A 58,186-nucleotide genomic window follows, 5' to 3' on the forward strand; every position below is an offset into this window, starting at 1 on the left:
CGAAGTTCAATTGTGTGCCAAGTGCCTCTGCAACTTTCTCCAAAACCGAGAAGTGAATCGGGCCCTCTATCGGATATTATGGGCGGAACTCCATGCAATCGACTATTTCTCGAATGTAGAGCGGGCATCTTGTGCCACGTAGTATGTAGTCTTTACAGTAAGAAGTGAGTGATTTGGTCAAGCGGTCTACAATTACCCATATCGAATCATACCCTCGCGTGGTACGAGGCAACCTACCACAAAATCCATAGTGATCATTTCCCACTTCCATTCCGGGATAGGAGCTCTTGCAGCTTCCCCGACGGTCTCGTGTTCAAACTTCACCTTCGACAAGTCAAGCACTTGGACACAAAGTCTGTATGTCTCTCTTCATGCCATTCCACCAAGAGCTATCTTTCACATCATGGTACATCTTGGTGGAACACAGGTGGAATCTTGTCTGATTGTGTAGTGTGCCTCTCGCATGATTTCATTCCTGAGGTTGTCCACATCGGGCACACATATCCTAGAACCTTGCACTAGGGCGCCATCATTGGCAAATCCAAACTCACCACCTTCACCTTGCTGTACTTTTTCTATGATCTTCATCAATTGTTGGTCTCTGTGCTGGGAAACTCTAACTCTGTCCCTCAAGTCTGGTCTCACTGAAAAGTGAGCCAACAATACCCCCTCATCTGACAGATCTAGGATTAAACCTTGATCCATCAATTCATGTACCTCCCGAATCAACGGTCTCTTCTCTACCGAAATGTGCGCCAAACTGCCAGAAGATTTTCTGCTCAAGGCATCTGCCACAACATTGGCCTTTCCAGGGTGGTACTGGATGGTGCAATCATAGTCCTTCAGAAGCTCCATCCATCTCCTCTGTCTCAAGTTTAAATCCCTCTGTTGGAAGATGTACTTCAAACTCTTATGGTCGGTGTATATCTCGCACACTTCACCATACAGGTAGTGTCTCCAGATTTTTAGTGCAAAGATTACAGCCGCTATTTCCAAATCATGAGTGGGGTAGTTCTGCTCATGCCTCTTCAGCTGCCTTGAAGCATAAGCCACTACCTTTCCATTCTGCATCAACACACACCCTAGGCCAACTCTGGAGGCGTCACAATACACGGTGTATCCTTCACCACTCACAGGTAGTGTCAACACGAGGCGGTGGTTAGACACTCCTTTAGCTTCTGGAAACTCACCTCACGCTATCCATCCAAATGAATGGAACATTCTTCTGGTCAACTTAGTTAGGGAGCCGCTATTCGAGAAATCTTGTACAAAACGCTCAGTAGTAGCTAAACCCGTAAAACTTCGCACCTCGATCGTTGTAGGCCTAAGCCAATCGATTCTGACTTCAATTTTCTTGGGATCCACTGAATGCCGCTACTAGAAACCACGTGTCCCAAGAATGAGATGCTTTCTAGCCAAAATTCACATTTTGAAAATTTGGCATATAGTGGTGCTCCTCAACGTCTGTAACACCATCCTCAAGTGCCACACGTGTTCTTCCTCGGTCTGAGAGTATACCAGAATGTCATCTATGAATACGATGACAAAACGGTCCAAAAATGGCTTGAACACTCTGTTCATCAAGTCCATGAAGGCTGCTGGTGCATTAGTGAGTCCAAAAGACATCACCAAGAACTCATAATGACCATACCTTGTCCTGAAAGCCGTTTTGGACACGTCCTCATCCCTGATTCTCAACTGATGGTAGCCTGATCGCAGGTCTATTTTGGAAAAGAATCTAGCTCCTTGGAGCTGATCAAACAAATCATCGATCCGAGGAAGTGGATACTTGTTCTTCACAGTCACCTTGTTCAGCTGTCTGTAGTCGATACACAACCTCAATGACCCATCCTTCTTTCTCACAAATAGAACAGGAGCACCCCAGGGTGAAGTGCTCGGACGTATGAAACCCTTGTCCAAAAGCTCCTGTAATTGCTCCTTTAACTCTTTCAATTCTGCTGGGGCCATCCTGTAAGGTGGCATTGATATGGGGTTTGTACCCGACACAACATCAATGCAAAACTCTATTTCCCTTTCTGGTGGCAACCCTGGAAGCTCTTCAGGGAAGACATCCATAAATTCTCTGACAACAGGAACATTTTCCATGCTGACACCAAATTATATGGAGCCACGCTCCTGTCACCATCAAAACTAAACTCTTCCACACCAGGTATGTGGAAATACACCTTTTTGTTCCTGCAGTCTAAGGTGGCATAATGAGCTGCCAACCAGTCCATCCCCAGGATTACATCGAAATCCATTACTGGTAGAGGAACCAAGTCTGCTGGGAGGATCTTTCCATCCACTACCACTGGGCTACCCGGAAATACCATGTCTACTTCTATGTTGTCACTAAGTGGGGTAGCTACTGACAAAGGGCACTCTAAAGTTGTAGGGTTTCTACCCAACCTCATGGCAAACACAGGGGAGACAAATGAGTGCGTAGCACCCGGATCTATCAAAACACGAGCCTCATAAGAACAGACCAGAAGAATACCTGCCACAACTGCATTTGAAGCTTGAGCATCCTGGTGGGTCAGGGTGAAAACCCGTGCTTGACCCCTACCCGAGTGGCGTAACCACGACATCGACTTCTACCTCCTGATCTGCCTCCAAATCCACGTCCCCCTTGTCCTCGGCCCTGTTGGCCACTGAACTGACTGCCTGCCATGTTGGAAGCACCCGGATACAATTGTCGAGGAACATTTGCAACAGAACCCTGTGACCCCATCTGTGGCTCACTGAAAACGGGGCAGTCTCTAGCAAAGTGGCCCGGTTGGCCACACCTGAAGCATACTCCTGACCCCATCAAACAAGGTCCTGAATGTCCTCTTCCACACTGTGCACACGGTGCCAAGAGGATCTGAACGAGCAGGCGCCTTGCCTGAATCGTTACCATCTGGATCCGTACCACAGTCGAACCCTCGGATTTGTGTCTAAAACCACTCCTCTTATTTCTGCGTCTTCATCTGTATGTAGTGTGGCCACCACTATCCATAGTACCCATGGGGAACACACAAGAACCCTGCCTGCTTATTCTTTGCTCTTCCGCTGTCATCCACAGCATAGCTAACCTCAATCTGTCTGGCTCGATCCACCACCACATCAAAAGACTGATCAGACATCATGGCCAGGTTCGCATACCTCCTGTCAAGCCCCTTTAGGAATCTTTTCACCTTCATCTTTTCTGTAGCTACTGCTGCAGGGGCATATCTGCTCAATTCGAATTGCAGCATATTCGTCTCTGGACACGCCATTCTGTCTTAGGGCCTCAAAGGCCCACTGTTTCTGATCTCTGAAGCTTTCTGGCACAAACCGATTGATGAACAGTTCCACAAACTGAGCCCATGTCAAACCCTCCATCCGGGGTAACACGTAGTCATTCATCCATTGTCTAGGCATGGGCCCCATGACGTGCTGCATACACTCTATCAATCTTCTATCATCGTAATTACATTTCTGCCATCTGCAGGAATCTAAAAACCGATATGCGTCGTCTGACACATCATAAGTACCGGGCACCAACTTCTTGAAGTTTATGATCTGTTTGTAAGATTCCTCTCTTGGTGCGGTGGATCGCTGCTTTGTGGAGGATGGACCATATACTGAGCCATCATGTCGATGGTTCTCTGCAGACCAGCTAGAGTAGCTGCCATGGGGTCCATGGGACCCTGTGCCATAAAGGACTGTTCCTGTACTGGGGTTGGCTGCTCCTCTACTTGAGCAGCTCTAGGCCTCCTACCCCGCCTCCTGGCAGCGGCGCCTCATCTGTCTTGACACCTCGTCGGGCACATCCAGTTCAGTGCGTGGCGGCTCTCCGCTTCTACGCATTTTCTGAAATTCAGACATTAGCCCACAAAATTCAAAACTGCACATTATACAGCTCTATAGACTCATATTTATACATAACATATGGAGCAGAAACTAGAAGCAAAGATGACAATGCAAGACGAATGTGGACCCTATATTTCCGCATGTGACTCCTATTAGACTCTTCTCAACACTTTAGACAACATTCCCTAAGAATCTGGAGCCTAAGCTCTGATACCACATTTGTCACGACCCAACCTATGGGCCGGACCGGCACTAGGACCTGGGCCAGCCTAAAGCCCCCGAGGCCCGTAGTAAGCCTTAACTATTCATTAACCCAACTCTAAGGCCCATTTGGGCCCAATTTCAAGAAAACAAACGGACAGAGTCCGGCCATAAAATGGACTTTCCAACGGGGAGTTTTTGACTCACCCGACCTGTAAACACAATAAATACTCAATTGGGGAGCTCAGCTCACCCTCCACATACTCATCAACATAAAATAAATGGGAGCTCAGCTCCCTCATCCAATCCATCAACATGCATAACATATTTAAGTTTACAGGTCCAACATGATAAAAATATTACAGACCAAATTCAAATAAATACTGCTAACACATGCGGAAATTCTAGGAGTAATTAAAATTACACAATATTGATAAACAACCTGCGAAGTATAAAAGCAGGTTAATCCAGAATAAAATATCCTCCTGCGGCCTGTAAAAATTTTTGAACAGGAGTGAGCGTTCGACTCAGAGAGTAAAATATCAATCTTAACTATAATCTCTATAACTATCTGAAACTAATGCAACCTGTAGAGTGAAATGCAACATCAACATCATATTCACATCATAGCATCAAAAAGGGTAATTTGGAGCACTCACATACCCTGTAACATCATTCATAGTATATGGGAGCTGATCCCCTATACAGCTCTCTTAAATCCAATCTGGTGCCAGCGAAGAACTCAGCTTGGACTTCCACTTAAATACCAAATCGGGGTCCCAGCGAAGAACTCAAGCCGTGTCTACCAAGGACCGGTCCCAACAAGAACTCAAGCCGTGTCTACCCGTCCTATCCATAGTCCACACCACATCACACGCATGCGCCAACGCACGCTTGCTCCAAATTACCACAACAACACTCATGGCACATTAATGATTATCAATGCAACATAATTCGTGCCTAGAGTTTAACTACATAAATATATGCATATAAGTGATGCATGGGCATCTTTGAACATATAATAATATCGAAATTACGATTAAAATTAATATTTTACTCACGGACTTGACGACAAATTATCGTATGTGGGCGGAGGAAGAAGGTCATCGGCTCACGACAATTACATTACATCTATTTAATAAATTTGACTCAATACAAACAAAGAAAAATATCAAGTACGTCCTAAGTCGTAGAAAATCCTGAGTCTCCCTATACCTAGGACCTACCCAACCTGCAAATGGGCTAAAAACGCACTTCTATATTCACAATCCATATATCAGCTCAATCATATCACACAGCCCTCCAGGCCCATCAAATCAATCACCCATCACAATACGCAAAATTTCAATTTAGTCCTTATTATTGATCATTTTTGCAAAAACTGCCCAAACAAGCTCTAAAAATTGTAAAACTTTGCCCCGCGGTCCTTAGCAATATTACTAAGCTATTGCAAAAAGAATCGTAATTTTCTAAGCTACCACGAATATTTTATGGATTTTTAATCCTATTTAAGCACTAGAAAATTACGTAAAAACAAGGTTCGGGTTTACCTTTGCCGATTCCGACTTCGGGAACGCGCTCGGGACGTCTGACAATGAGGGGCTAGCCAAAACCTCGCCCAATTCGAGACTTTTCCAGAACGGTCTGTTCGCGGAATTTTGCGGCAGATCAATCGTCAATTTCTGCGAATCGAGGATACCTACACGAAGCCCATAACACGGGGGTTAGTACATAAAATTTTCAGAATTTTCTAAGCTCATTTAATGCTCGAAAATACACTGCGAAGTTCCGTGGGACCCACCGAAAAACGGTGTCGGAAAAATTTGAAATTTATGTCGTTGCGAAGCTCTCGACGAATGGAGCGTGCTGGTGGCCTCGGTTTCCTCGTGGGATTCACGGTTTTCGAGAAATTTAGCCCAAAAGTCGAAATGGGCTAAAATCTTCCCGAGCTAAAATCGGACAATCCGCTCGATGGATTTCGGCGTTCTTGGTGTCTATGGAAAGCTCTCGCCGAGTAGCTGGTTTTGGACACAAGACCCGGTCCAATCGGTGACCGGATCGGCCGGATGGCCGAGGAAGTCGCGGCGCGGCGCAGGGGGAGAATCGCGCGCGTTCCGCTGCTCGGGCGGCCGACTGGGCCGGGAGCTGGCGGCGAGGAGGGCGTAGGAGGCGCCGTGGCGGGAGGGAGGAGAGAGAAAAGAGAGAGAGAAGGGGAGTGCGTCGCGCGCGGGAGGAAGAGGAAGAAAAAGAGAAGAGACCGGTCCGATTCGACCGGTCCGATCCGGTCCGGTTCGATTCGGCCGGTTCGATTCGAAATACAAAATTTTGAATTTTTACTCTGCCTCGGGACCGAAAACGAGGTCCAGAAATTCCGAAAATTTCCCGAAAACTCAGAAAAATACGTAGACTCCAAATATATTTTTAGTTTTGCCACGTGGTCTTTAAATAAATTTTTAAAAATCATCAAAGTTTATATTTTCGGAAAATCGAACCCGATTTTTAAAATCCGAAAAATCTCAAAAAAATTCCTAAAATTTAAATAAAATTTAAATATCAAAAATACTCATAATTAATAAAATTTTGGGGTGTTACATGTGTATTCCTTTTTCCACCTCTTTGGACTTTGTAGGGATAGATTTTTTGTTTTATATTTATAATTTTTTTAGTAAAAAATATGAGCTCATTAATTTTATTTTTTTTTTCAAATAGAGGCACGCTTATGCTTAATATGAGAAAAATCAAAGGAATTACACTAATATTACAAAGAAAATGCCATTCCAAATTGGAAAAACAATGGCATTGAATGTTTTCTCAGTCAAACATGCATCAAGCAAAAGGTCAAACAACCAATGGTGGTAGAAGTGTGTAATATTCTATTATACTTGAAAATGAAATGAATCAAATCAAAGAATTAAAATGAATTAATTTGATAAAATTCAGTTATTTTTCTTATTAAAAAATTATTTATATTAATAATTTATAAAAAGTTTGTTTTCCATTTAACTATATTTTTAAAGTAATCAAAATAATTAAAATTTTACATAAAAGTCTGAAAAATTATTTTATTAATTTTTAATTTTATTTACAGTGAAATTCACAACAATAATTAAAAAAAAACTTTTAATTGAGTATTTTAGCAATATTTAATAATGTTAGAGGAGTCGATTGTAAATCACTTAAGTCATGATATTTTTTTGTAAAACAATATATATATATATATATATATATATATATATATATATATATATATATATATATATATATATATATATTATATTTTTATTGATTTAGATACATGAAATTAATAGTGTATAAAAAATTATAAAATTTTAATTATTTCATCTATAATCGACTATATATTTCAATTCAATTATTTTTAATTTTTCATAAAATTTGATTTGACCAATTATTATTTTAAAAGTACTAAAAAATTTAGTTAATTGCAAACCTAGCATATTACCATGTGGCATAACTTTTTTTATTTTTATATTATTTTGTATAAAAAATTAATTTATCATATTAACATTAATTTTTTATCTAGATATTTTTATATTTTAACTATTAGGATCTTATCTCATATAAAAAATAATAATTATTTAAAATTCATTTTACTATATTTATAAAAAAAATAAAAATAAATTTGTTAAGTTTATAATTTTAAGTACTATAAGATTATATTCATCATATTATACATATCTAAAAATCAATATTTTTTAATTAAATTTTTGATTGGATTATAAAAATTGTGGATTACTCTAAGATCTCTAAGTTTTCACTATTATAATAAATTTAAATATATTTTATTTTTAAAAGTTATATTAATATATATTTAAAAAATATTATCACTGAAAAATTATTTATAAAATTTAAATATTTATTTTCTAATATTAAATTTCAAATTATATTAAAACTCAAGTTAAAAAATGGCTCTATAAGAATAAATCACCTAATATAAAAAAATGCATAAAAAATTACTGCATGGAACAACCTTTTTTTATGTTTATTTTTTATAAAAAAAAATTAGCTTATATTTTATATCAGTATTTTATTTAAACATTTTTTAAGTTTCAACCATAAAATTCTTATCTGATATAAAATAATATAATTTTTTTTATTCTATAAAAAATTTTAAAATTCTTAAATTTAATTTCAGGCATTATAAAACTTTTCTCAACAAATTATATATCTCTAAAATCAATATTTTTCTAATTATATTTTCGATTGAATTAAAAAAAAATCATAAATTACTCTAAAATATCTTGATTATGCCATTATTCATGATAAATTTAAGCATATTTTTATTTTTAAATTATATTAATATATATATATATATTTAATTAATTACTCATTAAAAACTTATTTATAAAATTTAAACATTTATTTTTAAAAACTTTCTTACATTTAATATCTAATAATTTTAGTAATAATATTTTAAAATCGCCATATGTCATATGAATTTTTTTTACCTTATTTATCATTTTATATATATATTAATAAATATCAATTAATTTAAATAATAGTTAAAAAAATATATTAATCAACTTTTTTTTTTCAAAATTTATATCATTTTCTTTATTATTAATTAAGAATTTTATCATTAATAGAACTTTATAATATGATAAAAAAATAAAAAAATTAAATATTAAATTATATTATCTAAATAATATAATATAGTATTTATTTTTTACAGCTTATTTACAATCAAAATCTATACTTAATGGTCAAGAATTAGGTAATTAAGCCGTTTAATATGTAATTTGAGTGATTCAAAGGGAACAAATCACAATTTGAGAGGGAAAAAAAATCCTTCTGATCTCTATATTTTGCATAATTAATATTGAATTTTATATTTTTGAAAATAAAAAAATATTTTTAAATTTTAATTTTATCATTCATTTTCATTTGTTCATTTATTTTTAATTATTGCTCTTAATCAATAATAAAAATGCTTTAATATTACTCAACATAAATTATTATTTTATTTCTGAATTTTATTATATAAATACGTTTATCACTAAATTTTTTTTTTATTATTTACACTTTACTGTCTTACTAATCACTTTTTTAATCATTGATTAATGACTAAATTTGCAAAACTTTATAAATAGACAAATAAAACTAAAATTTATGAAAATTTTTATTTATTTTTTCAAATACAAGAATATTTATTATTTATGACATGATATAGATAAAAAATAATTTATAAAAAATTAATCATTGAATTTATTATTAAATAAAAAAATCTAAATATATTATTAATAAATTAATTATCAATGGCTATTTGCATTCTTCAATTTATAAATTTCTTCATATTCTTCATTGTCATTGAAACTTACTTTTGTAGAAAATACAATATAAATCTTTTTGAAGAAATCAGTTTGAAAAAGTTAATTTTTTTATTTTAATTTTTTATAATTAAAATATATAAATTTATTTTTAAATAAAATTTTAATATTTTTTAATTAATATATTTAAAATATTATTTTTCTTACCACACAGGCTCTTCAACTCTCTATTCTCTTTATATTATTTAACTTTCAAATATTTATTTAATTCTACATTTACGTATATTTGTTCTACTACCTCTTTATAACATATAGGTCTCTGAATAAAATATTGTGGTTAAAGATATATCTATTTAAAAAAATTATTTTTTAAATTTAACTTATCATAAATTTAAAATATAAAATATATGATAAATTTTATATAAATTATTATAGAGAAAAATAAAAATTTTAATTTAATAATTAATTATTTATTTTATAAATAAAATTATTTTATTTTATTAATTTAAAAAAAAATATAAAACACATGCAATTATCAAGCTGTTAAATTTTATCATTTTTCTATTTTTTTTATTAATAATTATTAAATTAATAATTTTATTTATAAAATAATTAATAAATGATTTGAAAATTTTTAATATAATAATTTTAATAAAATTAAATTTTAATTCAATAAATTTTATAAAAAATTGAAGTTTAATAATTTTTATAAAAGTATTTTTAAAATTGATAATTATTCAATTAAATTCAATACAAGAGTGAGAAAAAAAAAAAAAAAGGGGAAAGGAAAAGAAAAGAAAAGCTGCGTCGTTCGTACCCCTCCATAGTTCAAAGAAAGAGATCACATTTCACCTTTCATGCATTGCTCATTCTCATTTCTCATGCTCATCTCGTTCTCATCAAACAATCAATTAGATAATTAATAAATAAATTTATGATGACACAGCTTCATTACCCTTTCCTCTGAAGGCTGACCCCCTACTTTTCCTTGCACAAGAAGCACAGTTTCTTGAAAATAGAGCTCTAGTGTCTCTGCCCCCTCATGTAAGTTTATCTCCTTGAACAACAATGTCTGAGTGCAACTCTTTTCATTCAATCAAAATGGTGCCTGCTCTTCTCTCTTCCTGTTTGTTTGCCAAGAAAACAGACAAAATGACTACTATTTCTATTGTGGTTGCTTCAGATTTTCTATTGCTTGTTTGCTTAAATCTTGAGGTCTGTTTGGTGCCTTTTGTCCTCCTCCAGTTGGTTCAGGAGAAAAAGGACAATAATAAATGAACATTTTTTAGCTGACTTCTCACTTCTCTGTTTCATGTTTGGTTGGTGACACAAAGAAAAATGAAAGTAAAAGATTGACCTTGTACCATAGCTAGCTAGCTAACCTGACTTTTGTTTTTCTTGACTTTGGGTTTTCTCTATGTGATAGAAGATTTGGGATATGCCATTGGAATTCATAACAAGCTTAGGAGAATCCTGTTTGATAGTGAATTCTGAAATTATCTTTATACTTTTCAAACGAAGATCGGTGAAAACAGATTCTTTTAAGTTCTGTACTATCACTTCCTTTCATACCCCTCCCCCTTTGTTTTAGGTGGAAGATTGTGGCTTTAAAACCTTCTCCTTGTTTTTCGTCAAAATGTGAGTAAGATATCTGGTAGACTTTGACGCAAGTGTCCGTGATTGAAATTTCTCCTAAAGTTTATGCCTTCTTTTTTTCTTCTATTTTATTATCTTTCCTTTCTTTTCATTTCTTCTGAGCCAAGCAATTAGGGATAGTCTCAGTGTCATAAAACTTTCGCCCCCATTTTATTAGGATTCAGATCTAATCAGCGAGACTTCATAGCGGGTTGTATATCATTTTGATGTTTTTAGTGTAGATTTCAAATCTTTATGGGAATCTTGGTGCTTACATTGTGGCATTTTATTCCACAGCAGAAGAAAGTGAAGGAATGATACGAGAAATGATGAAGTAAAAATACCATGCATTTAGTGCAATTTGTTTGTTCATTGGTATATGGATGATACACAATTGCTTGAGTGGACCATTTCTTTGCTATTAGTTTCTTAAACATTATTTTTAACATCAATTTTTTTTTCTCCAATTGCTGTGAAGCATATGTGAAAATGCATGCAATCTCCAGCACTGCTCAAAGTGATGTGAACAAGAAAGACTTGGAAGAGCTGCTTGAAGTTTTTGGTTCTGCGTTTTCTCTTGATGATATTGCATCTGCTTATTGCCAGGGAAGGCGAGACACAAATTTGGCTGCAGAAATTCTGTGTGGAATGCATGGAACTACCTCTACCACAGTTACTGCTGAGAAGTTAGCAGATGAAAATGCCACACCATTGATATTTCCTTTTGTATCGGAAAGAACAAGAACACTATCAAAGCTATCATCAGAATGGCCATCTGATAATCATCTTGAGAAGACTTCTGCTGGACAAAATAGGACCAAAGAACTAAGGTCAAAAAAATGTTCTATATCAATGGGTACTGTTTCAAGTGTAATTGGCAAAGAGTATGCTAAACCTAGGCCATTGACATATGAGTCTACTGAAGCAAGGAAACCACTGAAGTTAGACTCTAAGGACTTTCCAGTCTCTGAGATTTGGAGTGAGAAAAATCCATCTAGTGTGACAACAAGGAACAAAATTTCACAAGTTGATATTGAGGAATTTCTTTTTAAGATGCTTGGAGAAGGCTTTCAACTTGACATGCCTGTGATTAGAGAGGTTCTTGGTAAAGCTTTATCTTTTTTATCTATTTAAGCTGTCTACTATTTCTGTTATGCTAGTAAGATCGTTTGTGAAATATGGATTGTATTTCTGTCTCTTCTACAGCTTAGTTTAATCATTAATGTATATGTTGAAGTATGGTTCACTAATTCTGGATTTGTTTGCTTTCCTGAATTCCTTGTGTCTAACATATTTATTTTCTCTATAAATATTACTAAAGTAGGGTTCTGTACTGGTACTAGTCTGCCATTTCCTACCAAGGGTCAGCCAATTTAGTTTTGTCAGGTTTTCACTAATATCTTAGTCTTTTTTCATTGATAATTCCGGATAGCAGAATTAGTATTAATTTGAAAATCACCTTTAGGATATGGATATAATCATTTTTGGCATTAGTGTCATCAGAATTTTAAAACTAGATCTTATAAGTTATCATGCATTTGTTCCTAAAATTTATTGTCCTTCTAGTTGAGCAAGTGTCCTGTTGGAAAAGCTTTGTCTCTGCTGTTAGAAAAAGGGTATATTAACTGTTTTTCTCATGTGCTCAACATTTTACCTCTAATTATGCAAATCTGTTTTTTCCTCATAGTTTTCCTTTTTCATTACCAAATTAAAATGAAGGGGAAAAAAATCTTGCATGCTTCTTGATTCATTATTTCAAAAAATTCTTGCTTTTGGAGTTAAGGCATTAACATTGGAAGGATTTGCTAATAGATCAACTGAAAGAAGAAACACTACAGATGTAATCTATTCAAAAGAGATGGAGGAAAACACTCTAATTATAATAGTTGAAAAATTCTCATAATGTTAAGGTGGATGAGTGGCCATACTATACTAGATAAAGTTCGTAATGAGAGTATTAGAGAAAAAGTAGGAGTTGTGCCAATTGAGGATAAGTTGGAAGAAAGGAGATTGAGGTGGTTTGGTTACGTGAAGCGTAGACATACGGAGGCTCCAGTTAGACAAGTAGAGTACATTAGATTAGAGGATAGAAAGAAAAAAAGGGGTAGACCTAAACTGACTTGAAGGAGAATAGTACAATATGACCTAAAAGCATTACACATTTCCGATGATTTAACCCAAAATCGTTTAGAGTGGAAAAAGATAATTCATATAGCCGATCTCAAATTTTTAGGATAAATGCTTAGTTAAGTTGAGTTGAGTTGAGTTGAGAATTAAAGGAATGATACTTTTACTTCGGTAACAAGTAGTTTTTTTATGTTTTTTATTCTGGAAAATCTTGTATGTCCCTTTAGCCATTTTACAGGAAGAATGCCTGTGTAAAGAATCTTTCACTGTCATTGATGTTCATTTAGGATTTTCAAGGTTTGAGAAGGGGAATTTTTAAATTGAAGAGTATTTTGGAAATTAGTGTTTCGGTACTAGCTCAGAACCTAAAAAACATGCATCAAATTGAGGTAGCTAGGTCTAATTGAGGTAAGTAATGATATGAATAAGTCATGATATGAAGTATGCATGTCACTGATCTTTGAAGTGGATTGGAATGTTAGGTGGTGTATCCAGTTGCAATAATTTATTTGGAATCTGGATGCTTTAGATTTATTTTTTCAATCCTATGCTCTTCATCTTTTTCTTCTCATGACCTTTTCTTTCTATGAAACCTAATGCATTGTTCTCTGCCTGTAAATAATGGTACAATCAATATAAGATGAATCTTGCTGTTTATCATCTGCTTTGCATTACAATTGCAGCAATTTCCTTTTACATGTCAAGTTGATTTGTTCTCTTACTGATAAGCTTATTCTGGCATTTGTTTTGATCTGCAGACCATTGTGGGTATGACATGCAGAAGGTAAAGTGGAAAGTCTCTTTACATTGAGGTTCTTTAATTTTTTGCATCTTTTCTTAAGAGAACATTTAATCATCTCATAGATTCTATTGTATTTTCAATCTTGCAAGTTCAAAGAAACTGGACATGAATTCTTTGAAATGTTTGTGGTCATAATTTCATTCAAATATGCCTGATAACATGAAAGGTAAAAGACTTTATGGTTGGCATTATTTCTACCAGAGGGAGCTCATAAACTACCACAGGCTGTATTACAAGCTTTAACTTATTATGTTTTGGCATCATTACAAAAATATCTGGAAAATTTGATCAAAACATATGTACTGATGAACATTTTTATATCTATTTTTTATTCAATGAGAAAGTAGAATTGCCATTTTCAAACTGTATTTCTGATTTCGAAATGCCATCAGTTTTGTGATTTAAAAATGCTTGCTTGGTTTATTATCAGTCCTTAGTTTTCACAAAGTTCCTTTGAAATTTCATGACTTGGGTCTTGATTGCTCATACGTTAGTTTAAAGTTTTGTCTTTCACACGTAATGCACACAACTTATTAGTGAAAATTCCTCCCCATCCCCCTGCTCTTTTATTTCTGAGAATGAGATTTGATTCATGGCCGGTAATGAACCTATTTTTGTGGTTGGATGCAGAGCATTAACGAACTTCTTGATTTATCAGCTTCAACTCTAGAAAATTGTGAAAATGTTGGTGGCATGGATGATGAAAATGTAGGCCTTTTTTTGGTTCCCTTGGTGTTCAATTTGTGCAAGCTCCATTTTATACATAATAGATGCATTTTTCAGAAGTTATAATCTTGGAAAACCATGATAGAGATTTTTTTAACTTAAATTTTGAACAGTCTACAGAAAAATTTTTAGAGCAGGAATCTGTTCCACTTCATCAACAAGTGCAACAGCTAGATTCTGCTCAAAGGTTTGATATTCCCTTCATTTTTTAACTAATTTACTTAAATGAACTTTAATTTTAATTTTAAGAAGGATGAGATTTTTTCTAGAAAGAATGTCTTAAATTTAGTCATCTGTTTTACTAGCAATAACATTGATCAACATCTCCTTATGATTTGCCGCATGCAGTGACGTAGATGGATTGATGGTTGGAAATTTAACAGGTTCACCAAAAAAAGAAAAAGATAGAATTGGTCTTCAGAAGGAAGTTCTACAAGCATTGTTTGATTTTTCAGATAGATCTGAAGAAGCACCCAAAATAACATGCCAAGTGAGGGTAGTGAAGAGATCAAAAGCATTTGGTAAACTAGTGGTTGAATGTCCTAAGGATGCTACTAGAGAACACAAGCCTTCTACTGCAGAACCACAAGTAGTTACTGGAAAAGGTGCAAACTCTAATCTTTGTGCCACTTAAAATTTTGAAAGTGTATTTACACATCCAAGATTATTTGTCAAGAAGTAGAGAGGACATGTTTATGGCAAGGAAGTTTTAGGTTACTACTTCCTCTTGGCTTTTACACCGTATGGTAGTATAAATAAGTGCTTTTGTCATAAAATGTTAAGCTTCTGTATGTCATTTAAATCTAAACATACGTACTTGTTGCTTGACTGAATTATCCTGTTGATTTCTAACAAACTGTTTAAGATTTGTAATAATTTAGGAAACAGCATGTTGAATCATATACATAACGGTGGCTTGTTTAGATCGATCCCAGGCCCTTTTTACGTCTATATTCAACTCTGTCATATTGAGCCAATATGCACCTTTTGGTGTTTTGGTGAGTCATAGTCACAAACGTTGTTGAAGTTTCTTTGCTAAATGTATACTTATTTCCATTTTGGGTCGCTGTCTCTGTCAAAATAATACTGCTACCATAGTGGGTTTCTAAATTCTCTTAGTGCTAGTTAAGGGGCCAGTACATATTCACTCGATACATGATCTAATCTTGTAATATGATATATTTCATTTGATTCCATACAAGTCATGACAGCATAAATAGCAATACATTTTTTAATTTGTGGGTTGATCTTACATTTTCTTCATGTTATAGAAATTTTACAGTACAACTATTTTTACACTTCTATTTTGTGACTAAATTTCCTAACAATGCTCCTTTCTGGAACATGCATGTCTTCCATGGATAAAGATGAGGAGGATGATAACAGCTATGAGGTCCTACGTATAGCTGTCAAGGAACATCGGAATACAATGAAAGAGTACTATAAAGCTGTAAGCTTTTTATATTATAAATCTCAGAAAATGTTTTTGTGGGACGTTTTTTTATCACATTAGTAAAGATGATGTGGAGAGGAAAATTTGTATGATTGATGTTGTATTGCTTTCAAAGGAGGAGATATAGTGATGTCTTCACATTCTGTACTATATCCTGTTTCTGTTGAGATGCACAGAATATTTTCCTGGTGGCTTTTAGTTTTGATTGCCTTTTTGGGTGGTAGCATGTTGATTCTTTAATAAGTTGATAATTGATTTTTTGCTGGATGTAGATCATTTATGTTAAATTCTCTCTGTCTGGCTGTTCCTTTGTAGGCTATTGATGCATTTGTCAAGGGTGATCATGCAAGGGCACATAAACTCCTAGAGCAGGTGATCATGCATTTCCCAGTTCATTTATTATGAGACTAATGCGTAAAAGTAGTTTATGTTAACCAAGAAAGAAGATTTTCATTAGCTGTTTCCTATTGGCTTCATTCGTAATAAATCATTTGCAAGAAAAGAATTCAAATGAATTCTCACAAAATCATGCTTGATTTCTATTTCTTTAGAAATGAAATATTTTTTAAAATTTAAAATAATTGAATTCTTTCATTCCAAATATGACAATTTATCAAAAAGAAATCAATTGAATTGAATTCTTGTAAAATTTTAGATTCCAAATAGAGGGATTGTGAAGGAGTTCATATATTTTTGGAAGTTTAAAGTTCAAGTTTGAAAGAGTATCAGATGGGGACGATACTTGGAACAATAAAGCAGCCTGTGGTGTTAATTTAATTGACACCAATTTAATTCCGCAATTTCTAAGTGTTTTTGGAATGTTTAGGGACAATTTTTTAACAAAAAGGCTAGAGAAGCAGATGATAAATCTTGTCAAAAGCTCATTGAAACCAGGTTAGTGCAAAATGTACTTTACATTCAACTTGTGTTTTCTGTATATTGTTCCATACAATAACATTAACTGTGACTTTGGTAGCAGAGATGATGAGGTAGTCTCTGTTAAGTTGCACGATCTTGAACCCAAGGAATCTTTAGATCTTATGAGGCGCCATTTAACCTCTCTTTGTGGCATCCCATGTAGGTTTTTATTCTCCTCTCTTGAATTTGCACATTGCATTACGTACCATGACATGAATCTTTTTATCTCAACTTCTATCAGCTATCAAGTACCTAAGAGTCATAATGGAGAGCAATGGAGAAGATACCACAAAAGGGAAACGGAAGAAGCTGGTATGACTGCATTATCAATCTATTTTTTGTTAAAGGTTAAATAATAATAAAGGCTAATTTTCTGTTCAAATTCTTATCGTTGTTTCCTTTCAAGATTTGTTTGAATAATATTTTGATGGATTAAGAGCAGTTGCGTCCTGATAATATGACAGCATCTCCTTGAATGTGTGAAACTAACATTTTTATCACAGCTTTCCTTGAAATTATAATTCTTGAACTAGCCTACGTATTAGTTTTTTGCATTGCCTAAAAGCATATATGCTTTCTAGAGCGCTTAAAGATGGAAATGGAAGATACTGACATGCTTAGAAATTTTCCTGAGCAGATAATGAAGCAACTGGAGAAGGAATCCATCGAATGGAATGAAGAAGAGAATGGTAAGACAATACTAATCAAAGTTGATGTGATTGATCCAAAACGCTTGAGTTTTGCAAAGAAGTATGGGGTGGGGAATGACAATAAAAGAGGGCCGACACCTGCCAATGTGGGATATCATTTCTAGCTGCTAACTTGGCCAGAAGCCAGAAGGTGGTTCTCTTCCAAAAACTTCAAAGAGATTCATGTTTTCTGTCTTAAAATATCACTTTTAAAGATTTAAAGATCCTAAAATGGGCTGAACTAGAATTCATTGTTTAGGAATTCTGGTTATTGTGTTTAATATTAAAATGATAATGCATGGTATTTCTTTTTCTATCTAACAAGAAAAATGAAGAAAAGACAATAGAGAAATTGAAAAATCTTTTTTTTTTAAGAATTTTGGTGAACTGAATTCAATAAATTTATAGTTTTTTTTTTGTTAAGGAATAAATTTATAAGTTGTATTAATTAAGATTATATATATATATGTGATAAGTTCTTTTAAGAGATGAGGAGTTTTCATGTATGTTGCTTTGACAAAATTGGTTAATCCATCCATTTCAACTCCAACTCTAATTTAAATGTAAAATTATGGATAAAAAAATAACTCTAATTTAAATTTAAATTATGAATAAAAAAACTTTAAAAAATTATTAGCATATTACTATTAATTATTTAAGGACTTTATATTTTTTAAATAAGATCAAGTATTTAACTCTTGTGAATGGATAAAATTTTCATTAGAGCACTTTACCTCTATATAATTAGGCTCTGACGTTAGTAGAATTAGATTTAGCCAGTAAATTAGGATTTGAAAAAAATAATATTGTCATTATTTGCCTGATCTTTAATTTATAGTAACAATTAAATCTTAATTAAATATGGCATTTTAATGCATATACCAATTTAGATGAAATTTGTTAATTTAAAGTGATTTATAATTTATTGTAATTCATATAAAATTTAACATAATTTACATTCTAATGGACCATAATGTTAGGACGAAATTCACAATGCATATGATTTAATTTAAATTTCATCGGTTTTGAGTTAACATAAATTTTGATTTAAAGATTACTTAAGTGAATTTTTAAAAAAATTAATATTTTAATGAAAAAGGACTCCCAGTATATAAATTAATCAAAAATAATTTTTACATCAATTTGATGGATAATCTAAATCAACTGTTGATCTGATTTGCTCGATTTAAATTAATTAAATAATAAAAACTTCATTAAAAGTAAAACTTATAATTTATTAATGTACTCATATTTCATATTAAAATTTTCTTTTGATCATTTAGATCAAATTTTAATTGCAAAATCTAATAAATTTTAATTAAGTTAAATATAAAATTGAATTTAATAATTTATATTTTTTTATTAAATTTATAGAATTTGATAGTATTTGATTAAGTGTAACCAATTCCTGAAATTAATATAATAGAATCCGTATTAATTCTTTTAGGTTTTTTTTTAGAATATATTATTTATAATAAAAGAGTTTAATTAAATTCTCGTGTGATTATTTTTTATTTTTATTTCTTTTAAAATATTTTTTAATTTTAAATATTAAATTATAAAAATAAAATTAACTAAATTAAATTCTTATAAAATTCTAATCGATGTTTCAAAATATTTATTTATTTATTATTATTGTTATGAAACATAAGTGGTAAAAAATTATATAAAATAGAATAAAGGGATAACTAATGTAACATTTATTTTATTTTTGTAAATATTAAATTTTTAATTTTATTCTAAAATTTTAATTAATTTTTATTAAAATAGCTAATAACTATTCCTATTTGTGGTGAAAGTATTTCAATTTGTCATGCTTATATAGTCATACGATTTTATTCCTAAGAACATGATAGAAAGAGCTTCAATATATACAAGAAAAAGGAACAAAGCCAACTTAATTTATAATTGTCACGACCCAACCTATGGGTCGGACCGGCACTAGGACCTGAGCCAGCCTAAAGCCCCCGAGGCTCGTAGTAAGCCTAACTATTTCTTAACCCAACTCTAAGGCCCATTGGGCCCAATTTCAAGAATTTAACCGGACAGAGTCCAGCCATAAAGTGGACCTTTCAACGGAGAGTTTTTGACTCACCTGACCTGTAAACACAATAAATAATCAACTGGGAAGCTCAGCTCACCCTCTACATACTCAAATGTCATAAAAATAAATGGGAGTTCAGCTCTCTCATTCAGTCCATCAAACATGCATATAATAATAAGTTTACAAGTCCAACATGATAATTATATTACAGACCCAAATCAAATAAATATTTTCTAACACATGCGAAAATTCTAGGAGTTAATAGAATTACACAAACATCTATAAACAACCTGCGAAGGAGAAAAGCAGGTTAACCACAACAAAACTCCTCCTGTAGCCTGAAAAATAATGAACAGGAGTGAGCATTCGACTCAGAGAGTAAAATATTAATTTTAACCATAATCTCTATAACTATCTAAAGCTAATGCGCTATGTAGAGTGAAATGCAACATCAGCAATATTTTCACATCATAACAGCAAAAAGGTAATTTGGAGCAGTCACACACCCAATATTGTCAAACAATACATATATAGGAGCTGATCCCCTATACAGCTCTCTTATTCCAACTTGTGCCAGCGAAGAACTCAGCTCGGACTTTCACTTAATAAACCAAATCGGGGTCCCAGTGAAGAACTCAAGCCGTGTCTATCCTGAAGGACCGGGTCCCAGCGAAGATCTCAAGCCGTGTCTACCCGTCCTATCCGTAGCCAATACTACATCACACGTACGCCAACGCATGCACACTGCTCCAAATTACCACAACAACATCCATGACACTTTAACAGTTGTGAATGCAACATAAAATGTGCCTAGAGTTTAACTACATAGATATATACATATAAGTGATGCATGGGCATGTTTGAACATATAATAATATCGAAATTACAATTAAAATTAATATTTTACTCATAGACTTGACAGCAGTCACTATGGTGGCTGGGCGGAGGAAGAAGGCTGTCTCGGCTTATTTGACAATTTTATTACAATCATTTAATAAATTTGACTCAATACAAACTAAGAAAAAGACTAAAGACATCCTAAGTGGTGCCGAAAATCCAGCAGAGTCTCCCCTATACCTAGGACCTATTCAACCTGCAAATGGGTTTAAAACAGACTTCTATATCCATCAACCATACACTCACAACTCAATCATATCACACAGCCCCTCCTGGGCCCATCCAAACAGTCATCAATCATAATATGTAAAATTACAGTTTAGTCTTTATAATTGACCCTTTTTGCAAAAACTATCCGAATAAACTCTAAAAATTCTAAAACTTTGCCCCGCGGTCCTTAGCAATATTACTAGGCTATTGCAAAAGAATCATAATTTTCTGAACTACCACGAATATTTTATGGATTTTAATCCCATTTAAGCACTAGAAAATTATGAAAAAGCAAGGTTCGGGTTTACCTATGCTGATTCCGACTCCGGGGACGCGCTCGGGACATCTGACAATGGTGGGGTAGCCAAAATCTAGATCCAATTTGGAGACTTTTTCGGTAGCCGATCTGTCTGGCCGGAAATTCACAGACTCAGACAACGGTCGAATTTTCGCAAATTGAAGATAGCTACACAAAGCTCACAACACGAGGGTTAGTATATAATTTTTACGAAATTTTCTAAGCTCATTTAATGCTCGGAAAAACACTACAAAGTTTTGTGGGATCCACCGAAAAACGGTGTCGAAAAATTTTGAAATTTATATTGCCGCGAAGCTCTCGACGAGTGGAGCACTCTGGTACTCTCGGTTTTCTCGTGGGGTTCACGGTTTGCGAGAAATCTAGCCCAAAAGTCAAAATGAGTTAAAATTTTCCGGACAAAAATTAGACAAACCGCTCAATGGATTTTAGTGTTCTTGGTATCTATGAAAAGCTCTCGAGGTGTAGATGGTGTTTGACACAAGACCTGACCCAATCGGTGGCCGGATCGACCGGATTTCGGCCAGGAAGCCGAAATGGCGAGTGCACGCAGGTGGATCTTCGCGCGTTGTTTTCAGCGGCTTGGAAGGCCGACCGGTGGTGGGGAGGCGTCGGGGTGGTGCGTCGGCGAGGTGAGGAAGCTGGGGAGGCGGCGGCGCGGCCTGGGGGTGAGGGAGGAGAGAGAAAACGGGAAGGGAAGGAGGAGAGGTAGGGTGGGCGAGGGAGAAGAAGGAAGAAAAAGAAAAGGGTCGGACCGATTCGATCGGTCCGATCATGTCTAGTTTGATTTGGCCGGTTCGATTCAAGATACAAAATTTTGAATTTTTTACTTTGCCTTGGGACCAAAAACGAGGCCCAAAAATTCCGAAAAAATTCTAGAAAACTCAGAAAAATTCGTAGACTCCAAATATATTTTTATTTTTGCCATGTGATCTTTAAATTAATTTTTTAAAAAATCATCAAAATTTTATATTTTCGAAAAATCAAACCCGATTTCGAAATCATAAAAATTTCAAATAATTTCCTAAAATTTAAATAAAATAAAAATATTAATATTACTCACAAAATAATTCATTTAAAAATTGGGGTGTTACAATAATTTATGGATATTTTAAAAAATAATTACATTTTAATTTAATTTTTACTATATTTATATAGATATTTGTAAATTATAATTAAATATTTTATCTATTAATTATATTTTTATTTTTATTTATATTAATTGTTATTAATATTTAATATTTATTCATATATTTAAAAAAAAATTAAAAATTCACTTGGAAGGCCCTTGTGAGAAAAATTAATACCATAAAATTATGTAAATAACAGGCTTGAGCTTGAACTTAAGTTGAGAGTAAAGATTCAACTCAATTAAAACTAAAATTTAATATTATTATCGATTAAATTAAATTTTAGATCATTAGATAATTTAATTAGTAACTTAATGAAGTTGATCACCTACTTATAAGAATCTGATTAAGAAAATGACGGATTCAAATTCTTTAATTAACCTCCTTAGTTTCAATGATTATATGATTTTTTATTCATTAAACATTTTTACCAATTATTTAAATATTTATTTAATTTTAAATTCTAGTTTTTATATATATTCATTTTAAAATTTATAACTCTTAAAATAATAAAAAAAATTACTTTAATTAAGTTTTATTTAATAAAAACATATTTGTTTATTTATTTATAATAATATGATAATTTTTTTTGTTATATATTAAACGTTTAATTAATAAGTAGTTGGATTGGTGGCGTGGAACTAATCCAGATGAACTTTATTTGCAAAGTTGAGAAATCGCATACTTAAATAATAATAATAATAATAATAATAATAATAGAGGGAATAAAAAGAGTATTCGATTAAATTTACTTATAAGTAGAAAGTTATAAATAGGTTCAGTGTTGGATTGGACTTATAAATTAAAAAAATATTTAAAATAAGTAAGAGTTATAAATAAAATAGTCTTACTTATGAATTATTTTAAAATTATATTTTAACTAAGTAAAAGATTATATTTTCTAAATAATTTTTAAAAATATCGATATTATTATTATTTTAATAATCACAATACTCAATAATATATTTTTTATAAATTAAGGTCTTTCTAATCACTTTTTAACTGAACACTGAAACTATTTAAAAGTTAATTTTAAATAATTTTATTAAATAAATAATTATTTATTTTTTAATTAATTTATAAGTTAAAAATATATTTTAAGTTATAAGTTAAAAATATGTAACAAATCAAACACCTTAAATTTGAAAAATTATATAATAAAATTAATATATATATAATAATTTATTATAATAGTCGATTATGGTGAGTCTCATATAAGTTTTACTATGATCAATGATTATAATTAATTATTATATAATTATACCAAATAAAAATTCCTCAAAATCTGACTATGAATAAATTAAATGTAATAATATTGTTTTAGAGAAAGAATTAAATGGAATAACAATTAATAAAGTATAAGCTTAGTTGATAAGGCCAGCCAAGCAAAGGAGCCTAAATCAAAGGCAAAAGACATGGATTCCGCAAGTCTTATAAAACACAGTTTACTATCTTTGTCTTAAAATCCAAAGTAAGATTATTAAACTATCTTACTCTTAGAAAAAAATAAAACATTCAAAAAATTATTATTAAAATATTCCAAATCTAAAAGGCCCATCACTATCACTGTTTCCTGCTTTCACACCCCTCTAAGCTTCCATTCTACTACTGGCCCTTCTCTCACTAAAAAGCCTTTCTTTTTCTCTCTGAATTCCTTCTTTCTTTCTACATTCTCTCTCTCTCCCTCTGCTTGTTGAAGATTTTTGATAGATAGGTACATTTATAGAGAGAGTGAGAGAGAGAGATAGATATACCTGCATACAGTGACAATCATCACTCTTGGAGATGAGAGGACCTTTGGGGGCAGTGATAGGGAGTTACCCATCAAGTGATGGAAGTACCCAAATTGGTGGAATCATTAGGCACAATAGGAAATGCAGAGATGTTGTGTTCCTTGTCATTTTTATAGCATTTTGGGTTGCCATGATTGTAAACTCCAGCTTTGGATTTAACCAAGGAAACCCCTTAAGGTGAGTGTTTTAGCTCTAAACAATTCCAACCTCAACTGGGTATCTCCTAATTTTGGAAATTTCGATTTATTTATGATTTTCGTCATGCGATTCACTGTCTCTTAAATGGTTTGGTGTTCAAAAGTACAAGGGATCTCTCTTACGATATTTGCTCACATTTTATTTTCCTTTTTTTCGTTTGGAAATAATTTTGGAACAAGACCGCCTGTAGTATCATTTTACTTGTGCTGAAGTTGAGCACTGTGTTAATATTTCTTATTGTGGTAGTAATCCCTGGGCAAGAGTTTATTTCATCTCAATTTTTTTTCCTTAGCTCTTATTTATATTAAACGATTCTCTCCTTTCTTTTTAAGAGGGGTTGCAGATACAGCTAAAGCAGAAGAAAACATATGAAAATTTAAATTTTGAATGTTACCTTGAGTTTTTAAATGGACATTTTCTTGTTTTCTGTGCCCGTTTTAAGAGCTAGAAAGTGAACTAAGGATGCTCAATTAAGAGAAATTCAATTTAGAAAGTACCATTTCTTTCTACTTCCCATTTTTCAAGAACCCATTATACATCACTATAATTTGTATAGCAGAATTTGTATAATCTTTTAGCATTTTGTGGTAGAGAGAGTGTAAGTGGAAAGGGAAAATGAATGAGCATTTTCCTTTAAGAAAAAGTCCAACATCCTTGAATTGGTTTGTCAAAGAATTCATGCTTACATACAGTATCAAATGAATATTATCCTGGATTCCTAAAAAAGTTGATCTCCTAATCGAGCTCCATGAGTGAGCTACTTTTAAAATTATTATTATTATTATTATTATTATTATTATTATTATTATTATTATTATTATTATTATTATTTATTTGCTTTTGGATTTGTTCAGTTTGGTATCCTTTTCTGCTCAGTAGTACTATTTATGGTTTTAGCTTTAATTCATGGGGGAAAATTTTTTACATGTGGTCTTCTTTTCTCTTGCATTGTCTAGTGGCTTTTATTTTATTGTAACTGCGTTCATCTGTGCAAGGCATCATCATTGACTTAGTGTAACTGCCTTCAGCATCTCTGCAAGTCATCATAATTGGCTTATTCGTTGGTCTATTGTTGTCTTTCCGTTGCTTCTTCCTTGAAATCAGGCGCTGGACTGGATTTCCATTAAAGGCATAAATATATAACTGAAACTGTATGAGTAGGGCACTGGGCTGCAAATATAGAGTCACATGGTTTTATTGGTAGTAATAGTTTACCACCCACCTAGTCATTTGATGTGGGATTTGTGGTGTCACAAAAACTGATTGCTGGTTGCTTGGTTCAAATCTGTAGAATATTGTTTGTGTTTGGCTGCATTATGTATTTTGCTTGTATTTTGTGTCTGCTAGCTTTATGTTTCAGCATTATAATGATATGGTTAGCTGTAACAAACATTTTCTATTCCTTATTTTCATTACTATGATTGATTGCTGTGGTTTACCAGGCTTACCTATGGGCTGGATTATAAAGGAAATGTGTGTGGTGATAAGCATGCAAATCCGAATCTTCGCGAATTGGAGCTTACATATTGGTTAAATCCAAACCAGGTCTATCTTAGTGGTTTGAAGAACAGCCAATTCAAGTTGGCCAATGCTCGGAGTATATGTTTAATGGATTGCCCCCTTCCATCTGAAGATGCTCTAAACTGGGTATGTGACTATCCAGAGGGAGATATCCGTATCTCAGTGGAAGATTGGATTAATAGGAATTATGATTATTTTGAGTTCCTTACTCCTGAAATGAGGAACACATCCCTTCAACTCCAGGGTCCTTGTTACCCTGTTATATTTCCTAGTGTAAATGGTAAGTGAATTAGATTTTGTTTTCAGTCAATTATCCCTTCCATAATAATAAAGTCAAGGCCACCTAGAAATCATGCAATCCTTTGTATCAGTTTAGGACTGTATTGATCTCTAATATATGATGTTGGTATAACTGATTTGTTTATTTTAACCTCAGTTTTTTGGAGGTGCCAATTTATCGCTCATGCATCAAATGTGTCATTGCGGCATTGGCAGCAAATGGGTGGAGTAAACATCAATGAGGACATTATAATAGACAAATCCATTCACAAATCTATTAATGCTCGGTCATCTGTGTTGAAGGTTGAGGAAATTTTTGCTTATATTGCTTCTTTAGAATGATTATACTCATTATTTATGAAGAAAAATGCATAAGTACTCTTCTCAATATAAAGTTGCTGCATTCTACTTTGTTTGGCAATTGGGCTTTAATTTCCAAAAAGAATTCTGGCATGTCCAATCTAATATGATATCTAAATTATGAGTATCTTCATCCATGCATATTATAGTTAGGAGTTTCACTCATTTAATTGATATGTTCTTTTGATAGTTGTCAAACTATTGAAGGGTCTTATCCAAAATTATGGTACATCCTTCTCCATTTTTTGCCTTGTAGTTGGATTGAAATTGTAGTCAATAGTCAGCTAAAAAGTGTGGTACTTGAGTTAACCCCTCATTCATATGACTACCTGCTTGCTTAACTGAACCATTCAGACTGGTAAATCTGTTCTAGGAACCACATAGTCTACAAAGGCTTACTGAAATGATGGAATCTGGTTACTTCAGTGCTTAGTGTTGCATATGCTGTCTTGGATTATCTGAATATTTCTGTCTGTTTCATTTTTGTTTGTTATTCCATCGAGATAACTAAGCATATTGTGTTTTCTAGAGTTCAAAGTCCGTCATTTGCATTTTGCAGAGATACATGGCCGATATTGGAAAGGCATGGCCTGTGTTGATTGTCTGTGGGGGGCTCTTGCCGCTGTTTTTATCAGTGATTTGGCTGCTGATGATTCGGCATTTTGTTGGTGCAATGCCTTGGATAACAGTTGCTCTCTTTGATATTCTCATAATATCAGTAACAATGTTTTACTACTTGAAAGGTCAGATTTATATCTTTTTGTTTTCCTTTCCTGCAAATGGCAAACTAAAATCTTTGAGTCAGGTCCCTGCTAGAAAATCTTTTACTAATTTTAGTAAATTAATGTAATTGAGCCATGCCCTGCTTCGTAATTGCAAGTGGTTTGCACTTTGCACCTTTTGATATTCATCTGCTTGAAATTCTGATTTGACAAACAACCTCATTGTTTCGTAGATAACTGTTTCTGAATCACTGCTTCTGTACTATTGTCAATGATCTATTTTAGATTCCCTCTCTCTCTCTCTCTCTCTCTCTCTCTCTCTCTCTCTCTCTCATCCCATGGTATTATATTTAGGTGTTTGTTTGGAATTAATCTTTTCATATAAGATTTTTATAAAAATATTTCTGGGAATAGAAGTTTGCAAATATAATATAGGATGATAATAGAAACAATATAACTACGAAATTTTAGTGTTAAATTTTTGGAGTGAAGACGTACAAGTTTGCTGACACATATGGCCCACATATGCAATGAGTTGCTTGTCTGGCATCATTAACTTTTGATTCAATCCAAAGTTTTTGACTGTAATCTTGTTCTTTTTTTAGTCTCCAGAGTCCCATGTATTGCAATTTTAATACAGAGATAATCCTTTAGCTCTATCATTTTCATTTTTTTCTCCTCTTGTACTTTTTAATGTGACGATAGGAATCATGGAGCCAAGATTCTGAATTTATTTCTTTTCCTTTCTTTTTTAGCTGGATGGATTGGTAATGATGCTATCTCTCCCATCATCGGTGAGCATGATCCATACTACCATGTATCTGGACGGGTGGGTTCTATTGTTCACGTAGCATAGAAAATTATTAACTTTTTCCCTTTCATCATTTACTACTATGTTTGCCTGTGCATGAGTGTCTTTGACATGATGTTTTACATCTTTCAGGAACTAAATCATCTTCGTGCTGTTGCTGTTATCATGACTTTTATAATGGTTGTTGCTGTCCTTACGTCAATTGCCATTGTGCGTCGTATTCTTATGGCAACATCTGTCCTCAAGGTATATATAATGTTTTCAAGTTACAATGAAAAAAAATGTAACGACGAATGATTTGTTTTATAAACTTTTGTGAAACTCAAAGCTGTGGATTTTTGGTGGTTCAATGTGGAATGGCTTATCACTCCAAATTAAACAAGTTAAATGTTGGCATCTATTTAAGGAAGTATACACATATTTAATTTGAGATGAGGAACGAAAGTTTGCTCTTCCTCCCTAAATCTTGGGGATAACTTGTACATGCAATTACATTTTGTTTAATTCTTAGCTTCTTAGTAATTGTCCATAAGACCACAAGTAGGATCTCTTATATGCCTATTGTCTACAGGAAGATGCACTTATCAAACTAGTAAGCAATGAAAATGTGCTGGATGGTTGAAAAGCTTTCTGGAATGGTGGAATTCCCTCAAGTTTAGTTGCACCTGGAATTTCACTGAATTTTAAATCCAAAAAGCATATGGTACAGAAGCATTTTGCATTAAACGTCACGACCCTTAAATAGAAACTCTTATTCTAGAATAAAAATTGAGGACTGCTGCTCTTGCAGAAGTTGCTTCTGAACATATGATTTTTTTTTTCTAAGAATTAAAAAACAGGAATGTTATCCTACACGTGTACATGCAATCATTGATTAATATTAATAAATTAAGGTTTTGATCTTCATGCAGGTAGCTGCAAAGGTCGTGGGAGAAGTTCAAGCGCTCATAATTTTTCCATTTATACCATATGCTGTCCTTGCAATCTTTTATATGTTCTGGTTTTCGGCTGCTTTTCATCTTTTTAGTTCTGGCCAAATTGTCCAAAATGACTGCAATTCCAACTGCTGTGCCTATGATCTTGGGTCAAAACGGGTTAACTGTGATCGTTGCTGTGGCTATAGCATCCATTATACTCCTCATATAGCAGTTGCCATCTTTTTCCACCTGTTTGGATGTTACTGGGCTACACAATTTTTTATAGCATGCTCTGCTACTGTAATTGCTGGTTCTGTTGCCTCCTACTACTGGGCTCGTGGTGAGACATCGGTAAGCTAATAAGCCATGTGTACTTTAGCTTCATGTTTTTGAAACATTTGCTGTGTACTTCCACGGGCCCAGTTTGAGAAAGCCTCACTGCTAATACTAGACTTGGTTGCATCTTAGTTTTTGTTTGTGCAATCACAAAATTTGTCTTCAACAAAGTTGCAATCATTTACAAGTGAGAATGTAAGGTACTTTGTTGTAAACAGGCCACATTAGTTGCTTAGAAAGATAGGCTATTGTTCTGCATCTGAAAACTTAGGTAATATGTCCAGGCTTTAAATGTTCCTATGTTTGAACTTCTCTATATTTGACAATTCAAACCCATTTTGTGTTTCTGAATACCACATGCAGAGTAGTGGGATGCAAACTAACTGGTGCTTTCTACCTTCTTTTAATCTGTTTTATTGCAATTTATAAATTGTTGGCTTTCCACCTGTTGGCATCTTCACATGGTTATCAAGAAAATATGCAGTGCTTACGTGATGGAACCTTTGTTTATCTATCATCTAAGTGTAGAATCACTTAAAAAAAAAACTCTCATTTCTAATTTATATATATATATATATATATATATATATATATATATATATATATATATATATATATTGCAATTATCTTCTTACAATCAATTCTAATAAATAAAGCTATTTTTTTATTGTTAAATGTATTGATTTTTTTTCTTTAAATTTCTGGCAATGCAGCCTGAGATTCCCTTTCTTCCAGTTTTTTCCTCTATGAAGCGGCTTATGCGGTACAGCCTTGGGTCTGTTGCTCTTGGCTCCCTGATCGTGTCATTTGTGGAATCAGTTCGCTTTATGCTCGAGTCAATCCGTCGCAAACTGAAAGTTGCTGGCACTATACCTGATGGCTGTATGGGAAAGACAGTACATCATACTTCTCAGTTTTGTCTGAGATGTGTTGAGGGGACTATAAAATCTGTGAACCGCAATGCTTACATAATGGTAATGTGATAATATAAAATTCTAGTTTCAAGAAAAGTTTGACAATTTATATTGCTAATATTTGCCACTTTTGGATTTTAATTGTTTGTTTGTGATTTGCCTGTGGCTTCTGCAGATAGCTATAACAGGTAAAAGCTTCTGTAGGGCATCTGCAATTGCAGCTGACTTGATCATGAACAACATTCTTAGGATTGGAAAGGTGAATGTGATTGGAGATGTCATTCTATTTCTGGGAAAATTATGTGTCAGCCTCTCAAGTGCTGTTTTTGCTTTCCTCATGCTGGATACTCACAAATATAGATCTGCTCATAACAAGATATCCTCCCCACTGTTTCCTGTGCTGGTATGTATTTGTATGATTTAGTTCTATATACTACAGAGAATTTATGTACTTCCTTATGCTATGAAAACTATTATATGTCATTTGAATGTGTCATTTGTTCCATCTTTTTGCAGGTTTGCTGGGCTCTAGGTTATATCGTTGCGACCCTTTTCTTTGCTGTGGTGGAGATGTCAATTGATACAATCATTCTTTCATTCTGCCAGGATTCTGAGGAGCACCAAGGGACTGCCCAGTATGCTCCTCCTCTTCTCATTGAGACCCTCAATGATCAAAATGAGATGCAGAGACTTACCCAATGATCCTACCGAAAAATGCCAATGTATAAGTTGCTCGAGTAGCATTTGCTTAGTGGAATTTGAAAATTCAATTATATTACTTAGAGCACTCACTTAGGGGAAGAAAAAAAAAATTCTGGCCTGACTCATCCTATTTCCTTCTTCCCCCCCTCCCCCCTGATCATTTGATCTTTGACTTTTTTAAATTCGTTTTTCCAATTTTCCTGGTTGCCTTAGCTAGTTGGTCTGAAGCTGTATATTTGGGCTGTGCCTGTATATTTTGTAATGAAGTCTCAAGAGTTTCAGATCCGGAAGAGCTGTTGGTTTAAACATTGTTTTTTGGTAGGAAAGGTGGGCTTATCACTGGTCAAGGGTGAGCAGTGTTATTCTTTGTTGGGTTGTTTATAAGGTTGGCTATACCACCTAATCCATCCTTATCTCATAAGCTGTCTAATCAACAACCAGGGCACAGAAGTTGTAACACAATCTTGTCCCATCATGGATTCACCATGGACGTCTCACTGCAAACAATTTTAAGTATTATGTCGAGATTAGTACAAATTATTATGATCTCTATACTTCCAATTGTGAAAATGATGATTTGCATCTGTCATGAGAAACTTCACGATCAATTATTGACGAAGAAAAAGAATTTAGAATCCAGCATGAAGTGATGCATAGTTTGAGTATGAACCTAATGATCTAGTCTTACTGTAGTTGATTTCGGATACGTGTGTAGGTTTGTTTGCTTTGCTTTGTTGTTCCTTCCCTTTCAAAAAAATGAAAGTGAAAAATTGCTAACACAGCCCTGCATATCAAGTTTAATCAATTCTCTCCTTGCATTATAGCATATTGTAAGAGTAATCAACGCCCCTAACTTGTGTTAGTACCACATAAACATATGGAAGAGCATGCCATTCCTATAGATCTGCAAAACTTATATAAAAAAATGGCTTAAACCTATAACGCCTTGTGGATCCATTCCCTCCCGATATAGTGGAGCCACGGTCATCTCCGAAAACTCACTCCTTGTAGAGAGACAATGGGAAGCCATCTCCTCTCTGAGCTGGGCTTGCTCTTTCGTTGCTTATGCCTGGAAATTCACATATAATATTAACCCTAATTTCACAATCCAACAAACTAATGAATACATTAGATTTTTTTATATATATTACATGTCAATTATCAAAATAATAATTTAAATACTAATTATTATATAATGTACAATAATTGTCAAAACAATAAGTCTACATTTATTAAATATAATATTATTTTAAATAGATCCACCCTTGAACAGGTCCCTACGAAATCATTGTGCCCAATCACTTTTCAAATTCTTAATATGACATGATATAGGAATTGTGATTCTCTATAATATACCAACGATGTTCTTCATCATTGAAAACAGTACGTCATCATTGAAAACAGTACGCTCTTTTTCCAGGACCTTCTTGAAACATTTTTTTCATTTCTTTCTCCATTTTATGCTTGTGATGAGCATCAAGGTCATAATACCTGAAACCAAAACCATCGAAGTAATTACTTTTATTAGCAATATATGATAAATGGCAAGCATTAGTTCCATATTTATCTCTCCGCAATCTGCATTTTTTGTTCATTGTCTTGCCAACTGAATGGAAACAAGTCCATGTGCTTCTGCAAGGAAGTCCAAGAGGAAAAAAAGAAAAAAAAAAAAAAGAAGAGGGCAATCACAACAGTTTAATGGGGAAACACAGCAGATCATCAATCAGGGGATAGTTCATCCTACAATAAGTATATACCAACACAAGAACAATTTGTAGGGCTTTAATAAAAACTTTCACCACAGCAGCACACTAAGGACAACCAAGAAAAAAATGGATGTTACAAGAGTGAGCGGTTCAACTTCTTAAACGGAGTGAATTATAAAAATTAACATAATCAAATAACATAAGAACCTTACTTTTTAGATGGAAAGGTTGCTGTGTTATGGTCCTCCATAGATCTGTACGATTATAAGACCATAAGACATTATCAATTAATCAACCAAGATCACAAAGTTCATTTTTGGGAAGTTGAATTGAAGTTTACTAGTACACTGTATTCCATGAAATGCGTCTGATGGGAAAACTGCAAGTAGTTGAACAGTTTTATGTACTTGCACTTTGAACATTTGCTTCTCTTCCCAATTAGATACACTTTCCAGGTTCACCTGTAAACGTAATAAAATTAGAATATAACCAAATTCTCACAATAGTTAGTACAACCAAGAAAGCAAAAACAAATCTAACAGTATTTCCAAAAAAATTGATAAAAGAAAAATAGCTGTAAAAATAAGAGTCATTACAACAATGCAATGTGATGCAATGTGATTTTAATCTACTATAAAAACAAACATATTTAGTGCCAGGGTGAATAAGAAAGCATTAACGAAAATGTCAATAGTGATAAAATGAAAAGCCAGAAGATGGAATCTGGTGCCAATTTTTAAATCAATGCCACAAAATGACATGTAAAAAGTTTAGATTCTTTGAAGTACATCATAAGCATGTGAAAATTGTGAACGAATGTGTTCCGATGACAAAATTTGCATCACTGTTATCAGAATGCAGTAGTAAAACATCGAATGAAATACCTGTTTCACTTCTGCTAACCAGGCAGTAAATTCTGGACGTTTATTCCTGCAAAATAGAGATCACCAAGTAAGAGTGTAAAAGACAAGGATTATTCTACAACGGCGATAATAACTCGAGGCTTATAAAACAGACTTAAATATTAAACACTAACTATGAAAAAGCATTGACATGATATAATATCCAGTGGATTATTTCATTTAATCACAAACTGACAATTTGAAATTAGAAATCTAAAACATAAGTGAGATACATTTAAACATCACTTCGATTTTGAACATCAAATGAGACTTAAAAGAGACCAGGACATGTCATAGAACATGGATATGGGTAATGAAAGCATCCCTAACGTGTAGGATTACCACCAACAGAGATTCACAACTCCCTAAAAGTGACACCATATTTTGTCCAGGCCAATAAAATTTTTTAGATACTATATTTTGTCTGGCCCTATAAAAACTTCAAAAAAAAAAATAATAACTCAACTCAACTAAACTAAACCTTTATCCAAATTTTTGGGGTCGGCTTTAAAAAAAAAAGAATAAAAATTCAATTAATTAAAAAATATATAAAATGCATTTTATCAATCAACACACCATATTCATCACAAGGGATTATCAATTTGTGCCTTTAGCAGGGGTGACTGGATGTACAAGTTACTTATCGGCTTTAATAATGAGGCAATTTGATTGTACCCAGTTCATTATGTGAACCAAAGAATTTTTCAAAGTTCATTTCTACCATGAAACCGGAAAAGAGGATGAATTGAGGACCTTACGCAAATCTTAGGAAAGAGTAACCTCGAAGAACCGTTCACCTAAAGGGCCTAGCACGACGGAAGGCTATTCTACGTGGAGGGAAATGAGAGATAAAGGATATGATATTTCTAATCTAAGGGGTCCTGAGAATAAATTACCACAGAAGAATTCTATTGAGGACTATTATGAAGAAGCCAGAGCTAGACTAGAAATCCATTTCCAAAAGATAATAAGTGAAAATCAACAGTTGAAGGAATAAGTTAAGTGGCTAGAGGCAAAGAAAGATAAATCGGCCCAAGATATTCAGCAAGCTGTAAAAAATGAAAGGAAGAGGTTCAGAGAAGAAATATGAGTGACTAAAACAGAGTATGAGAAAAATAAAGGTTAATGGGAAAGAGAGAAATCAATACTTTGAGGGAAAATAAAAAAGGCTGGGATACAAAATAACAGGTTACAAGAAGAGCTTAATTGTCAAAAAGTGCTTGTGGGTAAATATGAACAGGAACTAGATATGAAATGGATTGAATATGACGGACATGCTTAGTTGATCAATGACATTCTGAAAAAGAACATCATGTCAATCTCTATCTAGAACTAAAAGAAAATATAGATAGATTAGAGATGATGGCTGCACAGGGTAAACAAGAATTGTTATCAGAATCGGAGTATGCCCTGCAAACATTCAATCCAACAAGAGGAGAAGAAAGGTTGTATGAATACTTGAAGAAATGCCACAGCGTCCTGCCGAGCCTCCCAAAACCCAGACGTTAGCAGAGTTTTTTCTCAGAAAAGTTTTGTAATAAATGATCATATAGATGAGCGATTCTAGACGCTAATACAATGAAAGGAATTTTGAGATATGTTTTGTGTCTTAAGATTATGATAATGAATGAATAACAAAACCCCCTTAGGATTTATCCTCGTCAGGGTTGAGTGAAAAGTCATGTGCGTTATATGAACAAGTATCATGGACACGTACACAACCCCGTCATTCATGGTTTGACTATTGGATGATGTCATTGCATAGATGATTCGAATTACCCTTTGCAAACAATGACACGATAGCCAAGCTGTGACTGTATCCTTTCAACAAAATAAGGAAAAACAAAATGACCAAAATAATCAGATAAAATAATGAATTGAACAAATGCATGCACATTCTTAACAGGAAAAATTATCAATATTGGTAGACTTAAAGCAAACCCAGTGAGACATTCAAGCACCCAATCAAGAGTTTACTTAACCCGAGCTCGAGCAAGGAGGATAATGATGGAAGAGTAAGAGCAGGCCCAAAATCTACAAGGATAAGTTTCTGAATTGAAGGAACAAGTTTCTGAACTGATGAAAATGATGAGGCAAATGACTCATAACAAGGAGATAGTAATCCCCTCTCGTGATCAAATATCTCAGCAAGTGCCTTACCAACAATGACTGGGGATTTAAGTACCCAGCGGTCCTCGGATCAAGCCTCAACATCCTTTACTTTCCAACCCCCTAATCCAAGTCAAGCTAACATTGATCCAGCTGCCACTGTTAATATCCAAGCCAACCCAAATATTACAATGTTCCAAGCAAATGAGTCATCTTTTCCTATCATGACTCTGAAGGAACGGAAGCGTGAAAAACACAAGTTTATACCATTGAATTCAAAAATTTTCACCTAGGGTCACATGCATCATGCAAGATTTATTTTTATCTATTTGATTTCAATGATAAACAACATATTAAAACTCTTTTAATATGTTTTTGGATCTGTATTTGCCATTTAAGATTTTAAAATTAATCAGATTAATTTTAGAACCCTAGATTAAATCAAGAACGATTACACTAACCTCTTGATGCAATCGCAGTGTCTCGCGCTTTGAGATTTGTCTTCAGGACACCAAATGTTGTCCCTCTAGCTTGTCCACACCAAGAACACCTATGGCAGCCCTTGAACAGCTTCTAAAGCTTTTTCTATTAATTAGAAATTCAAGTTCTGCCTTTTAAGAGATTAGAGATGTAAACAGGACACTAGAAACAATTTTTAGTGTTCTTAATTCAAGAGATTGATGGCTAATCTCTTTGAATTGATGATAGATGAAGAAGAATAGATGGAGAGCCTCAAAATGGCGTGACAAAGGAGAGGAGTGGCTGCTGGTTGTTTTTCTTTTTCATAACCACACTTATATAGCTAGGTTAACACATTAAACCCTTGCCACATGTCACCCTTTGATTAACTCTAGCTTCAAGTGACCTAATCGCATTGTGCCAAGTGTCAAACCTATATTTAATCTTGATTTTAATCATCTTACATGATTAAAAAACATTTGGCAAGCTTATGTGTAATCCCATGTGTCACCATCTCATGGTGCCACGTGTCACACTGTAAAATGACCAAAATGCCCCTGTGTCTTAATTTTGAGTTCTTAACCCAAAATAATTATTTTTCTTCTTCTAATTTATATCAAATATAAATTAATTAATTAATCTCTATTAATTAATTTCTCATTAATTAAATTCATATTTAAACACTTTAAATATAAATTTAACTTATACTATACATCCAATAATCTAGATTTGGTTTCAAGTCATGCTAGAGACTTTGCAATTTAATTGCAAACCAAACATATTTAATTAATCAATTAAACTCTTTAATTAATTAATTAAATCATATTTAAATAGGTGATAACTTGTGTATATGTGTGACTTACTAGGCTCATCACTAATTGACAATGAGACATGATATCAACTCTTAATATCATCAGGACTCTTTCTTACCATAAATGATTTCTCTAAATCATTTTATGAACCTCATAGACCATGGTTAACACCTAGCATAGCATGCCATGGCCACCCAATTAGTAATAAGATTTACCTTAAATGAACCTATAATCATATGTTACCATGCACTAGAATCTCTCTGTTACAAAATCCCAACTCAAGCTGGAGTCATGGTTTATGTCAAACTCCATTTGCTATGAATATTATGTTCTCTTTTAATTCCAGTTCTTGATTAAAAAGATTTTCTCATCAGAAACTCTTTTCTGAATAAATCTATCTGTCCTGGCCAGAAACTTGAAATATCAAAAACAAATAAATGAACATAGGATTTTATCTCTATTTACTTAGAGGAATAGATTCCATTTTGATCAACACCTAGATTCCATTTTGATCAACACCTACCTCCATATATAACTAGTAGGAGCCAACAGATGCCCATATATCCATACACAGTACAAGTATGAAAGCAGTATCAAACTCAAACTACCTATATACAAGATAACTGTGCTATCTCAGGTCTAAAGATTATATGCACTGATATGATTTATAACAAAATATTGACAAGAGTAAACTCCATGTGCTTGTCATAAGTGTCACTGGTTCGGCCTACTTATCATGTATAAATGCCTATCATGTTTGTTATATGGCATGAGACTCACCATTCCATCTTATTTATATCTCATATAAATAACTTGGTAACAAACATGAATACAATCTTTCTGGATAAGTTATGTCCTTATTATGAAGTATCCTCGATTGTGAACCTATTTATGATACTTTGTGCTAGAAATATTGTCACTCATATTCTTAACAACTTAAGAATAATATTTCTAACAAAATATCAATAGACCTTTTCTATTACACATAAATATATTATGTAAACAGAAAAGTGGAAATGCCTTTTATTAATAAAAATATGTACAAGATACATACTAAATGATATGCTCTAGGGCATACTACTAACAGACTCAACCTGTTAACCCACCTTATAACCAGGCTTTGCCATATGCCGAATACTACACACTAACTCCTAATCCGACAATCATGCCTATTACGTCAGATCAGCAACCTACTAGTTCACAGTATCCATTGGTGAGAGGAATGATGTATGGATCAACTGTATTACATAAGGGAAAATATAAAGTGAAAAATGAGAAGCTTTCAGCCCTTAAGGAGTGTCTAAGGGCCATTGAAGGTTTGAATATGTATAACTCAGTAGATGTGTCAGCTTCGCTGTTAGTCCCGGATGTGGTGGTGCCCCCAAAATTCAAGATTCCAGAACTTGAAAAATACAGTGGCACTTCAGACTTGCGTATACATTTGTCAACTTACATAGCTAAAATGTCAGCGTCAACTGATGATGATAAACTACTAATCCACTTTTTTCATAAAAGTCTTACAAGCCTAGCTTTGCGCTGATATGTTCAGTTAGATACGAGTAAGCTACACTCCTGAAAGGATTTGGCAGATGCTTTTCTAAAACAGTATACATTTAACTATGACATGGCCCCAACTAGAATGAATTTTCAAAATTTCACGCAAAAAGAGGATGAGAGTTTCAAGAAATATGCTCAAAGAAGGAGAGAAAAGACAGCAGAAGTTTATCCACCAATAACCGATAATGAGCTTTGCTCTTTATTCATTGAAACTCTGAAAGCTCTCTACTTTAACTTGATGATTAGGAATACCTCCAATAGCTTTGCTGACATCATACAGATGGGAAAAAGGATCAAAGCAAATTTGAGATTGAGAAAATTATAGGAAGCCGTGGGAGAAAATCCAGTGAAAATGACTGTTAATTCAGGAAAGAAAAAAGGAAAGGTTCATGCTGTGGCACGCCCTTCACAAAATACCTTATATCCTCGATTCCTTACTCAAAACCCAATGGTGGCTAATGTTCCTCCACAATTCTAACATCATTCCTACCCTCGTTCTCAACAATTTCCATTACCACAAAGTGCCTACACTCCCTAGCCACCAACCCAACCAAATTCTTTCATTCAACCACCGACTGCCCAAACCAACCCCAGACCACCCAAGAATCCCGATCTTCTCCTTCCAATGCCTTTAGGTGAAATCTATCGCTATCTACTGAGCATTAATCAAATTGTTCCTGTACTACTGGATCCTTTACAACCTCCATATCCTAGGTGGTATAATGCTAATGCTCGATGCGAATATCATGGAGGTGCAATTGATCATTCGATTGACAATTATGGTGCACTAAAAGGCAGAGTACAATCTCTTATTAGGAATGGATGGTTGAAGATGGAAGGGAGAAGCATGGCTCCTAGTGTGGCAACAAATCCATTGCCAAGCCACGACACTGGAAGAGGAGTCAATGTGAATATGGTGGAGTCTATGGATGATTGGTTCTTGATGTTGAGCAATTAAGTCAGTTTTTTGAAGAAATTTTTGAATTCACAATGAATGAGGGGTATCTAAGCCCTAAGATGCTAGAGCTTGAAGGTGGCCAGCCAAGATCAGGTTGTGCTTGCCATGGAGGTGCAGAGGATCATAAGATTGGGAATTATGAAAAATTTAAAAGTGAAGTTTCAAAGCTGTTAATGTTTAAGATATTAAGATGCCAAAGAAAATTGAAAGTAAAGGAAGAGGAAGAAGTAAATTCAATTGGATGCAATGAAGGCAACCCAAGTTCCATTCTTGTACCCAAAATTGTGTTTTTTATTCCCACTGCACCAACCCCATTGGTTCCGACGAGAGTTGTCGTTAGAGCACCTTTGCAACTCCCAGTGACCAACACCTACACTGTACCATAGAATTACAATTTTCAAGTGGTTACCCAAGATACTTTATGTAATTCCTCCATTCCCGCCCCGAATCAAACTTACACTTAACCCATTCCCACATCAAGGCCATCTTTTCCTTCCCTTTCTAACTTCAAAATTACCTTTACAGAACCATTATGTCCTATACGCAGCACAACTCTCTTGGACCAACAAATACCTGGGCTTAAACTTGACCTAACCCCCGTCATCTCATCCAATAATTCAACAGACAAACCATACCACCAACCTAGCTCTGCCTAATGAGGAAGCAAAGTATATTACTAGAAGTGGAAGGTGCTACAGCCCAGAAGAGGTTGAAAAGAAGAAAGGAAAAGCGAAGGTAAGAGAGTTAGCAGAAAACACTAAAGGAGGTGCCAGGGAAGTAGAAAAGGGAGAATCTAGTGAGAAGAGAGATGAGGGTGAATTGCTACTACAAATGATGAAACAAAGTGGATACGATGTGATAGAACTGCTGAAAAGGACACCAGCCAGAATCTCACTTTTGTCGTTAATTTTGAGTTTAGATACACATCGTCAAGCATTATAAAAAATATTGAACTAGGCCTATGTGACTCTTGACATTACACAAGGCCAATTTGAAAAGATTGTTGAACAAATTCAAGCCTCTAATTTTGTCACCTTTTCTGATGATGAGATCGACCCAGCTGGTCTAAAGCACACTAAGGCTTTACATGTGACGGTGAATTGTAAAGGACATATGGAGGCTAAGGTCCTAATAGACAATGGTTCTGCACTTAATATATTACCAAGTGTCACCTTTGCTAGGCTTCCAATAGAACCATCATCAATGCGTTTAAGCAACATGATAGTTAGAGCTTTTGATGGAACTAAAAGAGATGTGTTGAGAGATATTGAGTTGCCACTCAAAATTGGGGTATGCACTTTCGATGTCACTTTTCAAGAGATGAATATCGAACCAACTTATACCATATTGTTGGGAAGACCATAGATCCATGCAGCTAATGCAGTGCCCTCTTCTATACATCAAAGAATCAAATATGTTTTTGATGGCAAGATAGTAACTGTCAGAGGGGAAGAAGCTATGCTGGTTACCAATTCTCAATCTGTCCCATAGATAGAAACAACCGAACAAGCATTGGAAAGCTCTTTTCAGGCATTGGAATTACATGGGATGCCAAACAAAGAACTGAGGGTCTCTGGTATGGTGGCAAAGGTTATGATAAAGAAGGGATGTAAAGAGGGAAAAGGATTGGGCACCAATCTACAAGGAATTGTAAAACCCATAGCTATCATAAGAAGAGAAGGGCGCTTCGGATTAGGATATGACAAAGATGCCTTGATGGATGAGAGATTCAGAATGAGATACATGTTTCGTGATCAGTGCTTTGATCAGTTGCATAAGGAAAAGAGGGTTGTTCCCCAGATTGAAGACATTTTCCTTTCGGCTACTAAAATTGCCCATTAATGTTCTGCAGCCCAGTCTTGTGCCAGATACACTGATTGTGCCAATGGAAGAAGGTCAAGAGCTTGACAATTGAGAAGCAAAAGATGTTCCAGTGCTCCTTTTAAAGTACTATATATTTAGTTACCAACACTTGATCACTTAGTCCATGGTGCCAAGTGGAACTTTATGTAAATGGACCTCATGTTATAATTAAATATTAATGGATTAATAGCGTATTTTCCAAAATCTTTTGTCCTTTTCCTAAAAGTCGTAAAATACCCAGAATGAACAGCTAACGTAGTCCCAGTGATGAAGAAAGATGGTAGGATAAGAGTATGCGTCGATTACAGAGGTCTCAATAAGGCTAGTCTGAAGGATGACTTTCCACTCCCATATATTGATGTGCTAATTGATAATGCGGTAGGTTTAGATAGATGTTCATGCATTGATGGAGCTTTAGGGTGCAATCAAATTCTGATGGATGAATCAGACAAGGAGAAAACGGCTTTTATTACCCAATGGGATATATTCTGTTACAAAGTTATGCCTTTTGGCCTGAAGAATGCTGGAGCAACATATCAGCGTGTCATGGTCATATTGTTATATGATATGACGCATAAAAAAGTAAAAGTTTACGTAGATGATATGATTATCAAGTCAAGAGGGGTGGATAGCCATATAAAAGTTCTAAGAAATGTGTTTGAAAAGCTAAGGAAACATAAGTTGAAGTTAAACCCAGCAACATGTATATTTGGGGCAAAATCTAGAAAATTATTGGGATTTATAGTTGGTGAGAAAGGGATAGAAATTGACCCAGACAAAATTAGAGCCATTCAAGAAATGCCGTTTCTGAAGACAGAAAGAGATGTGCGGAGCTTCCTTGGGAAATTGAATTATATTTCTAGATTCATCTCTAATCTCACAGCTAAAACCGAGCCAATCTCCAAGTTGCTAAAGAAGAATAACACAGTGAAATGGGATGAGGCATGTCAGGAAGTCTTTCAGAAAAGCAAGCAATATTTATCAAATCCACTAGTCTTAGTTCCCCATACGCAGGGTATACCATTGATTTTATACATGGCGGTTCATCAAATCTCCATGGGTTGTGTACTGTGGCAACATGATGATACAAGAAGAAAAGAAAGAGCCATTTACTATTTGAGCAAAAAGTTCAATGAATGTGAAGCGCGATATTCATTTGTGGAAAGGACTTGTTGTGCATTAGCTTGGACAGCACATTGTCTCAAGCATTACATGTTAAACTACAAAACTTGGCTCATTTCTAAGATGGATCCAATCAAGTATGTCTTTGAAAGCCCATTCATACCAGGGAGGATAGTAAAGTGACGAGTCATTCTTTCACAATATGACATTATCTATATGACAAGAAAAGTGGTAAAAGGAAGCGTGATAGCAAATCTTTTAGCAGAAAATCCAATTGATAATTATAAGGCTTTGGATTTTGAATTCTCTGATGAACATATTAATGCAATAGATGAAGAAACAGAAGGGCAAGATGATGTATGACAAATGTATTTCGATGGAGCAGTTAACCTCTCTGATAGTGGAATTGGGACAGTACTAATATCCCTAGATGGGAAACACTTCCCAGTAGCAGTTAAGCTGAGATTTGAGTGCACTAATAATGTTACTAAATATGAAGCTTGTGTGTGTGGTTTGCAAGCCGCGATTGAGATGAAAGTGAAAAAATTAGAAGTGTATGGAGATTCGGCTTTAATAATCTACCAAGTGAAAGAAGAATGGCAGACTAAAGACTCTTAAGTTAATCCCATATCAGAAATATCTTCTTAAGCAGATTAAGAAATTTGCTGAGATCTCTTTTACTCATTTGGGTCGTGATAAGAATCAATTCGCAGGCTCTTTGGCCATAATAGCAATTATGACTCAAATGGAAGAAGGGCAAGAGGTGCAGTTATTGATGATAAAAGCAAGAGATAAGCCAACATCTTTTCTTATGATTGAAGAGGAGATAGATGGGAAACCTTGGTATTATGACATTCAGTGGTACATCAAAACCAGAGAATACCCACCCGGGGCAAGTAAGAATGAAAGAAGGATGATCAGGAGATTAGTCTTAGGGTATTTCCCCAATGGTGAAATCCTATACAAGAGAAATTTTGATGGTGAATTGTTGAGATGTGTGGATGCAAATAAGGCCAAAAGGATTCTTTTTGAAACTCATGAAGGAAATTGTGCCATCAATGGACATATGATGGCTAGGCAAATCTTGCGACAAGGGTATTATTCAACCACCTTTGAAAAGGACTGTATTGATTACTTACGAAAATATCATAAATGTCAAATTTATGCTGATTAGATAAACGCCTCTCCCCTTCAACTTTACAATTTGGTAGCCTCGCGACCATTTGCAATGTGAGGCATCGATGTTACTGGTCCAATTACTCCAAAAACTTTCAATGGGCATAGATTCATTTTGGTAACCATAGATTATTTTACTAAAGTGCGTTAAGGCTGCTTCATATGTTCATGTCACTAAGAATGCAGTCGTAAAGTTTCTCAAAAGGAATTCGTGAGATGTTTCTTATTCTTCCTCCAAAAATTGTAGACCTCATATGTATTTCACTTTCTCATTTTTTAAAACTATAAGTTCATATAAATTATTTTAATCTTCCTATTACACCTTGTGCATAACTTATCACTTGCTTTTTACTTTGAAATATGCACTATTTTCTTATTAATATTTTATTATAAAATAAGAATGCACTAATATAGGTAACTACATATATATTGCTTCAAAATTGCATGAGATAAGGCAATTGATGGACAAGGAGCATATGGGTATGAGAGATCACTGAAAGGATTGGGACACAAACTATTGTCATTCCAAAAAAAAAGGTAGGATTGAAAACCTGAAAAGGTGCTCCTAGCAAAATGAGAGAATGGGCGAAAACCCACAATGGCACTTTCTGCAAAATGAGGAAAGGATGAAAACTCAAAATGACATATCGAGGACCTAAAAAAAAAAGTTGGGAGTGAAAATCTGAAAAGGCACTCCTAGCAAGATAAGGGAAGGAGGACGAAAACCTGAAAATGCGCTTTCTGCAAAATAAGAATCCGAAAAGGCATCCAGAAAAATGATTAAAAGTGGGCGAAGGAAAATAGAAAAAGAAATGGAATAGAAGAGGATAAAATACCTTGTCTTTGAAACTACTATTGATCTTCCTATCAACTCCTCAGCTCTAAGTTCAAGATTAATTAAACTCTCAACTGGATAAGATTTTTCATCAGATTTGCTTTGAAGTCTCTCGCATATTTTTGTTCTTACTTAGTCCCATCATATTTATAAAAAATTTACATATTGGTAAGTAGTTATCAATTAAGCATTCATCATATGCTTAGCTTAATAAACTAATGCTCTTATAGAGCTCAAAATCAGCATATTCATTTATCAAGTAGGTACATGCCTAGTGGTAATTATTTGCCCTTTACATCTCAAACTCTAATTCACTTTCTTTCTGCATTGCATTTTCTTGTTATCAACCTCTGAACTCAATACCCATATTGATTTTAATTTCAGCATTTAATTTTTATGTTGTCAACTTCTGAACTCAAAGTGCATGTTGATTTTGAATTCTACATGTAATTTTCATGTCATCAACCTCTGGACTTAAGGTCCAGGTTGATTTTAATTTCTGCATTTCATTTTCATGTTATCAACCTATCGAATCAAAGCCCATGTTGATTTTGATTTCTACACATAATTTTCATGTCATCAACTTCTAGACTCAAGGTCCATGTTGATTTTGATTTCTATATGGAATTTTCATGTCATCAACCTCTAGACTCAAGGCCCATGTTGATTTTAATTTCTGCATTTACTATTCATGTTATTAACCTCTGGATTTAAGGTCCGTATTGATTTCACTTTCTACTATTTACTTTTCATGTTATCAACCTCTGGACTCAAGGCCCATGTTGATTTTGATTTCTACATGTAATTTTCATGTCATCAACTTCTAGACTCAAGGTCCTTATTGATTTTGATTTCTACATGTAATTTTCAGGTCATCAACCTCTGAACTCAAGGCCCATGTTGATTTTAATTTCTGCATTTACTTTTCATGTTATCAACCTCTAGATTTAAGGTCCATATTGATTTCACTTTCTACTATTTACTTTTCATGTTATCAACCTCTGGGCTCAAGGCTCATGTTGATTTCAATTCCTCCATTTAGTTTTTTGTCAGCAACATCTGGACTCAAGGCCCATATTGATTTTAATTTCTGAATTTCATTTTTTATGTTATCAACCTCTGGATTTAAGGCCCATGTTAATTTTAATTTCTATATTTACTTTTTGTGCTATCAACCTCTGGATTCAAAGTCCATGTTGATTTTATTTTCTACCATTTATTTTTCATTCATAGTATTTCATTTTACATTTACTAAACTTTATGGCCGAACTCCAGGGATAACATTCATAGTACTTCATGGTTTATTAAAGACCAATGTCAAATAGTGATATTATTATTTCGATGTTCTAATATGTTTTAGTAATTCTTATAATATTTGAGGTGACAGTAAATGGTCATGTTCTTGGTCTCTTGAGTGATGCATGCATTTTAGATCATCATTTAGGAGTAATTTTTGCACATAATTTACCCTTATTCATAGCTATTATTTTAGATATTAGTATATATTTAGTCAATTTTGCAATTTTCACTTTTCTTAGTTTAATTTTTGGAATTCATTTGTTTTGTAGGATAAATTTGGAGAAATTTGATGTATTTTGATCAGAGTAGCCATTTGGAGGAGATTAAAATCGAATTGCAAAAATTTTGAAGTTGAGTAAAAAAATGGCCGAGAGCGACACAACCTGCAGCACAACCGAATTAGCTTATGTCGCAGGTTGTGTCGATCGTCAGATATTCACGCCGAGAGCGACACAACCCGCGACACAACTGACTCGGCTTATGTCGTTTTTACTGGAAAATTGTTGACGTGGCATTTCCGTTACTCCAGCCTTTTTACCTCACTTTCTCTGGATCCTTCCCCCTTTTACCCATTCTAGAACAGTCCCCTTGCCTATATAAAGTGCCCTTTATCACTTTCTTTCCATAGAGAGCAAGGGAGGCATTTTTAGAAAGATAGAAAGAGGGAAAGGGAGGAGCATCTTCTGCATCTTCTTCCAGCAGCAGCAAGGATCACGTTTCTGCACTTTTCTGCAGAGATCCTTCTGCAATTTGCTGGGTTTTTCTACCCCTTTTAGCTTACATTTCCATTATTTCTTCATTTCTTCATTTGGGTTTGTCTTTAAACAATGATTTGTGAGTAGTTGATTGAGATTCTAGAGATGGGTTTGTAAATATTGATTTGTTTTGTGGTTTTGAACTGATTTAGCCATTTAAATGAAGATTGTTATATTTTGATTTATTGCTTGTGTGCTTATTTCCTTGCTTGATGAATGGGCCCTCATTAAGTTAAGTTTTAATCCTTAATAGATGGACTGAAAAGTGAATATTGGGGATGGATAATCTTGCAATAAACTTTATTTTCTTGGTGTTAGAAATAAGCTAAGAAGATTAAGGGGAACTTTCCAAAAATCAATTAGAGCATTAATTGGGTTTTTGTTAGATTTGAAATACCGTGAAAACAGGGTTTGATTTAATGAAAACCAATTTTGAGATGCTTGAAAAAGGTTTCAAAAATTTAAGAATTGATTTCCCTCAAAATTGCAATTCTTATGTGTTTGGCTAAATTAGGGAAAAATCACATGCAAACAATATTGAAAATCCAATCTCTAGAATCAATTTATTTTTCATTGAAATTAGATATAAATTCTCCAAACCTCATAAATAGCAATTTCAATTTAAATCCAATTTAAATTTAATTCCAATTTAAATCCAATATCTAGAATTACTTTATTTTTTTTTTAGATTTAATTCTTCTTAATTTCATAAATAGAAATTTCAAATTAATTTTTGGTAATCTAGTTTAATTAATTTTAGTTAATTGATTGATCTAGTTTTAATTCCTCAAATACCAATTTTAATTCCAAATTTCATTTTACATCTTTAATTTTTGTCTTAATTTTAACTTTTAGATTTTATTTTTAATATCTTTTAATTTTTGTTATTCTAATTAGCTTATACTTTTATTTCCAATTTAAGCACAATTCCCTGTGGGATCGATATCAATTTTTAAAACTATACTACTGTGACCTGTGCACTTGCGGACTATACACGCAGTATCAAGTTTTTGGCGCCGTTGCCGGGGAATTGTTTGTTTTAAGTTGGATTTTAATTGTTTTAAGCTAATTAGAATTTTTATTTTCTTTTATTTTCACTATTGTTCCTTGTGTTTTTCAGGTACTTTTCTTGTTTATGAGACGATCGAAAAGCACAAGTGACACCGAATTGTTGTTCAACCCAGAAATTGAAAAATTCTGTCGAGCCAACAAAAAGGAATACAAAAGAAGAAAAGAAGCAGAAAAAGAAGAACAACAAATATTTGAGCAAGAGGAGACAATAGAAAATATGGAGAATCAAAATAGAGCTATTGGTGGAGATAATGGAGGAAACGAGCAAAACGGTCAAAATGCAGTTGCTAATCAAAATGATCCTCAAAGAAGATCCATGTTAGATTATGCTTTTCCTAGATGTACTGATGTGAGAGATAACAGACCTATTATTGGAGCTAATCAATTTGAGTTAAAAACTGGTCTCATTCAAATGGTTCAGAATTCACAATTTGGAGGTAGCCCACTTGAAAATCCTCATTCTCATTTGAAGAAATTTTTAATGATATGTGGCACACAAAGACAACCTGGAGTTTCTGATGAAGTTATTCGGCTCACCTTATTTCCATTCTCTCTTCGGGATTCAGCATTGGAGTGGTATGACTCACTGCCACAAGCTATTATAGCTACTTGGGAGCAGCTATCTCAAGCTTTTCTATCTCAATTTTTCCCACCTGGGAAAACTACTCATTTGAGGAATTTGATGGTAGCTTTTAAACCAAGAGATGATGAAACTTTGTATGAATCCTGGATGAGATTTAAGGAGCTTGAAAGGCAATGTCCTCATCATGAAATACCCAAATGGATGATTGTTCAGAATTTCTACACCAGAGTTACTCCAGCCATAAGAAACACAATTGATTCACAAGCAGGAGGAGATTTCATGAGAATGACAAGTGAAGAATGCTATGATCTATTAGAGAAGATTGCTCATAATACCCATTTATGGGGAAATCCTAGAGCACTTGAGCCAAAGAAAGCTGGGATCTATGAACTAGACTCAGTTAGCTACATGAATGCAAGATTTGACCAGTTGACTCAGCTTCTTAGTGATTTTTGCACAAAGGCAACAACCTCAACTCCTACAACTATGCAACAAGTTGCCTTCACAGATGGAACTCAAAGTTGTGGAGTTAATTACTCTTCTTATGGTGATGATTATTTGCAAGAACAAGCTGCTTATGCAGGAGGTTATCAACAGAAACCTATGGGAAATGCTTATTCTAATGTGAACAACTCAACATGGAGACCACAAGCAACTTTTGCTCAACAAGGCCAAAGCTCAAATCATGCTCATAACCAGCAGTTTATGCAGCAGAACAAGCCTCAATTTCAGCCTCAATTTCAGCCCACAAGGCAGCCACAACCAGGATATCAAGCAAGAGCACAACAATCCCTTCCACCTCATGAACCGAAGCCAACCTTGGAGAGCATGATGGAGAAATTTTTTGCTGAACAAAGCAAGATGAATAACAAATTGGAGGAAGAAATGCAACACATGAGACAAACCATGGATCAATTACAAGTCCACAACCGCATGTTGGAGACTCAATTGGCGCAACAAGCAAGCTCATCAGGAAGCAATTCCTATGGGAAACTACCTAGCCAACCACAAAACCCTCATGAACAATGTAAGGTTGTAACCTTGAGAAGTGGTAAAAAAGTTGGTCAAGAGAGTGAAAACAAGAGAGAAGAAAAAGAGAGCACAAAAGAAGAAAATTCAGTTGAGAGCAAGAAAAATGAAAAAGAAGAAGAAAGCAAAAGTGAGCAAGATGAGGGAGAGAAACCATACATCCCACCTGAACCTTACAAACCCACCCTTCCCTACCCTCAAAGATTCATCAAGCATAAGCTAGACAAACAATTTGGCAAATTCCTTGAAGTGCTAAAGAAGTTGTATATCAATGTGCCATTCACTGAGGCACTATCCCAAATGCCAAGTTATGCCAAGTTTTTGAAGGAGATTCTTTCCAACAAGAGAAGACTAGAAGATTATGACACCATCAACTTGGGAGAGCAATGCAGTGCTATAATCCAGAAGAAGTTACCTCCCAAACTCAAAGATCCGGGTGTGTTTTCCATTCCTTGTCATATTGGTGATAATTGTGTGGCAAATGCCTTATGTGACCTTGGAGCTAGTGTCAGCCTAATGCCACTTTCAATATATGAGAAGTTGAATATGGGAGAGTTGAAGCCCACAAACATGTATCTTTCATTGGCTGACCGTTCAATTAAGTATCCGGAAGGCATTCTTGAAAATGTGCCTATCAAGGTTGGGAAATTCTACATTCCGGTAGACTTTGTCATTTTGGATATGGAAGAAGACACAAAAGTTCCTATCTTATTGGGAAGACCCTTCTTGGCAACAGCTGGTGCATTAATTGATGTGAAGGGTGAGCAATTGACACTTAGAGTGGGAGATGATCAAATGATATTCAACATCAATCCAGCCATGAAAAGGAAACATGAAGAAGTTGAGTCTTGTTTGCGGGTAGACATTATTGATGAGATTGTTCAAGAGCATTTCAGAAAAAGCTACCCACAAGACCCACTTGAAAATTGCTTAGTCCATGGTGGGAGCATTGATGATGATAATCACAACATAGCTGCTTTTGCACAACACTTGGAGAGTTCTCCACCACATCCTGAAGCCACAATTTTTCAACTTGAAGGAGTGCAAAATTTGGAGATCAAACCACCATCATTAAAGGTAGAGGATGCCCCAAAGGTAGATCTTAAACCTCTTCCTTCCAACCTCAGGTATGCTTTTCTTGGACCAAATGAAACATATCCTGTTATAATTAATGCATGTTTGACTGATATTGAGAAAGAAAAATTGTTGAGAGTTTTGAGAGAATATAGAAGAGTTTTGGGTTATGCAATTGATGATATAAAGGGAATTAGTCCAACAGTTTGTATGCATAGGATTTTCCTTGAGCCAAATAGTAAACCTTCCATTGAACACCAAAGAAGATTGAATCCTACAATGAAGGATGTTGTGAAAAAGGAAATCCTAAAATTACTAGCTGCTGGAATTATTTACCCTATTTCTGACAGTGAGTGGGTTAGTCCTGTGCATGTTGTACCAAAGAAAGGTGGGGTGACAGTTGTTAAAAATGAAAATAATGAATTGATACCCACTAGAACTGTTACAGGTTGGAGAATGTGCATAGACTATAGGAAGTTGAACAATGCTACAAGAAAAGACCATTTTCCCCTTCCTTTTATGGATCAAATGTTAGAGAGATTAGCCAAGCATTCATTCTTTTGTTACTTAGATGGATATTCTGGTTTCTTTCAAATTCCAATACATCCTGATGACCAAGAAAAAACTACCTTTACCTGTCCCTATGGCACCTTTGCCTATCGAAGGATGCCATTCGGATTGTGTAATGCACCTGGCACATTTCAAAGGTGCATGATGGCCATTTTTTCTGATTTTATTGAAGAAATTATGGAGGTCTTCATGGATGACTTTTCAGTATATGGCACTAATTTTGATTCATGCTTGACTAATTTGTCTAAAATCTTGCAGAGATGTGCTGATAATGATCTGGTGTTGAATTGGGAGAAATGCCACTTTATGGTCCAAGAGGGGATCGTTTTAGGGCATTTAATCTCAAAAAGGGGAATTGAAGTGGATAGAGCTAAAATAGAAATTATTGAAAAAATGCCCCCTCCAACCACTGTCAAAGGAGTGCGGAGTTTCCTTGGACATGCCGGGTTTTACCGGCGATTTATTCAGGATTTTTCTAAACTTGCTAAACCCTTAACAAATCTTTTGAATCATGATGTTAAATTTGATTTTAATCAAGATTGTATGGTTGCTTTTTGCAGGTTAAAGACGGCATTAACAACAGCTCCTATCATGCAACCCCCGGATTGGACTTTGCCATTCGAAATCATGTGTGATGCAAGCGAGTTTGCTGTTGGAGCTGTCCTTGGCCAGCGAAAAGATAGAAAACCTTATGCCATTTACTATGCAAGCCGAACCCTTGATGAAGCTCAAGTTAATTATGCCACAACTGAAAAGGAGTTCCTTGCGGTAGTATTTGCACTCAATAAATTTCGTTCTTATTTGGTCAACTCAAAGGTAATAGTTTTCACTGATCATGCAGCAATAAGGTATTTAATGAGCAAGAAAGAAGCTAAATCTAGGTTGATTAGATGGATTTTATTACTTCAAGAATTTGATTTGGAAATAAGAGATAAAAAGGGTGTTGAGAATGTGGTGGCTGATCACCTTTCTAGGATAAAAACTGAAAATAAAGATGATGAAATTGTGCCAATTGATGAATTTTTCATGAATGAGCAGTTGTATGTGTTGAATTCTGCACTTCCATGGTTTGCTGATATTGTGAATTTCTTGTCTTGTGGTGTCTTGCCACCTGATTTATCTTGGCAGCAAAAGAAAAGATTCTTGCATGATGTTAAATTTTATTCTTGGGAAGAACCTCTTTTGTTTAGAAGATGTAATGATGGAATAATTAGGAGATGTATACCAGAGGAAGAAATTCATGATGTTATTTACCATTGTCATTCCTCTGAATATGGTGGTCATTTTAGTGTCTCAAAAACTGTTGAAAAAGTCTTGACATCAGGTTTCTATTGGCCTAATATGTTTAAACATGTGAGAAATTTTGTAAGCAAGTGTGATAGGTGCCAAAGGGTAGGCAACATTTCCAAAAGAGATGAGATGCCCCAACAATCCATATTAGAAGTTGAATTATTTGATGTGTGGGGAATTGATTTCATGGGGCCATTTCCATCTTCTTATGGGAATAAATATATCTTGGTAGGGGTGGACTATGTATCTAAATGGGTAGAAGCTATTGCTACACCTACCAATGATGCAAAAGTTGTGGTGAAATTTCTGAAAAAATTTGTTTTGACCAGGTTTGGTGCCCCACGTGCCATAATCAGTGATGGTGGTAGCCATTTTTGCAACCACCAATTTGAAAAATTGATGAGAAAATATGGGGTAAAGCATAGGATTGCCACACCATATCACCCTCAAACAAATGGCCAAGTAGAAATCACAAATAGAGAAATCAAGCAAATCTTGGAGAAAACTGTCAATAAGTCCAGAAAAGATTGGTCCCTTAAATTAGATGACACTCTTTGGGCATATAGAACAGCATTTAAAACCCCCATAGGAACTACACCTTATAGGTTAGTTTTTGGGAAATCATGCCATTTGCCCGTAGAGTTAGAACATAAAGCTTATTGGGCCATAAGAGCAATCAATTTTGATTTACAAGCTGCTGGACATAAAAGACTTTTGCAACTTGATGAGTTAGAAGAATTGAGACTTGATGCTTATGAAAATGCTAGGATCTATAAAGAAAGAACAAAAAAATGGCATGATAAGCATATCAAGAAAAAGGACTTTAAAGAAGGAGATTTGGTTCTCTTATTCAATTCAAGGTTGAAATTTTTTCCAGGAAAATTAAAATCAAGGTGGTCAGGTCCATTTAAAATTTTGAAAGTTTTACCTCATGGTGCTGTGGAAATCTTTGGTGAAAAATCGGGTAATTTCAAGGTAAATGGGCAAAGGTTGAGGCATTATTCAGCTGGTGAGCCAATTGAGAAAATAGCAACTTGCTATCTTTCTCATTCTCCATAACATTTTGAGTGAGTATGGTCAAGCTAAAGACCTAAACTTAGCATTTTTGGGCATAACTCATAATTTTTCATTGATTCTTTATTTCTTTCATATATATATATATATATATATATTTGTTTTTAAGTTTTTCTATACTCCTTATTCAGAGTTTAACATTGTTCTAATTTCCTTGTGTAGATGGGATGCAATTCATTGCAAGCAAATGAGCATAAAAAAAAAAAAAAAATTGTGTTAGCTCCCCATGCTAAAAAAAAAAAAAAAAAAAAAAAAAAAAATTTAGTTGCTTAATTCATTAGTGTTTTTAACTTGTTTAGTTAATATTTTGCTTGTGTTGTTTTTTTTAATTCCTCATAAAATACATTTTTCTTTTATATCTCTAGTACATTGCTCACTTGCTTTGATTTACTATTTCGGATTTACACTTGATGGCTATATTTTTGAGCTTAACTTCCCTATTCCAAATTTTTTAGTGTAATTGATTTAATGGATTCCATCGTACTGTTTCTTTTGCAATGAGTGCAGCAGCTGTCCAAATTTTATCTAATTAAATTGGCTGCACTTCAATGAGGTAATACTTCTTATCTCAGCTTGTGTCACTTTCAACACAAGTTGTGCTATCGCTTATGCAACAGGGTAATAATTCTCTATGCACATATAGGCAAATTATCCCATTCCTTGCACTATTTTAACATTGAGGACAATGTTCATTCTGAGTATGGGGGAGAGGGTAAATTTTTTTGCAAAAATTATTTTTCCTTGCAAAAATTATTTTTCTTTTTCATTTGCATATAGCGACACACTCATTACTTCATACTTGTACATATTCACGTATATACACTGCATATAGCTTCATATACTTAGTTATGCATACTTAGTTGCATATAGGTTGACTATACATTTACACTAATGCATATCATTCACTCATTTAAAATTTTTGAATTTTTAAACCAGTCTTTGAATTCCATAAGCCACTTATTCAAGCAAACCAACTTGCCTGTAGATGGTTAGTGGAATGAAAGTTCCAGCTGGGTACAAAGTCTTAAGCATTATTCTTTCTCTTACTTAATAGCTGAAAATTAATACATTCATCTAGGTATACAGATTCTGATTAATTATTTTGAGTTTTGAGTGTCTGGATAAGCCTTTAAGGAAGAAAATGGTCATTGTCGTCTCACCATTCCTAGAACAAGCATCTTAGATCTTTCAAAGCGAAATTTTTAACTTGCATTTGATAAGAATATGATTTAGGCATTCCTTCATATTTTAAACCTCACATTTAGCCTTAACCTACCTTAATTTCATTTTAACCCTTGCAAACCCCCTTGAACCTTAATTCCCTAATTTCTTTGGAACCCAAATCATTTACCTAGCCGTTAAACCTAAACACTACCACCTATTTATGAGAATAATATTTTAGCAATTAAGTGCATAAAAAAAAATAAAAAAAAATAAAAAAAAAAAAAACTTGGAGGATTGAAACATCTTGAAAAGTGCTAGACTAATTGTGAAAAGTTGATAAAAAAAAATATAGTCACAAAAATATCCCAAAGGTAATTTTGGGTGTGACGTGAAATAGGGACACATACAAAATAAAAAATATATTATAAAAGTAGTCCCTTTATTGTGTTAGCACTTAAGATTCATTGCGAATTTCTTTCCTCTTGATAAAAAAAAAAAAAAAAAAAAAAAAAAAGAGAAAAAAATTGGATGCACTTTGAGTTTCATGATTAATATTATTCTCATATTTTGTTTACCTTATTCCCTTTCTTTGTTAACCACAATCTTACCCTATTTGACCCCATTACAACCCTTAAAAAGACCTAATGATTCTTTGAAAAATGCTTGTTACATTAGTAGACTTAGATCTTTTATGCTTGCATATGGGTTTGGCAATATAATCTTTCATACATTACTCACCATCTATTTGAGACACATTGGCTATCTATTTCATTTAGGTTTGTTTTGGCACAATTGACTCTTGTAGCTGGTTGGTATTTGTTGCTTGGGTTGATTGGTTAATTCTTAGCTATTCTGTAATAGTTGAGAGTGCTTGCTTCATTCTTTGTGCTTTTGCTGGTGGGAATTTGGAATGTTGGTGGCTAGAGGTAAGTTGGTAGTTTGGATTAGTGAATTTTGTGTTTTCAAAGACTGATTCTATTCCCTTCCAAATGAGTTTTAATGAAATTTTGCTTGAGGACAAGCAAGAGTTTGAGTATGGGGGAATTTGATGCATGCATTTTAGATCATCATTTAGGAGTAATTTTTGCACATAATTTACCCTTATTCATAGCTATTATTTTAGATATTAGTATATATTTAGTCAATTTTGCAATTTTCACTTTTCTTAGTTTAATTTTTGGAATTCATTTGTTTTGTAGGATAAATTTGGAGAAATTTGATGTATTTTGATCAGAGTAGCCATTTGGAGGAGATTAAAATCGAATTGCAAAAATTTTGAAGTTGAGTAAAAATGGCAGAGCGACACAACTGCGGCAAAGACAAATTAGCTTATGTCGCAGGTTGTGTCGATCGTCAGATATTCACGCCGAGAGCGACACAACCCGCGACACAACTGACTCGGCTTATGTCGTTTTTACTGGAAAATTGTTGACGTGGCATTTCCGTTACTCCAGCCTTTTTACCTCACTTTCTCTGGATCCTTCCCCCTTTTACCCATTCTAGAACAGTCCCCTTGCCTATATAAAGTGCCCTTTATCACTTTCTTTCCATAGAGAGCAAGGGAGGCATTTTTAGAAAGATAGAAAGAGGGAAAGGGAGGAGCATCTTCTGCATCTTCTTCCAGCAGCAGCAAGGATCACGTTTCTGCACTTTTCTGCAGAGATCCTTCTGCAATTTGCTGGGTTTTTCTACCCCTTTTAGCTTACATTTCCATTATTTCTTCATTTCTTCATTTGGGTTTGTCTTTAAACAATGATTTGTGAGTAGTTGATTGAGATTCTAGAGATGGGTTTGTAAATATTGATTTGTTTTGTGGTTTTGAACTGATTTAGCCATTTAAATGAAGATTGTTATATTTTGATTTATTGCTTGTGTGCTTATTTCCTTGCTTGATGAATGGGCCCTCATTAAATTAAGTTTTAATCCTTAATAGATGGACTGAAAAGTGAATATTGGGGATGGATAATCTTGCAATAAACTTTATTTTCTTGGTGTTAGAAATAAGCTAAGAAGATTAAGGGGAACTTTCCAAAAATCAATTAGAGCATTAATTGGGTTTTTGTTAGATTTGAAATACCGTGAAAACAGGGTTTGATTTAATGAAAACCAATTTTGAGATGCTTGAAAAAGGTTTCAAAAATTTAAGAATTGATTTCCCTCAAAATTGCAATTCTCATGTGTTTGGCTAAATTAGGGAAAAATCACATGCAAACAATATTGAAAATCCAATCTCTAGAATCAATTTATTTTTCATTGAAATTAGATATAAATTCTCCAAACCTCATAAATAGCAATTTCAATTTAAATCCAATTTAAATTTAATTCCAATTTAAATCCAATATCTAGAATTACTTTATTTTTTTTTAGATTTAATTCTTCTTAATTTCATAAATAGAAATTTCAAATTAATTTTTGGTAATCTAGTTTAATTAATTTTAGTTAATTGATTGATCTAGTTTTAATTCCTCAAATACCAATTTTAATTCCAAATTTCATTTTACATCTTTAATTTTTGTCTTAATTTTAACTTTTAGATTTTATTTTTAATATCTTTTAATTTTTGTCATTCTAATTAGCTTATACTTTTATTTCCAATTTAAGCACAATTCCCTGTGGGATCGATATCAATTTTTAAAACTATACTACTGTGACCCGTGCACTTGCAGACTATACACGCAGTATCATTGAGATTTATATAACCATTTCAGTTATTTCTTAAAATAACCTTATGATAATGAAAACAACACCATCAAAACATAACCTATGTGTACTCTTGAGATTCAAGGGAGAGTTCTCCCTTGAACCCTCCTTAAACGTATATTCATAAAAATGCACATTTCTTTAATATTCTTGGGTTCAAGCGAAAGTTTTTACTTGAACTTATACCAAATATCTTATTAAATACAGCATTCTTCTTTTCAGGTTCATAGGAGAGTCCTTCTTTGAACCTTTTCTAATTTTACCTTTTTTTTTTAAATTGTACAATCTTAACATGTCCTTTGGTCAAGAGAAAGTCTTTCCTTGGACCTATACTAACTTTTTTAAATACAACATTCTTCTATTTTAGGTTCATGGGAGAGTTCTTCCTTGAGCCCTTAAAATTTTTTATGCTTTTGGGTTCAAAGGAGAGTCTTTCTTTGAACTCTTAAACCCCTTTTATTTAAACTTTTCCTCATAAGTACAAGGGAGAGTACTTTCTTGAGCCCTTTCCAACATTCTATTTTTATACACTAATTCAAGGGAGAGCCCTCCCTTTGAACCTTTGAACCTTTTCTTTTATTTTTTTTTAACCTAAAGTATCCTTTCATTGTTTTGCTTAACTCATATCCATCACCTTCCAAAATTAATTTAAAATTTTGTATGCTAAATAATAACACATGAACATTGATTTCAACTTCAAATTAGTGCATTAGCTATAAATTAGAATGTGTTAAAATCCCTTAGTTAGTATATTAGCTGTAAATCAGAACGTAAATTAGTGATATTAGAGATATTTGTATTTATTAGCTTTTATTTTCTTTCCTATTAAAGATATAGCCTTTGTGTATAAATTTGAATCATTGTAACACTGTGAAATACATCAAGAAATTCTTCAATTCTCTCTAATCTCAACATGGTATCAGAGCCTTAGCCATTTTATCTGGCAATTTTTTTTTTGCGGAGAGAAAACAATGAGAAATAGTTAGAGTTTGTGTGGGTAAGCCTTGAAACCGGGTCTGTTGAGGGAGGTAGTTGTCACCGCCCCTTTAGGAAGGAAGAGAACCTCGTCGCAGTCCCCGCCTAGATTCTCGCCGCCATCCGGTGAGGTGCATGATCCCACGTGCCGATAGAAAGTTTTCACCTCGTGTACACGTGCAGGGGAGTGAGCCTGTTCCTGGTCAGTTTTTCCAGCCGCACTTTTTTTTTCAACGACATCCCTAGTGTAACGCGCCTCTGCCCAGCCCATTCCTATCTCTTG

General features: G+C 34.0%; 2 protein-coding genes, 1 long non-coding RNA gene and 1 other non-coding gene across 9 annotated transcripts; 2 read left to right on the top strand and 2 right to left on the bottom strand.

Moving 5' to 3' along the window:
• The first annotated feature begins 10,132 nt into the window (after positions 1 to 10,132).
• Positions 10,133 to 17,986, top strand: LOC110641951 (putative nuclear RNA export factor SDE5). Of its 6 annotated transcripts, none has more exons than XM_058145468.1 (12): positions 10,134 to 10,364; positions 11,434 to 12,060; positions 13,841 to 13,866; positions 14,515 to 14,592; positions 14,724 to 14,797; positions 14,959 to 15,215; positions 15,978 to 16,060; positions 16,379 to 16,435; positions 16,890 to 16,957; positions 17,043 to 17,140; positions 17,223 to 17,293; positions 17,619 to 17,986. In XM_058145468.1, the coding sequence occupies exons 2-12, from the start codon at positions 11,445 to 11,447 to the stop codon at positions 17,793 to 17,795; spliced, it is 1,605 nt and encodes a 534-aa protein (XP_058001451.1). In that variant the 5' UTR covers positions 10,134 to 10,364; positions 11,434 to 11,444; the 3' UTR covers positions 17,796 to 17,986. The 6 variants fall into 6 exon arrangements, with proteins under 6 accessions (XP_058001453.1, XP_058001451.1, XP_058001456.1 ...); XM_058145473.1 differs by having other exon boundaries at positions 11,562 to 12,060; XM_058145467.1 differs by lacking the exon at positions 10,134 to 10,364 and adding an exon at positions 10,710 to 10,958.
• A 5,849-nt stretch (positions 17,987 to 23,835) lies between these two features.
• Positions 23,836 to 31,110, top strand: LOC110641952 (choline transporter protein 1). Its single transcript, XM_021793854.2, has 10 exons — positions 23,836 to 24,237; positions 25,701 to 26,059; positions 26,216 to 26,361; positions 26,978 to 27,161; positions 27,896 to 27,969; positions 28,084 to 28,197; positions 28,863 to 29,219; positions 29,918 to 30,178; positions 30,294 to 30,521; positions 30,635 to 31,110. Exons 1-10 carry the CDS (start codon positions 24,053 to 24,055, stop codon positions 30,818 to 30,820), a joined length of 2,094 nt encoding a protein of 697 aa, XP_021649546.1. The 5' UTR covers positions 23,836 to 24,052; the 3' UTR covers positions 30,821 to 31,110.
• A 916-nt stretch (positions 31,111 to 32,026) lies between these two features.
• On the bottom strand, positions 32,027 to 33,801 carry LOC131179249 (uncharacterized). Its single transcript, XR_009148207.1, has 4 exons — positions 33,411 to 33,801; positions 32,873 to 32,987; positions 32,739 to 32,780; positions 32,027 to 32,311 (listed from the first exon to the last, which is right to left on the bottom strand). It is a non-coding gene; the product is annotated as an uncharacterized LOC131179249 (long non-coding RNA).
• Positions 33,802 to 48,111: 14,310 nt separating this feature from the next.
• Positions 48,112 to 48,218, bottom strand: LOC131179680 (small nucleolar RNA R71). Its single transcript, XR_009148567.1, has one exon. It is a non-coding gene; the product is annotated as a small nucleolar RNA R71 (small nucleolar RNA).
• Between the last annotated feature and the right edge of the window lie 9,968 nt (positions 48,219 to 58,186).

This window comes from Hevea brasiliensis, chromosome 4 (assembly GCF_030052815.1).
Source record: "Hevea brasiliensis isolate MT/VB/25A 57/8 chromosome 4, ASM3005281v1, whole genome shotgun sequence".
Taxonomy (NCBI): Eukaryota; Viridiplantae; Streptophyta; class Magnoliopsida; order Malpighiales; family Euphorbiaceae; genus Hevea; species Hevea brasiliensis.

What these genes read in the sequence shown, in the direction of transcription:
- LOC110641951 (XM_058145468.1), top strand. Translation starts at nt 11,445, where the DNA reads ATGCATGCAATCTCCAGCACTGCTCAAAGTGATGTGAACAAGAAAGAC. An exon ending in TGTGATTAGAGAGGTTCTTG is followed by an intron (nt 12,061 to 13,840) that starts GTAAAGCTTTAT and finishes TTTGATCTGCAG; the next exon opens with ACCATTGTGGGTATGACATG. An exon ending in GTGGCATGGATGATGAAAAT is followed by an intron (nt 14,593 to 14,723) that starts GTAGGCCTTTTT and finishes AATTTTGAACAG; the next exon opens with TCTACAGAAAAATTTTTAGA.
- LOC110641952 (XM_021793854.2), top strand. Translation starts at nt 24,053, where the DNA reads ATGAGAGGACCTTTGGGGGCAGTGATAGGGAGTTACCCATCAAGTGAT. An exon ending in AACCAAGGAAACCCCTTAAG is followed by an intron (nt 24,238 to 25,700) that starts GTGAGTGTTTTA and finishes GTGGTTTACCAG; the next exon opens with GCTTACCTATGGGCTGGATT. An exon ending in ACTACCATGTATCTGGACGG is followed by an intron (nt 27,970 to 28,083) that starts GTGGGTTCTATT and finishes TACATCTTTCAG; the next exon opens with GAACTAAATCATCTTCGTGC.